Raw genomic sequence first — 72,089 nt, 5'->3', positions numbered from 1 at the left:
ACAGAATGATCATTAGAACTAGATGCTATACCTGAGTTTGGGTCGGACTGGGGAGGTCTATACTGTTGTGGAGGATTTGGTTGCGGGACACTGTTTTGCTGTTTATAACTCAGGTTCGGGTGATCACGCAATCCGGGGTTGTATGTGTTCGAGTATGGATCATATTTATGTGGAGGTTGCCCCTGATATCCGAGGATGGCATTAATCTGTTCTAGTGTTCCTTCATGCAATGTGGGACATTTTTCTATAGCATGTCCAATAACCGAGCATATCCCGCATGTTTTCACTTGAGCTATCTTTCCTACAACCAAATTTTGTACAAGAGATGTCAAAGTACTTAATTTTTCTTCAATGGAAGAAGTGCCTACCTCATACGCTTTTTGTGGAACATCTTGTTGTTTGCCAAATTGTTGGGAAGTTGCTGCCATGCTTTGGATCAATTCTTTAGCAGCAGATGGCGTTTTATCAATGAGGCTTCCCCCACTTGCAGCATTTACCATTTTTCTTTTCATGCCTAACATTCCCTCATAAAAATATTGAATAAGAGAATGTTCAGTTATACCATGTTGGGGACAGCTTGCACATAGCCTTTTGAACCTCTCCCAATAGTCATGGAGTGTCTCAATATCTTTTTGTCTGATACCGCTGATTTCTCTTCGGATCATTGCTGCCCGTGAAGCTGGGAAATATTTTTCCAAGAATGCTTGTGCCATACCCATCCATGTTGTGATGGATCCAGAGGGCAGATTGAGAAACCAGTCTTTAGCTGCATCCTGCAAAGAAAATAGGAAAGCTCTTAATTTCACTTGTTCCTCAGTTATTCCTTGGGGACTCATACCTGAGCAGACTGCATGAAATTCTTTGAGATGATTATGCGGATTTTCGCTTTCCATTCCATGAAACTTAGGCAAATAATGAATCAGTCCCGATTTAAGTTCAAAAGCTGCATCTAGGACTGGGTACGTGATGCACAGGGGCTGCTGATCAGCCTGAGGCGCATAAAGCTGTCTTAAGGTTCTGCCTGCCATCGTTTCTCCTTCAGATGACTCGCTTTCTTCGCTGGAAATTTCCTCTTCTTCACTAGAATTGGAAGTTTCAGACCTGGTCATATATGGAATTAAATCAAGTTAAATTAATCCCCGGCTTGATGGGTGTCGAATCCACCAAAGATAATTATAACTTCACTTAGCCGAAAATAAATTGTAAAAGAGCAAGTAAAGGTCGTACCCAAAGGATTAATACTGATCTAATCACAAATATAACCAAGCAATTGACAAAAAGTAAATAAGGGGGATTGAAATTGTTGATTAATGAATAAATAAAAAGTGCAGAATCGAATTGAAATTGAATGTAAAATTATGTGTTGGAATTTCAGTTAAGGGGATTCCGCAGGCCAAACAATTATTTCCCATCGATCATTGAAAGTGAGATAACATCGTAATTAACATGATCTGGATTGGTTATAGCCGTTCCTTATTCATTCCCGACCTAATCCTTCCTTAATTGTAAAGCAAATCCTAGAGCGCCTAAAGATAAGCCCCTATTCAATCAGACAGTTCTAGCTTAGCGCTTAGAATTTAATCCGTCGAAAGCATTAGGAATTAGAAGGACCCAATCTAACTTAACCGAATTCTTAGCGATTCCGATTCAAACCAAATCACATGTTCATGCGCTTAATCGTTGTTAAGATATTCAGATGATTACAAATCCTATTTCCTAACGTTGTTCAATGAATGAAAAAGTAAAAGTCTGGCCAAACCTTCACCTGAACCTCCAATGATGGTCTGATTTTATAGATTAACAAACATGCAAACAGCTCATATAAATTCATATTTCTAAATTAAAGAGTAACAATCTCACGATAGAAAATAATGCTCGCCTTTAATTAATCCCTTAACCGAATAAAGTATTTAGCTACACATAGTCATGAAATCGACTACGATAGCCATTAAAGACGATAATAAATAAAGCTAACTAAGAAACCAAAAAGAGAAAAAAACCTAAAAAAGAACTTATCCCCCAAGGTGTAAATTCTCATCTATTTATAGAGAAAACCCTCTCCTAAAAGTTGGGTAACAAAATAATATCTATCTAAATCATCAACCTCTTTTACAAATTTCAAATCCCTGATTTTCTGCCTTTTATTTCGAGTTGGAAAAGGTCCTGGTCAATTTGAACATCAGAAGATTCGGAGGTCCTTAGTCTTGGACAAGACTAACTCCATTTTCGCTTCAGCTCCTTTAATTCAGCACCAAATTCCTTTCTGGTCTAAAGTTTCTCTAATTAAGCCCAATTCTGCTCCTTTTAATCATTTGAGTCCTGTGGAGGCAAATCAAACCAAAACAAGCAATAATACCCAGAATAACACCAAATTAATTAAATAACCTAGCACTAAAGTGGACATTTGAACGTTGAATTGGAGACTTATCAGCCACCATTAGGATACCCGCTTCCACTCTGGATGATGGCATGGTAGTCTTCAACGGTCTTCGGGAGAGTACGAGTCAACTCCAAGCGTATTCATCAAAACTGACTCGTGCTGTTCTTCACGATACCTTTACTCCTCCATCACCGGATTCTGGCAAAATGGGGGAGAAAAATGAAAAGCAAGCTGCTGGAACTCAGCAGAAAACGGGAGAAGCATCTGGTTCCGGAACTCAGCTCAAACCGGGGAATCAGGGTCAGCAACAAAGAAACGCCAAAGGCAAAGGAATAGCTAACCAAGCTCAAGTCAACATGAAGAAATAGACTGGCTAGTCTTAGTTCTTGACTTGTAGTTTTATCTGGCGTGTTCTATTTTGTTAATACTGACCATCTATATATATTTATGCATCCTTTATTCAAACTGACAAATCTTATGTGATGCTTACTTACTTGTTGTGCTTTGCGCTGATCTTCCTTAAATGAACAAACAAACAAAATTAAAAAGGAATATATTCAGTACACATTAGCTCTGATACATCTTTTCATAACTCTGATACCTGAACTGACCATGTATCAAACTGGGTAAACACATGTTCCAAGTATTGACAATCTTCTGAAAGCTGGCCTAGGCTCATCTGAATTAGATCTTGGAAGGTCTAGAATTGAACTAAGTTAGTATAAGCATGTCTTATTTTTACTCGATTAAATCTTAGAAGGTTTAGAGTTAATTTAAGTCAACAGATGCAACCCTTATGGGGGAGTAGCTTCAGAAGTATAAAAGGAATTTCAATCATGGGGAATCTCAATGCTGAGTTCCACAATTAAATATTTTGCCAACATCAAAATGGGGGAGTTTGTTGAAACACCTTTCCACATGATTTTGATTTGACAAAATTATTTAAGTTAATCCATGATTAAGAGGCAATTAAATTTAAGTGCTTTGATTTAATTGTACTAATATGTTTGTTCAATGTTGAGTACAAGTATAAATGAAAATAGAAATAAAAAGTAAGACAGGATGAAATCAGCATGAGAACACAGCACAAGCTGAGTGGAGTGTAACTCAGTATTATAGAAGATAAGCCTTCTTCAGAACAAATGATTGAAGACGAAGCTGGCCAAAGGAAGCTGAGTAGAACACAACTCAGTATAAAGAAGTCTTCCTCTAAACTAAAGCTTGCAGACAAAGCTGACCATGGAAGCTGAGTAGAATGCAAGTCAGAATCGTCAGAGACTAAGTTCAAAGGCAATGTCTATAAAAGTCAAGCTGAGTGTTCATCAGGACAGCGTCAATGATCCGTTTACTAAAAGACAAGATCCGACAACGTCTGCGCCAATACAGAAACCTTGGAATTACGCACAGATTCAATTTCGAGACGTATGGGTCAATTGGCATTTGACTAAAGGACGAAACTGGAACTAGAAGATGAACCTGTATGAAGAAGACAAGCCTGACGCCTGCTAAATTCAGACGACGGGATTGGCCTGCGAATTCTGAATGCTGACCAAGGGAATGACGCAATAGATCCGTTTGAATCCAATGGATACTTCCGGATTCAAATGATTAGAGCTTCAGAATCAACTATAAAAGGACAAGACCATCTCTTGGATCTTTTGCCGAAAAATACAAGAGAAAAAGAACATACATACAAAGCACAATCAAACAAGAAAGAAGATCTTACACCAAATTTCTATTTCTGTGTAAAAGCTAGATTGAATTTGTATTCATCTAAAGTGTTCTTCATATAGAAAGAACAGATTTGTATCAATTTTAAAAGATTGAGAGAGTGGTGATGAGTACTCGGTTTTAAGTACTCAGCGGTAGAGAAAATCTGAGTGTTCGGTTATAGCGCTCAGTAGGAGTTGAGTAGACGAATAGAGGAAGGTACTCTTGCATATCCAACTGCCTTGTAAACGGTTTGTGCTCTACCTTTAAAGAGCTCAGTATTGGATTGAAATAGCCCGGAGGGATTCTGGGGACTGGACGTAGGCGGAGAGGCCGAACCAGGATAAGTCTGCTGAGTAATTTCTAACTCTCTCTCAATATATATATATGTATGCGTTGCTTGATTAACTTGCTCAGGATATAAATTGTAAAAGCTGACACTGAGTAATCTTGGTGCTGAGTTGGAAGCTGACCTCAAGTGTTAATTCCCAACTCAAAAGTAAAACAGTTCTAGTCAGCATCTGACTAAAGCTGTCTTACATCTCTCGGCCGTGCTGACCTAAACTAAGTTAAGTAACTTAAAGAATTGATTAAGTCAGCAAAATTAAGCGAAAAAGTTACATTAGTTCCTAACCCCCCCTTGGAACTAATCATACAGGACCAACATGTGTTTGCTAACGGAATGAACCTCAAGATACCATTTTGCAAACTTCTAAACCACAAGGGTGTCGATCGAAAATAGGTATAACCACAAGGTTTATTTTTGTACTTTTTCCTAATATTATCAGATAATTCTTTAATTTAATTCATAACCATAATCAAATTATAATTATTAATCAAATTAATTTATCCCCAAATTAATACAAATTTCGGCCCATACATGTATATCCTACTAATTACATTTTCGTCCTCTGATTCCAAGTCTCATATGCGACCCATTAGGTTCTTTATTGCCACTAGCCGTATATATCCTTTGAAATTATTCATCACCATTAATTCCAACATATATATAACGGAATAACGTCGCGAGCTGTTACTAGCAGAACCTATGATATTCCCTAGAGCAATTAAGAAGTCAGGTTGATAACTGACGTTAACCTTTCTGCATTAGGTACAGTATAATACGATCATTCATCAATTATATCTTGTCGGTCAATTCCTTATAACCATGGAACGTGTCAAGGTTACATATAACGAAGAGTCCGGTTTTACTTGTACAGGTTGAATTCACTCTAAAAAGATAAGTTAAGTGAAATGTTCATTTCTACTCTTAACTGTATCACCTTGCAAGGATTTCAGTCAATTCACCACAAGCGGCCATTTGGATATATCTCCCACTTATCGGGAGTGATGAATGCTCAATCTGACATTAACTGTTCTGTAATTACTTTGTGTGATACCCAACCTTGCTCTCACACACCCCAGGCTCTCACCTGTTGGATCGTGCTCGCACAGAATCAAAGTATCAGACTCCATAATCCAGAATCACTAATTAACGAATGTTTGAGTCTGAGGATTAGTTATACCTACTAATACCAATGAGATGAACAATTGACACATTAGATAAATCAATCCATTCCGTTATCTCAAGTCGGGTCCCAATCCTAATGAACTCCTTGACCGGATCCATGTAACTGTCTAGATATCTGAATATCTAAAGCTTGTGAGATCAGCTTTCTGTCTCGATAGAAAACACTGTTACATGCAAGTCTCAACAGTAATATGCCAACCCCTATAACATATTACTTGACTTGGGTTTACTTTAAGTCTATTGGTCTATTGTAAAGTAGAGTCTCACTTCATGCTTGTATGAACACTTTATAACTACTTAAATAAACTTAGGGTTACTTTCTTTATGAAAGATTTGTGCCTTTATATATAGTTACATTTTAATGCTATATATCTGATTAAACAAATGATCAAATAAACAAATTATTCATTAATATTAATATCCTAAAACAATTATCTTTAGGACACTAAACTCCAACACAATATACTTAGACCATTCGCCTAACAGATCCATGATTAGGTGCCAAATATGGGTTTAGTTGGGTATGCTCTAAATCATGCTTAAAATCTATGAGTGAAGTGTGGGGATTGCTACTCTCCTATGGGAGAGGAGATATCATCGGCCACTTGATTAATGAAGCTGAAAAGTGTGTGGGCACATCCGAATGAGGCAATCAAAGTTATTTCTCATTCGATCTTATCATTTCACTTAAAGACCAAGAAATTTTTAAGTGCTAGATGAGGGTGATAATAACATGCCTCATACTCGACTTGATATCGAACAACAGAGAGCTCTAGAGATTACTATTAGATTCTCGATCTTTTGATATGAGATATCTATCTAATTTAGGTGTTATAATGACTTGCTAGAGTTCACTTATGACTTGTGGGGTGAAAGCATCTTTCGGGTCCACTACCAAGATTAGATAGACCTATAGGATCGCGCACATGCATATTTAATATGTGCAAAATTTTCATTCCTCTTCCACTTGTAGGTGGATGAATCCACTAACTTGAGCACCGATTCATAGCATGTTTAACCCATAAACGTTCTTTCAATATTTCTAAGAATCGAAACAGTCCTAATTAGTGATATCAATCCATAGATCCATGTTTTATAATTCCTACTCTGATTGATATTGCTTGGTGAATTCCTCTAGTGATTGTTGTTTAGTGAGTTCATGACCTTCAAAATCACATTAAGCTTCAAATTATGAGAGGCGAAATCGCAAGGAGAAGTAAGATGGATATATGGTTTTTTGAAATCATAAAGAAAAAAAATAAGATAAAGGGTTAGGATTTGAAAGAAATAAAATAAATAAGAATAGAGAGACACATGGAAGAAGATAGTAAGAACATCTCTACTGGTGATCTTAAAGGACCATTTTGCATTTTCTCCAGCTGAAAAAACAGTATCTAACCATTAGAGATGTTAGTTTTAATTGTGTTCAAATTTGGAAACTCTCCATATGAAAATATGTTTTACTACTTGGAGCTCCTACTTTATTTTCCAACTTGCAGTGTATATCAATAAAAAAAAGTGACAAAAAAAAAAATATTTCAAGTAATAAATCTGTTGGAATAAAATAAACTTGTTTTTCTTAGATTAAAAATCATTATTAAATAATATTAATATTATTACTTTTTATTCATCAATACTTCCTAAATTAATAAATATTTTTATTTAATTAATAATAATTATTAAATAACATTGATAACACAATATAGAATTAAATTAATAAACTTATATTAAAATTTTTGGAAACAAGTCTTCGAATGTTAAAAAACGCATGGATACATTGAAAACCAAGATAAAAATTCAATGTTTGAATCAAAAAATTAAATTAAAAATTCTTGAAAAACTCGAACGACTTATAAAAAAAATTACTTTCTAAAACAACTAATATAATGGAACGCAATGAGTATTAATACAAAAATATTAATTAAATTGCAGTAACTAAGATAAATTGTTTCTTCAAAAAAAATATTATTTGACGTGTGGAACCCATTAAAATAGTGTGTAATTGTCCAGCATTAGAGATGATTTTTTGTTGAAATGTTTTATAATTTGAGAATGTATTTTAAAGTGAGGTGGTATGGTTGGAGGGTTAAAATTAAATATGGTCTAAGAGCAATTTTAGTCTAAAGTTACAAAGTTTGTTGCTTTGGACCTCCACATCATAAAAAATAACACCCTAAAGTAACATACAACTAGAATACCTTGTTACTTCAAATTTTAGTAGGTCACACTTGTCATAAAATATTTCATATTTACTAAATTAACCTATAGTTAATAATTTTTTACCCAACAATATAATTAATTCAATACTAATAATTAATACAACAAAAATATTTATCTAATATAATAATTAATTCAATATGCAATATTATTTTAATAAAATTAAATAAACAAATAATTATTATGAAATAAATTTTAATTATTATATGGCTAATTATTTATTAAATGAAAAAAAACTTTTGGAATAAGTTTTATTAATTGATTAAAATACAGGTTACATACGACAAAATAACATAATTTTTACGAGAATCATGTATTAAGGCCAGTGACTCCGAAATGTTGCCATATATGTTCAACTATATCGAGTTTTAGATTCATATGGGTGACTACTACGGAGCTGTAAATCCCGTGCGAGGTAAGTTGCAAAATCAGGAGCAGGTCCTTGTCGAAGGTCTTCAATACCGACTGGTTCATATACTTCTACCGGATAAGTTCTGGAGTAGAGGTGTCACTCATCTTCGACAATCATGTTATGCAGTATAATACAAGCTTCCATAATATCATGCAATTTAATTTGGTCCCAAAACTTAGCTGGTCCATGAACAATTGCAAAGCGGCCTTGTAGTACCCCAAATGCTCGTTCAACATCTTTTCTTGCACTCTCGTGCTTCTGTTTGAAAGTGACTTTCTTAGGTTCAACCGCATGTGGAAAGCTTTTCACAAATGCAACCCAGTCAGGATATATACCATTTGTCAGGTAGTATCCCATCTTGTACAATTTGTTGTTGACAGTGTATTGCTCTTCTGGGGGCTACGCCTTGTAATTTGTCTCGAAATAAATGTGATCTGTTCAAGACATTGAGGTCGGTGTTCGACCCAGCAACACCAAAGAACACATGCCAAATCCATAGATCATGTGAAGCGACTGCTTCAAGCATGATTGTAGGACCCCCATGACCGCCTCTAGTATATTGTCCTTTCCAACCAACAGGACAATTTTTCCAAGCCTAGTGCATGCAATAAAGACTTCCAAGCATCCCAAGGAACCTATGGGTTTCCTCGTGCATTTGAAATAAGCGATGGACATCAGCAACATTAGGCTTCTTCATATAGACTGTTTCAAACACCTCGATAATAGCACTACAAAAAATTTCAAGACATTCAAATGTTGTACACTCAGCAATTCTAATGTACTCATCTTCACGATCAGCGGCTTCCCATAGGCAAGCATGCGAAGCGCCGCTGTGCATTTTTGAAGTGGAGTAAATACCTTCTTCTTTATTGCATCAACCCTCTGTTGGAAATATACTATGTGATTCCCTAAAGCCTCCACAATATGTAGGAACAAAGGTTTACTCATGCGAAACCTTCTTCGAAAAAAGTTGTCATTATATACGGGTTCGTCAGTAAAGTAATCTTTATATAAACTTTCTGCACCTACTTCGCATTTTCGATCCATATATTTTCTACGTCGAGGTGGTGCAGATGGTTCTTCTATTTGTTGCAAGAACTCACGTTCCATTTACTCATCTGTTTCGTCTCACATATTTCTAATAGCATCTAATCTTGCTTGGTAAAAATTGTTACAGTCTGAATTTGATAAAAAAATTTTTTTGTAAAATGTTGTGATGCAAATCTAAAGACATCTGAATGAATATATAGAAAAAGTTTGGTTTTTTAATTTAATTGAATGTAGTAAATATGTTGGTTGAATTTAATGTGTTTGATTGAATGTGTTTAATACGTGTGGTTGAAATTAATGTGTTTGTTTGACAGAAACTTACCAACCAATGTGAATTTAATATGAATGTATTTAATATGTTGTTAGATATGTTTAGTGAATGTATTTAATATGTTGTTGGATGTGTTTAGTGAATGTATTTTATATGTTTGGGCGAATAAAAATTAACAACTAAAATACCAACTAAAATTAATTAACAGAAACTTACTTGATAAAAACACAAACTTACATACTAAATTATAAATATAATATTAAATTAATAACTAAATTACAAACATAATACTAAATTGCAAACATAATAATAAATTAACAACTAAATTACAAATAGAATAGAAATTACTTAAAACAATCATATTTGGACAAAATATATGCGCACGTTTTCTCGTGTTGTGCCTTCATTATTGGATCCATATCAGACGTATCTTTCTCGAGAAAATTGAAATCTTTGGCCATAATCTCTTTAGTCTGATTACGAAGAAATGTTACCCCTTGATCCACTAATAGCTGGTTTGTTCTAATTTTTTCCTTTTATAATTCCATAAAAAAAAAATTCTTTTTCTACCAAGTTAGAAGATGCACCCACCTTTTGTTTTCCTTTAGCAGCTTTTTTAGTGGTCTTCTGTCCTATTGGACGTTGAGGAAACGATTTCACATCGTTCATTGATTCATTAGTTGAATTGTTGGGGTTTAGTGTCTTATAGACAATTGTTCTAGGATACAAACTTAATGTAAATGAAGTGTTCTTTATATCATTTGTTTTAATGAGATATATGTTTTATAACTATATAAAGGCAATCCCTTTTAAGCACTAAATAAAGTCTAATAAAAGGAAATCCGTAAGTTTGTTTAAAGTGATCATAAAGTGTTAATACAAGCATGAAGTGAGACTAAACTTTATGATAAACTAATAAACTTAAAACCACCCCAAGTCAAGCGATATGCCCAGGATTGACATATCACTATTGAGACTTGCATGTAACAATGTCTTCTGTCCGACAGAAAGCTGATCTCACAAGCTTCATATATATAGATATCTGGACAGTTACGTGGATCCAATGAAAGGGAGTTCATTAGGATTGGGGATCCGATTTGAGATAACAGGATGGGTAGATTCATCTTTGTCACCTATTCATCTCATTGGTATTAATAGGTATAACTAATCCTCAGACTCAAAGGAATGTTAATTGGTCATTCTGAATTACTGAATGTGAGACTTTGATCCTGTTGTAACACGATCCTTAACAGAGATGACTCTGGGGTGTGAACAGCAAAGGTTGGGTGTCATAGGAGGTAATTTCAGGATAGTTATACATTGGATTGAGCATTTATCACTCCCGATAAATGGGAGATACATCCAAGGATCGCTTGTGGAAGACTCGACTCTAAATCCTTGCAAGGTGATAGCTTAAGACTTGAAATACAGATTTCACTTAACCTATCTATTTGAGTTGACTCGGCCTGTACAAGTAAAACGAATGTCTCACTATATGTGACTTGACATCATCCATAGTCATAAGATTCAGTTCAAGGATGTAGTTGATAAAGGATCGAATTATACTGTAACTAATACGGAAAGGTTAACGATAGAATCAACCTGTCTTCTTATGGCTCTGGGGGAATGATTACGGACTTGCTAATCACATACTCTATACATCATTCTGTTATGCAAAGATTAAATATAATTCTTTGAAAATTAATTTAATAGTTGCATATGGCCAGAAGTAATAGGAACCTAATGGGTCATACATAAGACTTGGAACCTAAAAGAGAGATAGATGTTAATTAATTGATGGAAGCCCAATTGAGCCCAATGAGGCCCATGGACCATAGGGGGGTCAAAATTCATGTGTAATACATGAATGATTAATTTGATTTTAATCAATCCTAATTAGATTAGGATCATGAATTAAATTAATTAAAAGATAAATAAGTTAGGAGTTTTAATTAGATTATAATACTCCTATTATTATCCAATAAGGTTATTATTATTATCCTTAATATATTAGATATATAATGAGATAATAATTAGGAATTTTATTCCGAATTGAATTCCTATTCAGTAACCTAATTCTATCTAACTAGGAATTAGATACAAGAGATTATAAATACCCCCTATATAGGAATTTCGGCTAACACAAGCTAAAATCCCTATAGTGATTTTCGAAATCTACTATAGTGCAAGAGAGAGAATTTTCGACCCCTAGTTCGAGGACGAGATTTTCTACGACTTCCTTCCGATCAATTGATTTCATCTATTTCTTTTATCCTTGATCTTGTGTTGATTAATTAGAGGCAATCTATTTTGGTTGCTATTCAACGGTTGATTCTAACTTAATCTTCCTGTGTTTTATTTTGTGCTTGGGAACTCGGAGAAGAGTTGTGGGCACTTCATTAATAACGGTAGATTGATCATCAAAAGGTAATTCTTCTTATCCCTCTTTATATGAAATAACGATTAACGGATCCTAGGGTTAATGGAAATAGGTTAAAATTTTTATATTTCCGCTACTATACCTTAGCCTAATTTCCAACATGAACTGTATTCTCCCGTGGATGAAAGTTTTGTTCTTTTTGTAGAATTTTTATCGTTGTATTTTTCTTTAAAGGCGAGCCATTTGGGTTCGTCTTTCATTATCTGCTAACAATGAAGAAATGGAAATTTGGAGCCATGCCTCTAGACATACAATTCTTCGGCCTTTTCAATAATTTGTGAATTCGAATGCCCGCTCGGTTTCAATCGGAATAACACCCAACAAAATCACTAATTGTTTTACTCATTTTATAAAATTTCGTTGAAGTTTTATTCTCCTTTATTAAAGAATGACCTTCGGGCTTGTATATGTTGTAGTGGTTGGTAATTCTCTTCCAAAAATCCCCCATCCGTTGATCCGTACCCATAATTGCATCGTTTGCAATTGTCAACCAACTAGTACATAATTTTTTTTCAAGTGTATTATTCCAATTGAACCTCGTTGTTGGCCCGCCAACGACTTGTGCTTGTTGTTCCGTTACTTCAACGCATTCATAAACCGAACCCGTTTTTGTAGCTTCGACATTAATTGGAACTTGATCCTTATACAGATCATTAGGAAAAGACCCACGTAGGTAATACATCAGCCTCCCTTGATAATTTCCCGATATATTCATATACAGGTGAGGGAATTCGGGACTAAATAAGTTTTGGGGGTTCGGCGGATAATACATGTACGAATCATAAAATGGTCGCGGAGTAATAGGAGACCTTTCAGTTGGCGTGTTTGGGTTCGGTGACTGAGAATTTTGTGTTTCGGGACTTTGGGTGTTTGGAACTTGAGAATAATACTGGCTAAAATAATCGGATTGTTCTCCATTGATAACTAAGATAAAAGATGGAAAAATAATTAGGGAGAATAAAAAATTTGGTAAGAATAAGTGAAGATTTATGTTGTTTTTATAGTGTAATTTTATAAATTTCAAATATATGGCTTTGATTGTAAAAAAAAAAGAAAAACAATGAGAGTTTCTATGTAATTTTTTAGTTAAACGGTAATATTACCGTTGCACTTTACAGAACAAATTTTTTTGCTAGAACTTTGCATTAAATAAATTTTACTCCTTTACAAAGGAAATAAATCAAAAAATAAATAAATGCTTCAACTCAACAATATGTGTACAGATTAACAAGTAAAAGCAAGAGACATATTCCTAATTTTGGCTGCCCAACACGCAACTAGAGACGCCTAACGCGACCAATCAGGCGCCATTGTGCATGATGGGCAGTGATAAAAGCATTCAAATTATAAAGTCTGGAGAGATGATGTTAGTTGTAAATAATATTGGTTAGAAACTTTATTTGGTTACATGCTCCATAGTGGCTAGTTATAACTTTTTGGTGGAAAGTTACAACCTTTTCACCCCACTATGGAGGTTCTAAGAGAAGGGAAAAAGATTAGAGCAAATAATACGATTTTGGAAGAGATGAGAATTACAATTTTAGAATTTTGTAAAAAATACAAACACGATTGAAATTGATTGAAATTTTATTATCACGTGCTTTGCAAATGCTTTTTAAAAAAATTGTTTGCCAAATGCATTATGACATGGTGCATATTTATCGATAGGTTAACATCAAAATATGTCTGAAATATCAAGTTTTGTTAGTCATACGTATAATTGCACCAATTCACAAACATAGAGACTAAAATGATGCTATTTTATACATATGGCCAAATTAAGAAAGAAAATATGATTCCCAATCTCGGTGTCTCCTTTCACAAAATATGGTGTCCACTTAATTAAAATAATATATTATGTGGACCAAGAGAATCTAAACAAATAAAAAAAAAATATGTTATCCAAAATTTGGTATCCCCTCCTATGAAAAAATAGAGTTTTTTTTTTATAAGAGGGACATGAAATTGACACTAAATTTTGGATAATTTAATTTCTTTATTTTTTGTTTGGATCCTCTTCACTCATACAATATATTATGTTAATTAAGTGGTGATCATATTTTGTGATAGTGACATGGAAGGGGACACCAAAATTGGTAGAAACAATTTTCTTTCGTTTAGAAAAGAAAATATGTTGTACTAAATTTGATGTCTCCTTTCATTTTTCTCTCACACAAAATATTATTTTTTCTTGGTCTATATAATATATTATTTTAATTAAATGGTGACCATTTTTTTGAGGGGACACCAAAATGGGTAGAAAAAATTTCTTTCATTCAATGAAGAAAATATGATGTTCCAAATTTGGTGTCTCTTTCAATATCCTTCTCACAAAAAAAATATACTTTTTCTTGTTTGTATTCTCTTAACTCACACAATATATTATTTTAATTAAATGAAGACCAATGTCTCCATTCTCTTTAGGCTTTTAACCTTTTTCTCTCTTTATTTTAATTGGTAGAACAAATTTCTTTCATTCAATGAAGAAAATATGGTGTCCCTTTCCATATCATTCTCGTAAAAAAAATCTAATTTTTCTTGTTTGTATTCTCTTAGCTCCCACAATATATTATTTTAATTAAGTGGAGACCAATGTCTCCCTTCTCTCTAGGCTTTTAACCTTCTCCTCATCTTCTTCCGGAAAATACCCATTTTCCCCCTTTCTTCCTCTTTTTCGGGTTAAGGTGCGAAAATACCCCTAACGTTTTGGGTCAGGAGCAATTTTACCCCTAACGTCTAAAATGGTGCAATTTTACCCCTAACGTTGGAAGTCAAGATCAATTTTACCCCTAACGTTGGTAAATTGGATCAATTTCAGACACTATTATAAAACAAATATATTTTTGTTCATTATTCTACACCAATTTCATAATAATTCGTTCTAAAAAAAGGATTTCATGTTTTTTATAATTTAATAATAGAATTTGAGATTAATATTTATAAATTCGGTGGATTTTTTGAATTTTTTTTGTCTAATCCGTACAAAAAGATAATATATTTTTTTTTTATTTTTTTATTTATTTTTTCACATCCCAGCGAATGTTTGTGATTTGTTACTGATAAAATGACACACGTATGAAGTGTAGATAACAAGATTCATGACCGAGAAGACAGTTTGATGAATTATTTCTCAAATTGACCCAATTTATCAACGTTAGGGGTAAAATTGCTCTTGGCTTCCGACGTTAGGGGTAAAATTGCACCATTTTAGACCTTAGGGGTAAAATTGCTCCTGATCCAAAACGTTAGGGGTATTTTTGCACCTTAACCCCTCTTTTTCCAACTACTCACAACAAAGACTAAGTTGATTCTATCTAGTTGAGGAGGAAAAAGGAAGCTTGTCTTCCTTCTTCCTCCTCCCCCTGATTTTATTTTTCGGTGTGTTAGTGTTTTTTTTTCTTTTGGTTTGTATTAGTTTATTTTGGTTGGATCTATATTTTATCCGATCTCTGGATCCGTTTGAAGTGCATCTGTTGGTTAAGATCTTTGCTTTTGTAACCTTTTCTGTTGTAGCAAGTGCAGAAAAGGTAGATCTTATCCGTAGATCACTGGATCCACGTGGTTGCAAAAGAAGGGACTTAGATCCGAAGTTTTAGAATGGTTCAAAGGATGAAGGTTGGACTACAGTTGCTCTGCTATGTAGCTGGGGTTACGATAAATATATGTTTCAACTTTTTTCTACTTTAGATGTACCTTTAATGATCTTTTTTGCTTTTCATAGTCTTTTTCTTGTCATTGTGGATCATGTATTAGGCTTAGCCTATATGTATGTGAAGTTTTACTCCTTGTTGTTGTCATTATGTACTAGCAATCTTATTACTTAATGAAATTTGAGCATTCTATCAAAAAACAAATTAAGTGGAGACCATTTTCTATGAGAGGAGACAGAAAATTAGAATAACATATTTTATTTTGAGAAAAAAAAATGTAGGTTGTTTTATGAGATGGATATTGAAGGAGACATCAAATTTGTGACAATATACTTCTCTAAGTAAAAGAAAATTGACTGTCCCAATTTTAGTGCATATTTCCATGTTTTTTTTAAAAAATGGTTCTTAATTAAAATAATATATTGTGTGAGCAAAAAAAAATCAAACAAGAAAAATTATGTTTTTTTTTTTTGTGAGAGAGACATAGAATGAAACACCAAATTTGAGATAATATATTTTCTTCCAACCAAGAGAATCTATACAAGAAAAATTAGAGTTTTTGTGACAGAGATATGGAAGGGGACACCAAATTTGGGACAATATATTTTTCTTAAAGGAAAGAAAAATTATTTTTCCAATTTTGGTGTCCCTTCCATGCCCTTGTCATAAAAAATGGTCCTATTTAATTAAAATAATATATTGTGTAGGTTAAAAGAATCAAGATAAAAATGTAGGTTTTTTTATGAGATGAGATACCAAATTTGAGACAATATATTTTCTTCCCTAAATGAAAGAAAACTTGCTGTCACAATTTTAATGTCTTATTCTATATATCGTTTCACAAAAGAATGATTCATACATAATTAAGATAAAATATTATATAGTCCAAGAGAATCTAGACAACAAAAGTAGACTGTTTTGTTAGAAGGACATAAAAGTGGACACCAAATTTTGGACAACATATAACTCTTCCCCAAAATAAATTAACATATTTGGGTACCTTCACTATGCCATTTTCCCTTTCACATGACACAATATACATGACAAAGATTTGTTTTCATGTCGTCTGATTATTTTTTGTGACAGTACACAAAAAGCAAATCCACCTAAAGAAATTATGTTGGCTTTAACACTAGGTACAAACTTCACATCAACAAATGTTTTAACAATATTATTGTTGAGCTTTATAAGAACGCTTCTAATGCCTTCAATCTTCATCTTTGAACTTCTCTTATTATAGGTGTAACCAAAATCTTCATCTACCTCTAAAAATGTCAAAATAAGCTCGATCACTCCAAATATATTAATAACAGAATCCAACACCTAGTCAGAATGACCTTGAACAAGATCATTCATAGTAGTCAACAAAAAATCACCGACTTCAACCACATTAGTAGAGGAATCACCAAATTTTCCATCATCATTCCTTATAGACTCTTCAAGTCCTGCTTGAACTGTAGAAAATGAGATTGCATGCGACCAATTTTTTCACAATAAAAGCCAAACATGTTTGTCTTCTATAAAATGATCATGACAAGCCATGGCATGTTTGTCTTCTAGGAAAGAGTCTTTATGGATTAAAATAGGTGCCACGTGAATGGTTCACCCATCTTTAAACATTCTTACTCTCGCTTAGTTTCAAGATGTCACAAGTTGACTCTTATTCATCCGACGTACAGAAACTAAGAAGACTTACATATTTTGTTATATGGATGATATCATCATCACTAGGAATGTTCCTACCCACGTTATTAGCACCATTGCATCCATTGAATGAGAATTCCTCATTTGAAATCCAGGTAAGGCAGAGTACTTTCTGGGAATTGAGATTCAGTATGAGAAGGACAACATTCATATGTGTCAGGCCAAGTATGTGGCTAACATTCTTGATAAGGTTAAAATGATTGACTCTAAACCCACATTAACACCCATGGCTACTAGCCCAACTCTCTTCGAGGATCTTGGCACTAGTTTGGCTTCTAGTGATGAATACATAAGCATAGAGCACTTCAGCATTTAACTTTGTCCTGACATTGCGTTTGCTGTCAATAAGTTGTGTTAATTTCTCCATTGTCCCACTAATGAGCATTGGAAAAGTGTCAAACGTGTCCTTCGTTACATTCAAGGCACATCTAATTTTGGAATAGTCATGTCTGCTAAACCTATATATCACATTCACTGTTACTCTGACAATGATTGGGTTGGGTGCCCTGATGATAAAAGATCGACGGGTGCATTCTATGTTTATCTTGGCACGACCATTGTCTCCTGGTAGACTCGTAAACAACCCACAATTGCTCGCTCCTCCATTGAAAGTGAATATAAAGTTGTTGCCAATGCTACATCTGAACTCTTATGGATTCGATCCTTGCTCTCGGGCTTGGGATCTCCACTCCGACATCTGTTCAACTTTGGTGTGATAATGCTAGGGCCATCTATTTAACTTCAAATCCGGTGTTTCATGCTCGAATAAAACACACTAAGCTTGATTATCATTTTGTTCATGAACAAATTCAAAGTGGATTTCTCAGTGTCCGCTTCATTCCGACCGATGATAAGGGCGGATTCCAAAAATACACTCCTAATCCCAATGTCAGGCCGTAAAAATCAGAAAAAGGGAAAGACGTGTTGAAACACCTTTCCACATGATTTTGATTTGACAAAATTATTTAAGTAGAATTAAATCACCATGATAAAAATATTCTAACACGTTAAATTTAAATGCTTTGATTTATTTATACTAATGTGTTTGTTCAATGTTGAGTTAATTGTAATTATAAGATTCAAGACATTAAATGAACAAGGCCCAAAAGCCCACAAGAGAAAGTCAAGACCAAGTCAACGAATCAAAGCCACACGGCCCAAACAGATCAAAACGCGGCTGAAGCTGAATGAAACGCAAGCTCAGCAAAGAGAAGGATCGAGAAGCCTTCCCTAAAAGCTTCAAGTCGAAGCTGCTGAGTTGTGTGACAAGGAAGTCAGGTCATCGGCTGACCTGAACAAACTTGGAGACAAAGTATTTCTACTTTGGGTAAAGTTCAGAAGACACAGGAAGCTGTTTGGAAGACTTTGCCAAAAATGTAGAGACACTCTGACCAGCCTGACGAAAAGCATCTGAGCACTGCCGAAGACAGAAGATACAAGAATATCATTGGCCGAAGACGCTGAGCACTGACTGAGTGAAAGCGACAGGAAGCCGTTTCCCTCCAACGGTTATTTTGAAATTCGAAATGACCGGTGCCTCAAGTGTCACTATAAATAGGCCTCTCAAATGCTTCACTCGATGCAGATCTTCATCAAGTCAAAACGCTGACCAAATCATTATTCGAAGTTCTGTATTAGAAAAGCAAAACAAATCTTACACCAACTTCAATCATCGTGTAAAAGTCTAGAGTGATTTAATCATCTAAAGTGTTCTTAGCTTTTGTTTAGAACAACACTTTATTATTTCTAGAATAATAGAAAGGAGACGCTGAGTTGCTCGGTTATAGCACTCAGCGGTAGAAATAGGATTGAGTAGAGGAATAGAGGAAGGTATTCTTATATACTCAGTTGCTATTGTAAAAGGTTTATGCTCTAAATTTAAAGAGCTCAGTAGAGGATTCGAAAAGCTCGGAAGGAATTCCGGGGACTGGACGTAGGCGGAGAGGCCGAACCAGGATACGTCTGCTGAGTAATATCTTTCTAACCCTTAACTCCTTTATATATTGCTTGCTAAAATACTGCTAAGTAAAACACTAAAAAGAACATAAGCTGAGTTGAGTGAACTAAGGAGCTGAGTTCAGGAATAGACTTAAGTGTTATCTCCTGACTCAAGAATAGAAGCAGTCTTAGTCACCAGTTGACTAAACTTGTACCTAAAACTTACTCAGTACCACTGTGCTAAAAAGACTAAGTTAAAGTCTTAAAAGAAAAAACAAGTCAGCCTTAGCGTGAATTTTTTTAAATAGTTCCTAACCCCCCTTGGAACTAATATTGTCACGTTACACGGAACCAACAAGACGCATAGAGCATAAACCAATTAATCATTTACATATGGAAAAGCTACTCAAGAGTAGGTATATTTCAATTATCTATTTATCGTTTCTCATACATCAGAAGGTACGTAATCACATACTAAAAACACTTTACTTTCAAGTCTCTTTACCTTTTTTAAGTATCTTACCGATTTAAATATCGAAAAAGGATGCCTGATTTTAGCCCTTCTCTGACCACTTGTTCATCGTGTTCATGTGACTCAAGATCAACCTCGACGTTCCATTCTCCGAATCAACGGATATCACCGTTACTTATATATTAATTGTATATTAAAGTAAATTTAAATAAATAAAATAAAAATATTGGAAGCATGAAGACAAAAATACCCTTAATCACGTAAAAAGGACAAGTCAATAATAAGAGAGAAATGGGAAAGAAAGAGAAGACAAGAAAGGTTTTTTGTCAGTGCAGAAAGGTGGAAACAAAGAGCAAATGGAAAATTAAAAAAAAAAAAAAAACAATTGGGAAAGAGAGAGAAAGCTGAGAAAAGTACTGATCTCTCTCTCTCTCTCCCCTTTGCTCATCCACACGGACGCTGAGTCGCTGAGTCAGTGTGGAAACAAAACTCAAAACTCGCTTTCTTCCTTCGGCTCGTTTATCTATGGCTTGTCGCTAACAAGAGGAATTGTGTTATTCTTTTGGTGGAAGGGAAGGGACGGGGCGACTCACTCAACTCGGTGACCGAGTTATGGGTTGTTGCCAATCTTCCTTCTTCCAAGTACCTTCGGCGGAGGAATTAGGTTCTTCTGGCCACAATAACTGCAACAACAATCACCATCCTTCTCAGCCTGCCAATGGCACCAGCACTAGTACCGGCGCTTCTGAAATCGCCGTATCTTTCAGCGAGTTTCCCCTCGCTGACCTCAAAGCTGCTACGAATAACTTTAGCCCTGACTTCATCGTTTCCGAAAGCGGTGAGAAGGCTCCCAATGTCGTCTTCAAAGGTCGCTTGCAGAAGCAGGATAATCGCACTTGGATCGCTGTTAAGAGATTTTCTAAGATTGCTTGGCCCGATCCTAAACAGTTCGCTGTAAATATCATTTTTGGATTCTTCCTTTGTTTCTCCGTTGTCTATTTGAGATTTATCATTAATGCTGTTTCTTCTGCTGAATAATTTATTGAAGGATGAGGCGTGGGGTGTTGGCAAGTTGAGGCACAAAAGGCTTGCTAACTTGATTGGATACTGCTGCGATGGGGATGAAAGGCTTCTGGTGGCAGAGTTTATGCCAAATGATACTCTTGCCAAACATTTATTCCACTGTATGTCTTTGCATTGCAGGCTCTTAATTTTGATTTATAATTGATTTCTGATCTGTTTTTAATACTGCCTATTGTAGATTAAACTTTAAGATTGTCATTAGCTAGGCAAATAGAACAATGTTAGAGAACTAGAATCTTAATAGCTTTTAGGTATACAACTGAACTTAGCTGCAGCTTATGAAGATGTTTTATCAATAATATAATATGTTGCACAGACACTCATCATAGTGAGTAGCGCTTTTGCTTTTCGTGTCCGTGTCCATTTTCGTATATATGCTATCTTATGAAGGTTATGTTTAGAAATAACGTTCCCATGTCCATGTCCATGTCCGTGTAACATAGATTGCCACCATTGTATTGTGCATTTTTTGTAATTGTATTGGCCTTTTGTATGCCCATTTGAATGATAGTTTGTTCCCCTCAGAGCGAAATTTGTTTACCGTTTATTTCCACAGTTTTAATTTTGCAACTCTGAATAGAAATTACTTAACTTGCTTGACAGGGGAGAATCAAACTATTGAGTGGGCCATGCGTTTAAGAGTAGCTCTATATATTGCTGAAGCTTTAGAATATTGTCGTTCTGAAGGCCGTCCTTTGTACCACGATTTAAATGCTTATAGGGTTCTTTTTGACGAGGTATTGCACCTTGAGATATTTTTGTTTGAGGATCCTTTAGGATTTATAAGAGTGCAAAGTGTAATTTAGTGGATGGTTTTGACAGAATGGGGATCCTCGTCTTTCATGTTTTGGCTTGATGAAAAATAGTAGGGATGGAAAAAGTTACAGCACAAATCTTGCTTATACACCTCCGGAGTATCTACGAAATGGTATTTCCTTTATTTTATAGTAAACTCATTCATGATTTGCCGATTTTTTTTTTAATGTGACAGCTGTATTAATAGTTAAAGTTAAGATACATTAATTTGATTTGTTGAAACAATTTCTGTTTCGTTGTTTGAATGACTTAACTATTGATGAATGAAATCCACCAGGACAATAATTTGGAAAAGTAAAATTATCAATCACACACATATACCTGAACAGAAGAGCATCAACTATCACTGTGACGACCTCAGAGAATCTTAATAATTAAGAAATGAACGAGGTAGTAAACTTTTGTTTGTTTATACTTTATCAAACCCTTATAGATGCTCTAAGTGCTTAAGAAATGATTTTTTATTTGTCAGTTAACTACCCACCTTGAATTCTAATTTGAGATATCTTTCCACTCTGTTCTTTAACCTACATATTCTTGGTACCCAAACGAAGGCATTCACTGCAATTTCACTTCTCTGCTTCTCATTCCCAGCATCTCTGCAGCCCTAACAGATTTTAGAATAGATATGTATAAAGGTCATTTACCCTATATCACGTCATGAAAGGTTTGTGTAACTCCATTTTCTCGTGTGTGAAACTTTCTGAACCTTATTGTGTTTTATTGTTCTTTCCTATCATTCATTTGTAGAAAAATGCTATATTGCATGTCTCCTGGTAGAAAAATACCATGAGAAGGATTTCAATGTGTTTTTGCTGATGGTAATAATTGGTTTTACAATGATTTGGGCCAATTTTGATGCTCTTAGTAACAGTATGGGTTGGATATTTGCAGTACTCTTTTCACTAAGGAGTAATAACTAAAGTGATAATGGTTATACTAATTAATGCTGGTGTCCGAGCATTTCTCCTGATTATGCTGTGGTAAGATTGAGTGGAAGTTTCCTTGCCTCATTAGTGTGCTGTTTGATAAAACTGAAAATTGAGTGCTAAAAAAATAAGTACTGAAAGTATTAAATGATGTAACTGTTCAATAAATTCAAAAAAACAAGTACTTAATAGAAAAATATTAATTAATAATGTTGAAATTTTAAGTTAAATATTTTGACTGCTTTCAAAAAAAGTTAAATATTTTGACTTATCAAAATAAGTGATTTTTAACTTAAATGAATAATTTAAGTGGTTAAAAAATTACAATTATCAAATGGACTTGAAAAAAAAGTAAGTGCTTAACTTATTCAATTAAGTGAATTTTTGATTTATCAAACATGAGTCAATTTATGTATGGAAAAAAAAAAAATCTGCTCATTAAGTAATCAGTGAGTGAAATAATTTTGATTGTTTCACTACAAGTATTTCATGCTTCATAATTTTGGTTGATTGAATTTTTTCTTCTTGACGTGGAAAATATAAGTGGTTGATAATACACTCCTTAATTTGTTTGTATATGTTGAAGCGCTTTTCTTCCTTGCTAACTTGATGACTACTATTTTAGCTCACATTATTTTATTTTTTTTTCAATGGTACTAAATTATGTGTTTGTTTTAGGAAGAGTGACTCCCGAAAGTGTCACCTTCAGCTTTGGAACTGTCCTTTTGGATCTTCTCAGTGGAAAACACATCCCTCCTAGTCATGTAAGTATATAAGCTTACTGGATAAGCTTCTACCAACAAGACATTAACATCTAAATAGCATGGTTAGCAGAACTGCCCTTTAATATTGCATAAGATTTATGTATGTCTAGTCCAGTAACTAGTTCAATGGATCAATTGCTTAATTCCTTCTCAATTATTGCTTGATGTTGTGGCCTTTTTTTGGTTTCTTAAATCTATTAACCTTCTGACTTGATGAGATGTTCATCACATGTTGAAAAAGAAAGGTGGTTAATTTCATTTTTTTCAATTAGGGTACTTCTTTCTACACATTTAAAGCAGCCATTGTATGCATGCACATGTTAAACTTTCTTCCTGAGTTTACTTGGGTTTTTCAATTAAAGATATTTGATTAGCAGACAGAAGTATAGGAGCTCATCGTATTTCACGTACCTTGACATTGTTGACTTTTTTAGCAGTCGCTTGTTAGTAATTATACTCAAGTAATTGGCTGGATGAAATGAAAGCTGATGCTTCACTCAATGGTGGAAGGGATACATGACATTCATTGATGAATTCTGAAAAGTAAATACTATTTTCTGTTTTGAGATGGTTGTACTACATGATGAATGTTTAACATGATGGACCATAAGACTCGTTCAAGTTTATTGTGTATAATTGTTGGAAGTTTGATTGAACATCTTTGATATGTTACTTTTCTCTATTCCATGCAGGCTCTTGATATGATTCGGGGAAAAAACATTCTTCTCTTAATGGATTCACACTTGGAGGGGAACTTTTCAACCGAAGAGGCAACTGTGGTCTTTGATCTTGCTTCAAAATGTTTACAATATGAACCTAGGGAGCGGCCAAATACCAAGGATCTTGTTGCCACAGTTGCTCCACTGCAAAACAAACCTGATGTAAGTTTTTTTCTTGTTCTGGCCCTGGGGTTCATATTTATTTATTTTCTTGAAGTGCACTAAGTGAATTTTGCATGACGAAGTCATGTCTGATGACTGGTATCCTCTCAGCTATAAACTATTCAAAAGATGCATATAATTCCTGGGATATGGGTACTTGAAAATCTATTATGTTTCTCTGAACAAATGCTTTTAGAGATCTATTCAATGTAGAGTTTTATCACACGAAGATGGGTTCAGTTTCTAAATCATTGATCTTGCTTGCAGACTCCATCTTATGTCATGCTCGGAATTCCAAAGCACGAGGAAGCACCGCCTACTCCACAGCACCCACTTTCTCCTATGGGCGATGCATGTTCACGGATGGATCTCACTGCTATACATCAGATCCTGGTAATGACGCACTACAAGGATGATGAAGGAACCAATGAGGTAATTTAACTGTTAAATATACTATTTTATTACCTATTTAAGGTGGTGTATTGGCAACTTGATTTTGATATGACTTTGCAGTTATCTTTCCAAGAGTGGACCCAACAAATGAGAGACATGTTGGATGCTAGAAAGCGTGGCGATGTAGCATTCCGTGACAAAGACTTTAAAACTGCTATAGACTGTTATTCTCAGGTGTGCATCTTCTCCCTTCTTCCTTGTGGGGTTTGAAAAGTTATACGATCTTACAAAGATAGATTTCTAGGATGCAATAAGTCTACTTGTTGTTTAACATTTGATACCTTGTGCTCGCTTAAATTAGCCGAGCTCTATGCGCTTAATACTTTGGATGGGTTGATTTATTTAGGCCTTAGGTTTGAATTTTAATTTTTAACCTAGATGAAAAATTAGCCTGTCAATTTTGGATTCTGAAATCTCAACCATGGAATGAATCCTTGCCACTTGGTCAAGGGCTGTTTTTTTTACCTGCAATTTTTTATCCGCCTTGGATGGCCTAGGTGGGGTCCGGGATATCCCCGTATGTTGTGGGACCCGTGGTACTCTCCGTGGCTGGTCCCATCCCGGGGCCTGTTTGGCTGACTTTCCAAAGTTGACCACTTTATGAGGATCAAATTAGGCCTCAACCGGGGGATCAGTGTTTTACTACCAATCACAAGTTAAGTGATGAAACAGCAAAGAATTGTCTGATACGGTGATTTGTTTGATCACATATCTGTATATTGGTGTATCTATGTTGCACGAACACTTCACTTTAGTAGCGTTTCTGCGTTTTGTGTCTGTGCTGTGTCCGTATCGTGTCCATGTCCATTTTCGTTTGAAGGCTATTTTATGAAGGTTATGTTTTAGAAATAATGTTTCCCGTGTGTGTTTCCGTGGCAATGTCCGTGCAACATAGTCGTGTATCTATACAAATAGTTCTACTCAAACATTTGCTAAAAAACGATACACCATTCTCGTTCCTGCAGTTCATAGACGTGGGGACAATGATTTCTCCGACTGTTTACGCACGAAGAAGTCTTTGCTACCTTTTATGCGATCAACCGGACGCCGCCCTACGAGACGCAATGCAAGCACAATGTGTATATCCCGATTGGTCTACAGCATTTTATATGCAAGCCGTCGCCCTCGCCAAACTCGACATGCACAAGGATGCAGCTGACATGTTGAATGAGGCTGCAACGCTTGAAGAAAAACGGCAACGGGGAGGGAGAGGATGTTGAGGAAGTGTTGTAGACTGTAATATTCTTTTGTACTTGTAGTAGCTGTTGTATTGTTGTTGTAACAAAAAAAGAAATTCTGGGGTTAGTGTTATGGGGCATAACTAGAAATGTTTTTCATCCAAAATGTAACATAGTTGGGGGAGGGAAAGGAATGTTTCTTTTTTGTACTAGCTGTTGCTGTATTATTTTTTTTCCTCTTGTAGTGGATGAAATAATCTACGATATCAATATAATGCAGAATTAGTAAAAAAAAAAATACAATTCTATTTAAAAAATACTCGTATTATAGCTAGTTAAGAGTAATTGTATTCTATCCTATAGTATAATTAAGGATCCGACGTTTAAAAAAGTTTGGTTAAATTTAGACATTATTATTAGAGTCGTGAATCACGTATAGAAGCTGCTAGCGACAAAAAGGAGATGATCCCATGGAGGTTGCCTTGCATCTGACAAACTTCTGAGTCCAAATATGTAATCTACCTAGGGTTTTTTTTTTTTTTTTCCTTCCAGAAACTGTTGGGAAAGCCTTGGCAAATTACATTGGCTCCTTTATTTCTTATGATGTTAAGAATTCCTGGTCAGCGGAGAGGTCCTACACGAGAATTAGGGTTCGAATGGATATCCATCAACCTTTGAAGGAGGGAAAAAAGTACGGGGATAATGGATAAACTGCTCCTTTCGTTATGAAAAAGTACCATCGTTTAGCTTTCTCTATGGGCTCATTGGCCATATTGACCGTAACTGCAACAAAGTTTATATAGAAGCAGAACTAATTAAAAATTGGATGTGTCTCCCAGGGCTCTTTTTCAACGAAATGCTCCCTGAAGGGGGACATCCTCCTCATTTGGAAGATTCGACCCTCGAGGATAAAGGGCTGGAAATTAACGAGGAGAGGAAGAGAAGACGTGGGATGATCACGGGAATCGAATGGAGGTTGATAAGACAACTAGTAGTGAGGAAATTAGGAAATTCAGCAGAAAATCTGAAACTGTTCAAGGCAGATTTGCTGGATTTTTAACCATGTCAGATAGACTAGGAAACCCGATATTTAAAATACCGATTTCAAATGTAAAGACCCCAGTGATTGAATCACCGAGTTCAGTGTCAGATGTCCACATCAGACACTAACATCGAACACCGGTATCAAATGTCACAATAATTACTGTAATTTTTTCAATTACAACAGCATCTGATACTGAACTAAGTAACTGTATCCTCGGTTCTTTGCATTTGAAACCAGTGTTTAAAATACAAGTTTTATATGCCCTCTGACAATCTAGACAGGAGCATTAGGTTCGGAAAAAAATCAAATGTAAAGAACCCGGTGATTGAATCACCGAGTCCTGTGTCAGATGTCAACATCAGACAGCGACACTAATACCAGTATTTCAAACATCAGTATCAAATGTCACAACAATTGTTTAACTTTTTCAATTACAGAGACATCTGACACTAAACTCAGTAATTATATACCCGTTCTTTGCATTTGAAACCTGTGTTTAAAACACCGGTTTCGTCCGCTCTTTAACAATCCCGACGGGAGCATTAGGCTCGGAAAAAATTCTAACAAATATAAAGAACTAGGTGATTGAATCACAAGTTCAGTGTCATATGTCAACATCACACACTAACATCTAATACCGGTATTTCGAACATTGGTATCAAATGTTAGTTAGAGCAACTTTTTCTTATATAAAAAAAAAAAAAGTTAGAGCAACTTTTGTCATATTAGGGATCTTATCGGAGGGCGCTTATGTTGAAATTGGGATTCTCAGAGGGATGGGTGGATCTAATGATGATCTGTATATCAATTGTGAAGTATTTTGTTTGGGTTAACTCTCAGATTGGGGGCTCTATTGTTCCAAAGAGAGGGCTCCGTTAGGGGAACCCACTTTCGCATTATCTCTTCTTGCTTTGTGCGGAGGGTCTATCTGCTCTGATCCATGATGCTGAGAAACGAGCTACTTTACATGGCTCCGTGAAAGGTATTTTGCAAACTTATGCAGACGCTTCAAGTCAAGCGACTAATTATGACAAGTCCGAGATCATGTGTAGTTACAACGTTGCAGCGGAGCTCGCAAGTGGTATTTCTTCTATTCTTGATGTGTCTAATCCTATTAATAGCAGTAGGTTGGGTCTTCCCTCTTTAGTTGGGCGGAAGAAGCAAACTATTTTTTTCTATCCTCAAGGATCGTATGTGGCAGAAGATTCGGAAGTGGTGAGATAACCCGTTGTCTAAAGCTGGAAAAGTTGTTCTAATTCGTGCTGCAGGTCAGACTATTCCTTTGTACTTCATGAGTGTTTATCTTATGCCCACTTCTACAGCTGAAGAGCTCTAGAGGATGCTCAACTCGTTCTGGTGGGGAAATAAGAAAAATAGGGAAAATTCGATTAATTGGCTACCTTGGGATATGCTATGTGTTCCTAAGATTTATAGGGGTTTAAATTTCGTGATTTCACTGCTTTCATCCTAGAAATGTTGGGTAAACAGGGATGTTATTTGATGTCTGAGCTAAATTCTCTTGCTAGTAGAGTTTTCAAAGCTAAATACTATCCTAAGGGGGTCTTTCTCAAGGCTAGATTGGTCCATTTACCGAGTTTCATTTGTCAGGACATTTGGAGTTCCCAACTTTTGCTTTAGGAAGGATTTCGTTGGAAGATTAGAGACAATGATTGGCAGTTTGGAATGATTGAAAGTCAATGATCTTTTTATTTCTAATTCTTTAGATTGGCGTGGAAATGCTTCGGGAGCTATTTTCTCATCGAGATGGTCAAGAGATTTTAAAATTCCTGCCAAGAAGGAAAGGGTTGACTGATGCAATAATTTGGAATGCAAGCAAAAATGGAAGTTACACTGTGAAGAGTGCGTATGATCACCTTGTTAATGATGTCCTTACTCCCAAAGTTGGCCTACGAGTGTCGGGGGATTGGAAGAAATTATGGGATACAGGGTGCCTTATAAGGTTCGGTATTTTGCTTGGAGATTGCTACGGGACTGTCTTCCTCATCGCTTAAATATAAGTCAGAAAAGGAATTGATCTCCCGCATTCTAGTGTTATTTGTAATAGGGATATTGAGGATAAGTGGCGCATATTTATTGGATGTACCTTTGCAAAATCAGCTTGGTCTGAGGCGGGACTAGGGAATTTGGTGCGAGAGAAAACAACGATTGCTGAAAACTTTTTGAGTTTTGTTTTCTCGGTTTTAAGCTCTCTTTCGATACTGAGTGCTTGTAAGTTTCTGATGTCTCTTTGGGGATTTTGGCAGCAACAGAATAACAAGTACTGACAACATATTAATCCTTCACCTGAGCGGATTGTTTTTCATGCGCTGGAAAATTTATATGACTGGTCTCGTGTGCAGCAGCTTCATCGTTCCTCTCTGGCAGTGCCCGCAGCTGACATATCTCACTTATTGCATGCCCCGCCTGCTCTTTCTTTAAAATGTAACGTCGATGCTGCCCTTTCTTTTGCTTCCTCTCGGGCGGGTGTTAGCATAGTGCTTCAGGACTCAAATGGTTCGTTCATCGGGGACAGCTCTTTTGGTGCATGAATGTGAAGCTCTTGCTTTGCTCCAAGCTGTCGAATGAGTTTCTGCTGCAGGTTTTGATCAAGTGTCTTTTGAATCAGATTCTAAGCGCGTAGTGGATGTGATCCATTCTTCTTCTAAGGATTTTTCTGAGTTTGGTGATATTATTTCCCATTGCAAGTCTATCCTTCTCCAACGCGGCTCCTATTCAGCATGTTTTGTATGGAGACAATCTAATGCTGTTGCTCATGCTCTTGCTCAGAAATCGCGTTTTAGTACTTGTCCTATTATTTGCTCTCAAATGCCTAGTTTTTTCTTTATTGATGTAATGATAATATTTTGTCACTTAGGCTCATGAATCCTAGTTCTTTCAAAAAAGAAAACGTATATTTAACAGACTTAAATATTAACATTTTAGTAAATTGTTTGTAATTGAATTAGTAACAAAATAAATATTACACATAATTGATGTTTGAAAAGTCTGATTTGTTTAAATTTTCTATTAGATATGGGTAAAATCGACATTTTTATCAAACTGTCTAAACTATTTACCGTATTATTAATATAGTTAAAAAAAACCAACAGAAAATGTATGAACTCATTTCAGTTTATCGACAAGCTTATTTGGAAAGTCCAATATAACAGTTAAATAACAGTTAAAACCAGTTTTTTCAAATTTTCGATAGCACATGGCTAAAATTGACATTGTTTGAAAATGTTACGATTAAATTTGCACAATTTCATACGTTATGGCTAAATCCACACTTTGCTCGAAACATTAAGGTTAAAATTTATCCCAAAATATGTGTATTGTTCCTTTCCATTTGTTATTTTATTTCAAACGATAAACAGTAAACATCAACAACTAAATCAGACATAATATTATTTAAGAAGAATGCTATTGAGCTAGAATTAGATTTAGTAACTTTTACAGAGGATTTCAGGAGTTTTACAGAATTTATCCTATACTAAACTCAACTCCTTAAAAGTGTCATTGTACTTGTATATGTGCTTGTTTTTGTGCAGTGGCATATATAATACAACATGATTTTCAGAAAATCAATCAATCAAAATCAGGCAACAAAGAGCTCAGCTTTTCCATCAATGAAGAGACTCATGAATTCTTCGCCGTCCACGGTTTCTTTCTCTATCAGAAGCTGAGCAAGTTTATGCAGAATGTCAATATGAGTTGAGATTATTTTTGTGGCTCTTTCATAAGCTTTCTCTACTAGCTCTCTTACTTCTGCATCTACCACATCCGCAGTCGCCATCGAATAGTCCTTTTGGGATGACATCTGATGATAACAAACAAAAAGGTATGTGCGTTAGATCTTAATTTTGCTTTGTGATTGTGCAAAAAGATACAGACAGTCGTTGAGGTTTGGTGTCCGTTTCAGAAATGTCACTGAAACTTCATTAGTAAAATCACATTTTGATTTCAATGAAGCCATTCCAGCCAATTTGTGTACAAAAACTCACTGGACCGTTGAAAGACGTTGACAGTATGCTAACTAAGTGTCGTATCCAACATGTCTGACTTATATGCCTGGTGTGGCAGCTATGTTGCACGGAAACGGATACGGAAACTGAAACGGAAACGATACTGGGAAACGTAATTTCTACAAAACATAGGAAACGGAAACGTGGGGGAAACGTGTAAATATTAAAAATATAGGGGCATATTTATAAATATTAAATATATAATAATACATTAAATAAAAACAAGATTGAAGAACAAGATGAAAAAAGTCCAAGCTCAATCAAGATTCAAGAGACAATGATTATAGGAGAAATAAATATGAATAAGTTCTCTAAATTGAAGGATAAAAGGAACTAATTACCTTTGAAATAGAAAGTTTCAATTTTCATAATCTTAGATTGAACAGGAACTGGAAAATAGAAAGTTTGAATTTCCAGAATTTTAATTGAAATACGTAGGCAAAACCGTTTAAAAACTGAGAGAGGCGTTTCATATTTTTGGTAATTACGGAAACGTGCCCGGAAACGTTTCGTATCAGTTTCCGAGAGTTTCCGTTTCCCACATCTGCCGGAAACGGGGAAACGCTTGTCATGCAGAGTTTCTGTGGATTATAGTGTGGCAGATATGTTGAAGCTACATGAGACATTCTAAGGCACAAAAAGATTTAAAAGATCACTTCCTTGTCCTACGGGGCGTGTAGTTGACATTAGTCAACTATCTTTTGTACCACGTCAATATTTCAGTGTAATTTGAAATCAAACGTGAAGTTCAGTGATATCATTGATAAAAAAAAAAAAAAAAACAGAAGTTTGATGACAAATCCCAAAATTAATTGCCCGTTGGTGCAATTTATCCCGAGAGAAAGCAAGCAATGAATAATATTAATAATAAAGAAGGCCTAATATATACGCAACCCCTCCATGTTGGGCATAAAAGCCGATCCCCCATCCCTCCCTTTCCCTGAACTTTGAAAACAATCGACTAACTCTTTAAACTTGCTTAAAGTGGCCTGTTCCCTTGAACTTGCTTAAGGTGACCTATCGATCTCTTAAATTTTTGCTCAAGTGACCTATTGCTATGCCACGTAAAACTCATGTATTATTAAGCAACTTCAAGGGGCTAATCGATATTTTTCAAAGTTGGAGGAATAATTAGACTATTTTGGACAAATTTGAGGACTAGGGATGTATTAGGCCCTATGTTGCACGGACATGGAAAACGTTATTTCTAAAACATAACCTTCATAAAATAGCCTACAAACGGAAATGAACAGAGACATAGACACGAAACGCAGAAACGGTACTAATTAGAAGTGTCTGTGCAACATAGATTAGGCCAGCGAAAGAAATGCAAATATTTAGATCAAAGCACAATTGAATTCTTACACTTTGGCCTAAGAAGGGATTGCCACCAGGTCCACCAATGGCAACTTGTCCAATCTTTTTGCTGAAACCAAATCTCTCAACCATCTGCCTTGCCACCCGAGAAACTTGCATGAAATCGTTCGATGCTCCGGTTGTCACGTTCTCCGTACCAAAGATAACTTCCTCTGCTACCCTGCATTGCAAATGAAACACGGAGTTCATCGTTAATAGGGGAAGTTCACCGGTAAATTTGCACCGACGGTCACTGAAGTATGAGGTCCGTTTCACAAAGGTTATTGAACTTTATTTCATTTCAATAAAATCAAAACATCACATTTGATTTCAATAAAGTCATTCCAGCCAATTTCTGTATAAAAAACTTACCCGAATGTTGACGCGGCAGAGGAGACAATTGACTATATAGTATATACCAACTAAGCACCGCGCCAGACAAACATGTTATTTTTTTAAATTTTGTTGCGGCTTAGGATATGCCACATCAGCTGTACAAGTCAGACATGTCCATCGTGGTGCTTAGTTCCCATATACGTCTAACATTTCATCGATTTTTTGTACACAAATTGACCAGAATGACTTTATTCGAAGAAAATGTGAAGTTCAGTGATTGTAATGAAAGAAAATAAAGTCTAGTGACTTTTATGAAATAGACCACAATCTTTAAAAGACCGCAAATTTTAGTGACTATAGATGTATTTTACGTTTACCCTCGGGTTCACTCTTCAAAAGAAACTTTAATAGCACGGGACATGCTAGTTATTGCTATAGATGCATTTAGGGATTAGGCTAGAGAGGTTTGTTAACCAACCTTCCACCAAGTGCAACGGCCATCTGATTCTCCAAGTAGCTTCTGCTATACAATCCGGACTCGAGTCTCTCCTCACTCGGAGCGAAAAACGTAAGACCACCGGCTTGACCACGAGGAATGATTGATATCTTTGCCACAGGATCATATTCGGGCATAAGTGCTCCAACCAAAGCATGTCCAGCCTCTGGAAAAAAAAAAAAAAAAAAAAAAGAGTGTGATCAACACAATTAATCTTCGAAACAAGAAAGCAACTGGAAATCGGAAATTGGCATTTCATATACCATGATAGGCGACCAATTTTTTCTTCTCCTCGGAGACAACAGCATTTTTCTTCTCTGGTCCAGCAATGATCCTCTCCAAGGCATCGGATATCTCGTCTTTGCTTATTTCTTTAAGTTCACGCCTAGCTGCAAGTATGGCAGCTTCATTCATCAGATTCTGCAAATCAGCTCCGGTGAATCCTGGGGTTCTCCGAGCAATCTTATCAAAATCGACATCCTTTGCAAGTGCCTTTCCCCTAGAGTGAACCTAAAAATAACGAGACGAACATGCAAAGGTAAGTCGAAGCAAGACTTAAACATGCCAAATGCTGCCAAATAATCAATGTAAGGATTGCTTATTGATATAAAAGTGTTAAACTGTAAATAAAAAGTTGGCACGGACCTTGTCAAAGTAGATAATACTTTCTCTTTCGGTACATGAATCTGATTAATCGGTTCATAATTGATTAGACGTACCTTATGTGACCCTTGTCCTATTAAAAGTCTGTTACGTACCCTAGGTATAGATCTCGAAACATAGCTTAAGCGGCCAAATTTTCACTCGAACCAACCAACCTTAATAGGTAAAACAGATAATACTTGTTAGAATACAAATTGCAACCTCATTAGGGTTGTTGACGGGGCATGGGTTTTCCGTCCCAGCAGGGGATCCGCCCTAATGGGGATGGGGAATCCTCGAAAAAGTTCCCCAAAGGGCAGGGATGGGTTTTGTTTTATCCCCAAAGTTGGGATAGAGACGGAGAATGACTCTCATCCTCGACTCCATAGGGGTCACCGAAGTTATCAATAAAATTATATATATTCTATAAATATTAAAATGTTGATTGTTATAATTATCTTTTATTAATTTGATGTATTTTTAAGTAAATTCAATTTTTAATTAATATTTAAAAGAAACAAAAAACCAAAACCTCTGCGGGATCATCCCCGAAACATTCCTTGATTATCTCGTGGGGGATTTTTCCCGATTCATATACGGGAACAGAGATTCCCAATCTATTTTCGGGTACAGAAGAACCATTCACATTCCTCGTCCCGCCTCATTTACAACCCTAGACCTCGTCATACCGGTGTAATAACACATGAATTACATATAATTTAGGGTTAAGGTGCAAAAATATCCCTAACGTTGGATCAGGAGCAACTTTACCCCTAACATCTAAAATTGTGCAATTTTACCTCTAACGTTAGAAGCCAAGAGCAATTTTACCCCTAACGTTGATCAATTGGGTCAATTTGAGAAATAATTTATCAAACTATCTTCTCGATCATATCAGCAACAAATCACAAACATATGTTGGGATGTGAAAAAAAAAATATTGTCTTTTGTATGATTAGGACAAAAAAATCAAAAAATTCACCGAATTTATAAATATTAATATCCAATTCTATTATTAAATTATAAAAAACATGAAATCCTTTTTTTTAGAACAAATTGATATACAATTGTTGCGGAATAAGGAACAAAAATACCTGCGGTTTATAATAGTATCTGAAATTGACCCAAATTATCAACCTTAAGAGGTAAAATTGCTCTTAGCTACCAACGTTAGGATAAAATTGCTTTTGACCCAAAACATTAAGGGTATTTTTGCAACTTAACCTTATAATTTATAAACAAGAATCATTATCAAACATCAATAAAGCTGAATCCAAATTGCAACTAGCAAAACAGTATAAAAAAAGAGTTAGAACCAGTAGAACTACTAACCTGAAGTATCTTCACTCGACCGGCAACATCCGGCCGGTCAACAGTAACCTGTCTATCAAACCTGCCAGGTCTTAACAAAGCTGAATCAAGAACATCCGGTCTATTGGTAGCAGCCAACACAATAACACCGGAATTGCCGGAAAATCCATCCATTTCCGTCAACAATTGATTAATCGTCTGCTCCCTCTCATCGTTTCCGCCTCCCATTCCGGCTCCTCTCTGCCTTCCAACTGCATCAATTTCATCAATGAACACAATGCATGGAGCCTTTGCTTTGGCTTTGTCAAACAAATCTCTAACCCTTGATGCTCCAACTCCGACAAACAACTCCACAAATTCCGATGCTGCACACGAGAAAAACGGCACTCCTGCTTCTCCGGCGACTGCTCTAGCCAGCAGAGTCTTCCCTGTTCCGGGAGGTCCAACGAGTAAACAACCTTTTGGAATTTTAGCTCCTAAGGCTGTGTACTTGTCTGGATTTTTCAAAAAATCCACAACCTCCTGAAGTTCCAATTTAGCCTGGTCTGCTCCGGCGACATCACCGAATGTCACACCGGTTTCCGGCACTTCCTGGAATTTCGATTTCGACCTCCCGAAATCCATCGGGCCACCTAACCCACCGGGCCCTCCAGGACCGCCTTGAGCGCGGCGGAAAAGGAGGAACAATCCGGCGAAAGCAAGGAACGGGAATATAAGATTCCCAATAAAATTGAAAAGGCCATTACCTGTATCTCCTTCGGAGACCGATATATCGACACCATTCATCGCTAGAATGTCAATTAGGTCAGGGTCATTAGGGACAGTGACGCTCGCACGACGGCCATCCACGGCAGAGAGCTGTAGAGTAGAACCCTCTTTGCTGAATCGAACTCTCTCTACTTTCCCCTTCTTGACAGCGTTGAGGAACTCGCTGTACCGCCATTGAGTACCTTCAGGGAGGTCAGAAGTGGATTGAGATTGAGGTTTTGGGGCAGTGAGGAGAAGATTTTGGGCAAAAGGTGAGGAAGTTGAGGGATTAGGTTTTGTAGGTAGGGCTTCAATTACCGGCGGAGGAGACGGTGGAGAGGGGTTATCGACGGCGAAAGCTTGAGGGGATAAGGAGGAGAAGAGGAGAGTAGCTAAAGTAGCTTGGGATGAAATTGATTTGAGTGAATCTGAATTGGGGATTTTAGCTTCAACTGATTGAGATTTTTTTAGGGAGAAGAAAGGAAGTGGAAATGGAAATGAAGATTTGGTGGTTTTAGGAGTTGGAGGAGAAAGAAGGGTTTTAGAACCAAAGAAAGTGGAAGAAAGAAGAGGATTTGTGGATGACGCCATGGCTATGGCTGAGTGAGTTCTTCTGTAATTTAATAGTAATAAATAATTTAAAGTTTTGATTTTTATAAGGTTTTTTAAGACCAAATTTGATTTAATATAAGCCATTAGTTTGATGTTGCTTGGATGCATCTACGTGTACAATACAACCTCCAGCCATTTTCATTTTGAAGCCTTCTTTGATTCTCATTTGTGCTTTCAGATTAAGGGTGTTTGTTTTTAGGGTTTGGGTAGAAAAAATTACATTATTTAGGGCATGTTTGGTTCAAGTATTAGTTCGGTTGTTAGTACAGTAAAACCTCTATATAAAAATACATTTAGGACCGAACTATTTGTATAACAATTGAGAGGCTATTACTAAATAGAGTTGTAATAGAGGTTATTACCAAGTTGAGACCAAATTTTTTTATAACAAAATAGAGGTTATTCCTATATAGCCTATATAGAGATTTTACTGTAGTTAATAATTTTGTTGTTAGCTATTTGTCGGGTAAATTATATACGTATTGTGCAACTTTTGTCATTTTTCACATTTTGACGTACAACCTTTAATTTTGCATACTAAACTGTACAACTTTTTGGTGACCTCCCACTAAAATGTACAGCCGGTAATTATGACCGGTCAACGCAAAGTCAACATCCACATCGACAATTTGACCTCTCTAAAAATCAAAATTGCTGACGTGACGCATTGACTGGTCAACTTTTATCTTTTAAGTAAATCAAATTGCTGACGTGACATATTAACTTCGCATTGACCGGTCACAATAACAGGATGTATACTTTAGTGGGAAGTCACCAAAAGATTATACGGTTTTATGTGCAAAATTAAATGTTGTACACCAAATTGTAAAATATGGCAAAAGTTGTACACGACATATGTAATTTACCTGCTGCTTGTTAATAGTTGTTTAACTATTAGTGTTTGGGTGGGCTCTGCTGGACAGACCCACCTATCATCATGAGTCTATTAGTCTGGAACTGTCGTGGACTTGGCAACCCACGAGCAATTGGCGTTTTAATGGATCTTGTCCAAAATTACAAACCATTTATTATTTTTCGCTCGTGTATTGCTGGAAACTTTTCGGTTAAGGAAGGTGAAGCTATTAGTATTCGAGAGGCTTTTAGGTGGATCAAACTCAAGGGTTTGGGTGGTGTGGAGGTGGGGTCAGATGCGCTGTCAGTGGTAGAGCATATTCATCAAGCATAATTTCGTTCTTCTTATGGTTCAATTATAGACGATTATAAAAGTTTCATTTCTAGTATCAATGACATTTCTGTCAGATTTATAGGTCGTTCTGCGAATGAGGTGGCTCATGCTTTAGTTAGGCCTTCTCATTCCTTGTCAGGACTTGTGGAGTGGGGCACTGTCCCTCCAGATTTTATTTTACATTTTTTTGTATGTTGGTTCCGTTTAATAAAGCTTAGTATTCTTAAAAAAAAACTATTAGTATTTGGTAAAATTATACTGAACTTTTGTTGTTAATTTGTAAAATAACTAATGTGAGCATATTCTAAAGTAATCAACAAATAACTTGAAACATATTACACAAATTAATAAAAATAATCTAAATAAATAATTTTAAAAAATTTATTAAACGTAACAAAATCTTGTTCTTTCGGTAATGATGTTATAAAAATAGAAATAATGTTAAAAGAGAAACATGTATCTGTAAATAAGAATGATAATTTTGTCAACAACAAATAACTACAAAAAAAAAAAATGTTCATAAAAAACTTCAAAAAGAAGCTTTCTTGGAAAGCCCTGAAACTCAATTGTTTTCATTAAAAAAAGTTAAAAGTACATGTTTTTTAAACTTAACCAAACTGTATATTTCATGCGGTTTGGAGTAAAACGCTAAACACTGTTCCAAAAAGTTGAAATAATGGTGTCTGTTTCAATTTTTCGGAGCGTTAAGCGTTTTATTTCAAACTGCAGAAAATATAATGTTTAGTTAAGTTTATATAACACAACATTTAACATTTTTTTATGGAAACAACAACATTTTGGAGTTTTTCACGAAATGTTCTAACAAGAAGCTTTTCGTGAAAACTGTTTGTATATATTTGATGTTCCAAAAATCAGCCTTCTAATTTTCAAACTTATTTCTCCTCAAATATTATTTCGAATTCTATAACATTATTGTCGAAAGAACAAAGTTTTAACTCATTAAATAAAATTATTATTTAGTTATTAAGATTATTTTTATTAGTTTTGATTGTACATTTTTTATTTGATAAATTTCAAATACAACTCTATGGTTTCACTGATTTACAAATGAGTGCGGTTTTTTTGTTGCTAAAAGAGGATCAAGGTTATCGTCATTAGCAAAACTAAGAATTTTAAGTTTAGCACTGTCAGTTTTGACTGTTGAAAACCTCAAATTAGAAAATCTCAGGAATTAAATTTGTTTAGTACCATATTTAATATGAAACTACGTTTTTTATTTTCCAAAATCATAATTTTTCAAAGTTTTTTCGCTCTTAATAAAACTACCTAAATGACCTCAAAACTAAAACGTTGAAGAATTAAAGCTTCTTACAATATCATAAATTATTGAAATTTTTTTATTTTGAGTTCATCAAGATTCAAAATTGAGAGTATCAACCTAAAAATTTACAGTTTTGTTAACAACGAGAACCTCAATCCTCTTTTTGCAACAAAAAAAATATGGCTTAATACATCTCCAGCTCACTGAACTTGTCCATAATAGTAGATTGGTTTCCTAAACTTTACAAGTGTCTCACCAGCTCCTTAAACTGGATTATTTTATATCACCAACTATCTGAACATGTCCATTAAAGTAGATTAGCTCCTTGAACTTTATAAGTGTCTCACCAACTCTCTAAACTTGTTTATTCCGTAACAACTAAATACAAAAACCTATTAAACCTAAATTCTAAAAATACATCTTCATCTATTTGAGAGGTAATTTTTTCCCTTCTCCTACCTATCAACCTATTATAAGAGTTAGTATTGCAAGTTTAAGAGATCGAATGGATGAGGATTGAGAGTTAGTATCATAGTTTTTGTATTTAGTTGTTACCGAATAAGCAAGTTTAGGGAGTTGGTGAGACATTTATAAAGTTCAGAGAGCTAATCTACTTTTATTGACACGTTTAGGGAGTTGCTGATACGAAATAACCAAGCTCAAAGAGCTGATGAGACACTTGCAAAGTTTATGGAGTCAATCTACTATTATGGATAAGTTCAGAAAGCTAATAATGTATTAGGCCAAAAAATATAGACACCAATTTGCAAATCGATGAAACCACATGAGTTATATTTAAAATTTATCCTTTTACTTTTATAATTTATTTATTGATAAATTTGAAATATGATCATATTATTCATTTTACATATTAACATCAACAGTTCATCATAATTTTATCCAACACTAATAATTAATCAGTTAATAATAAACAACAAACAACTAATTATAACAACTAACCGTTAAACCAAATGTCCCCTAAGTATATGAAACAATTTTGGCAAAATGTTAGCCTTTAAGAAATAAGATGCCTAAACTTCGTAAAAAAAATCGATTCAAACCTGTGAAATTTAGGAATGTCTAATTAGTCATGTGAATTTATTCAATGTGATATGATAATCTCTTATTGTTACGGGTATTTTATCTAAGTTTATGGATCAATATGTCACTTTTAACTTTTTTTAGGAGTCAATATACTTCTTTAAGTAAGTTTAAAGAATTAATAAGTCATTTTAAGTAAGTTTGGAGAGCCAATAAAATACCTTTAAAGTTTAAGGGGCCAATCGATTTCTTTTAGCCAAATTCAAGAGCGCCTAGTGTATATAGCCTAAAAAACAATTACGAGGGATAAATTAAAAAATACCATTATTTATCATTCGTGAGTAATTTTATCTTTAATATCATAGGTAATACAATTGATGTTCTTACTTACGTGTTCCGCACTAGTTTATATTGGATAAATTGTACGATCGTCACTAAAATTTAGAGTTTTATAAATGTCACTGGACTTTATTTTCTTACAATAAAAATCATTTAGACCCTTTCAGACAGAAAAGACCATCAAAATAATAACGTGACAACCATTTTAGAAATTATCGATTTTTAGTATGACATGATTTCCACGTATTATAATTTTTTCTTATATTTTTTTATTTAATCTAATTGCTTGGAAACTACCATGTAATAGCTAAAAATGTTTTTTTTTCAGTTGTCCCGATGGTTGTAATATTATATGTAAAAGTGAGAACTTTTTAACTTGACTATCAAATCACTATTTCAGTGTATCCAAACCAAATAAAGTTGAGTGACCTTTATGAAAATGGTCTCACATGATGCTATGTGCACACGTGTCATCTTTTAATAATGATTGATAACATTATGCATAACTAGAGTGAAATCACATAATTCTTGACTATTTTTTATTAATGATGTCTAAAATTGATATAACTTATTAATATTAAATTCTCAATTAAAGTAAAATTACAAAAAACCAAAAAAGGATGAGATCATTTACCAATGAAAAATCTGAAATTTTAAAAGTTTAACTCAACTTTGAAGTCTATTAAATTTGATAAAAAAAAGTACTCAGGGTAAATTGCACCGATAATTGCTGTCGTTTGAAGTTAGTTTTAAAAAGGTCAATGAATTTCATTTTGTTTTAATAAAGTCATTAAAGTTTACTTTCTATTGCAATAGTCATTCCAACCAATTCAGATAGAAAAAATCACTAGAATATTGACATGACAACCAGTGACAGAGCTAGCCCGATGCTTGAAGAGCTAAAGCCCCCGACATCAACACAACCCCTAGTACTACTAGTACTCTACCACTAGAGCAGTGAAATTAGCCCCCATGTTGAGCACCATTTATTTTTCAATTAGGCCCATCCAAAACAATGTCATTTGATTATAGGTAATATATTTAATTTGATTTTGTTTGTGAAATTGTATTACTATGCGGTTATTTAATTTAGTTGGAAATTTGATAGATTAGCATGGTTATTAAAATCGGTCCGGTCAAAGAACTGGAAGATACAAAGGATTAAAGGTTAGAGGTTCAACTGAGGTTTAACCGGAGTTCAACTGGTGTTCAAAAAATTATATGAAAATTATATTTTTATTCACATTTAACATTATAACATAGTACAATATTAATAAAAGTTATACTACTAATAGTTATTCTTTAATATTATGAAATTTTGAGATATCAAATTAATAAATTTAATATGAAAATTTAAAATTTTATTAAATTTTAATAAATTTATAAAAATTAAAAAAGATATAGTCTTATAAAACTAAATAGTTATTTTTTAACCCTTAAAGTTTAAATGTTGATTAAAATTTATTAATATCGAGAAGATAAATAATTTTTTTACAATATTTATCTAAATATAAAATAAAAATAATTAATACTTAATAATATTTTACTTATTTAATTTAGAACACCATTATATATTTTTAAATAGTTAATAATAAGCATAATTGAACTAATAGTGTAGTGGTAGGTATGTTTGTTTACAATCTAAAAGTCTAGTGTTCGAATCTGATGGGACCAAACCGCTCAACCGATATTGGATCAACCGGATCATGGGTCAACCAGTTGGTTTAAACGGTTTTTATCGGTTTGCAAGTATTAAAAACTGAACCACCTTCATGTCGAAATTATAACCGGTTCCAATTGAACTCGGTTGAACTGGTCGGTTCGGTTTGGTTCTTAAAACCTTGTAGATTAGTGTTTTATTTAGGGGTTTTGATGTGTTTAAATTTAAGAGTTTTGATTTGAAGATTTAATTTTGGGTTTTGATATGTGTAAATTTAGACGATTTAATTTAGGGATTTTGATTTGGGCTCGAAGAAACTACTGCCACCCATCTGTAGATCTCAAGTCGCCGGTAGCTCACCTGTTGTTCAAAAAATGATTATACTTATCAGTAATATCGTATATGTAAAAAATAATTTCTTGCAGTTTTCAATACAATTAACATTTTTATATAGTTTGGTTTTAATTTTAACGCCCTCAATACTCAATATTCAATACCTGGCTACATCACAGGCGACAATCATGCTGAATAGAACTTTGTTACGTATAATCTGATAGCCACGTGGCAAATATGTGTATCCCTAGTGACATCTAAAAAATAAAAATCATATATTTTTTAGCTGCCACATGTCAATTTCAAGATTTTGGATTAAGTAAAAAGTAAATATAATTTTTATGTTTTTTCCTATCATTTAGCTGTTGTGTCAAAAGTAAAAGTTAATAATTTCTAACGTGATTGTCATGTTAATATTTATAATTTTTTCTATCTGAATTGGTTGGAGTGTTTTATTGAAATAAAAAAAGAAAGTTCAGTGGTTTTATTGCAACAAAATAAAGTTCAATAAATTTTTTAATATTAACACCAAACTTCAATGACGATGACGATGCAATTAACCTTTTTCAACGGACATGTATAGATTCTTAATAAGTCAAAAAGGTTAATATAACTGGAGCCCATGGATTGGGCCCCATAATTTTATAGAGCATGTATTAGCTATTTAACTTGCTTAAATTGGGTTATTGGCAATTAAATTTGTTTAAATGACTTGCTGACCTTTGAACTTACTTCTCCAGTGATTTGTTGATCCACAAAACTTAACATTTCAATTTCTCCAAATCTTATCTTACTATCAATATTATTAGAATCGGATCGGACATCAAACCAGATTTATAATTAGGTCACGAGTTACTTGATCGGACCGGATGGTTCAGATTGATCGGATCGAATGACGTAATAAATAATATTTATATATTAACTATATATATAATTAATTTAAAATTATTTTTATAAAAAAATATATCCAAAACAAATTATAAACAACTTTTGATTTGTTATTTTTTGTCAACTTGAGGTTTAAATATATAACGGATAAATGAAGTTTAGAATAACTTGAAATATGTCAACATAATCTATGCCATGACATCTTTTTAACGATATATTATAAACTCAAAATGGACAGGTGATGAATGAGAAATTAATGCTCAAAGTGAACCACTTGAAATGGTTTGGAAGAATATAAAAGGAAATTAAGCATTTTCATCCCACATAGGAAATAAATGACAATCTTACAAACCTTTAACCAATTACTAGGGAAAAGGCTCTCTCAAGCGCAGGGGTGCAGTCGAAGCATGATAGGGGTAAAAAATCCATATCTTTTGGTACGGTTTTTAGGCTAATTTTACACCAATTTCAGCGAATAAATCGTAATTTCCCGTGTTTTATTTCACTTATGTCATTTATTTAGTTTTACTTCTAATTCAAGATTTTTTTTATCACTTTTTATGTCATTTATGTATTTTTTTTGGTAAAATAACATCAATTTAACACACACCTAAGCTTTCCCTTAATTATTTTGGCTAATTGATTCACCAAATGTCACTATAAAATGGTTTGGCACTTAAATTCTAAGTATGGTGAATCAATCCAGCCCTTAGACTAATGTTTTTGGAGTTTTAGTGCATTTTTACAGGTCGAATGAAGGAAGGGCAAAGTCGTCATAGCATAAAATCGCATCTCGGGGCCTTCGAGGGTCAACTCGGCGAGCTAGGCAAGCCAGCTCGGCGAGTTGGCTGTCAAGGGAAGCTTTTGCTTCCCCTGATGGCCAGCTCGAGGAGCTGGCCTATAGCTCAGCAAGCTGGACCAGATTGATTCTCACTCCTGAGATACGTGGATTTTATATTTATATTTCCCAAATTCAAATGTAACGTTTAATTTTAGCTTGGAGGTCTATTTTCAGCCTATAAATAGAATGCTTTTCAATTGTAATCTTCATCTTTTGCTACTGTAATTAATCTTCCCTGCCTTGAGAATTCATCCCAGATTCCTTCATCCACCATTGAAGTACTAAGGTTTCTTCCATCTTCGTATTCAAGAATTCTCAAGCTTTATTCCCTAGTCTCAAAAAGACGTCTGCTTTAGTCGACAAGTTTCAAAAAGGGATTTCTACCCTCTTAGTATATGTTTACTTTACATCTTTATTATGAATTTTGATCTGATTGTATTCATACTCTGTTCTTCATCTTTAATATAAATTCCAATTTGATTTCTCAATTGAATTTCTTATCAGTTTGTTTATGCTTTACCTAATTGGTTTAAATCATTCAAAAGTCCAAAGATAAACTAGGTTCATATTGCGAGTCTGATTTGATTGTCTATAATCAAAGCCTATGAAATTGACACCTCCATAGTAAATATGAGCCAAATTCCTAAACCTTAGAGCTAGCTACGACCTGTAACATAGGAATTGCATGCTAGGGACCTTAGAAGGATAAGTCAGTTTGATCGCCTTAGGTTTAAACAACTCAGATTAGGTAATTAATTAGATTGCTTAATTAGGTTGATTTATGTATTATCGTATCATTTTGCTTTACTATTTGATTAATTGCTTGGCTTAAGATCACCTTAGAAGTAGAATAACTTAGAACCAAAAACCCAATTCAACTTTCCACCGCCTAAATAACACTAGAAACCGAGTAGTATGGTAGTTGCGGTATAAATTATATGGATTCGATACCTGGACTTTCCAAATTTATTACTTGATAACGATGGGGTACATTTATCCCTTACTGAGCCTTTGAGCGTCAGCTTGGGGCGCATCAAGTTTTTGGCGCCGTTGTAGGGATTTATCTTCCAGTAATATCAAACCAAAGATCGAATTTGTTAGTTTAGGCATTTACTTGTTTATACTATACTTGTTTATATTTATACTTATTGAACTATAACTATGATTTTTCTTTGGTTATATTCATTAATCCTATAGCTGCACTTTTTCTTATTACATTGATTGAATTGTAGTAGTGAATTTTGCACATAACCATTAGACTTTATAGCTGTAGTTTTTCTTATATACTTGTTGAACTGTTAGCTATAACCTATGATTGTGAATTTTGAAATTAATAGAGCCTTCCAGCTGTAGTTTTTTCATATACTTGGGAACTTTAGTACTTAGAGCATCTCCAACAGCCTCTTAAATTGGCTCTTAAGTTAAAATTTGAGGAGGGAGGGTTAAAAATAAACTCCAACAGTCTCTTAGTGGCTCCTCAAATAACTAAGAGCCTCCTCATCCTCTCTATTAATAGAGAGCCTCTATCCACCTCTTAGTGACTCTTAACTCATTTTTTTATTAATAATTTATTATTAAGGAGTCTATCTCCTTTCACTATTGGTAGATAGAACAATAATTAATTATTGATTTGTCTCTCTCCTTTCACTATTGGTTAATATAACAATATTTAATAACTTTAATAATAAAATAATAAATAGAGAGTGAATATAAGGAGTATTGTTCGAGATGATATGTATTAGTAACTCTTAAATCACTAAGAGTCAATTTTTTATATTATTTTTAGGGAGTGAACTAACAGCCTGTTGGAGATGCTCTTAGGTTTATACTTGTTAAGTTCATAGCTGCAACTTTATGCTTATTGATTTATAGCTTGAATTTATATTTGTTCTTATAACTATACCTATAGTTGAGAATTGTTGTTGAGAATTTGTTAGATTTTGATTGTTCTTGTCAAATCTTATAGCTGTAAACTTTGCTTGTTGAGTTTTTGAATTTATAGTTGTGAATTTTGATTCTACTAATTGAAGTTCATAGCCGTGAATTTTAGTCAATTGTTAGTTCTAAGTTTTATACTTGTTAATTTTTATTCATAGCTGTGAGTTTAAGTTCTAAAATTGTAAAAAAAATTCATAGCTATGAGTTTTAGTTGTTGTAGACACCAAGTCGGAGGACCTGTGACGAAAACCTGAAACAAGGCGGTCGAAGCGATTGATTCCGGAAGTTTTGAAAAATATATAAAGAATAATAAGCTGAGGAAAATTAATGGCACGACGCGGGCACACAACGGCATCCCGCACGCGGACGACGATGGTTGAACGCCCGCTTGACGGCTCGAGACGTGTGCGCGGCGTCCGTCGGACGCACCGCGAGTGGCACGCTCTCGACGCCCGAGCAATGCCTGGGACCGCTGGCGGTGCGCGCCCTCGTGGGCCGTTGAGCACACGTGCCTGGCAGCGCGAGGCGCGCGTTCGGCGGCCGCGACGTGCGAGCGTCTAGCTGCGCGGAACGCGCGCTCGGCGGCCACGGAGTGCACGCGTCCGACGGCGCGGGGCACGCCCCGAGGGTCGCCGGGCGGGCACCCAACCACGTCGGGCGGACGCCCGACGAGGGTTGGGCGCGGGCGCCCAACCTCGCGTTGGGTGCTCGCCCAACGCCGTTGGGCGATCGCCCAACATTTGGGCGGCCGCCCAACAAGGTTGGGCGGTAGCCCAACACTAGGTTGGGCGGCCGCCCAACCACAATGGGCGACGCCCATTGTTCCGGGATCCGTTTCCCTATATAAGGGCACGGATCCCAAGGTGAAAAAAGAGGATTTTTTTGGGAGAGCTTTCTCACACTAGATATTTTTCTAGAGAGAGGAAGTGGATTTTTTGGGAAAAAAACATTTTTTTTTCCTAAAATTGAAAATCTCTAAATTTCCTAAGTTCAATTTTTACTAAATTTTTCATAAAAAACGGGAGCTCGCGGTTCGTGGAATCAATCGACTTCGACGGTCAGATACCGAATTAAAGGTATTATCCGAAGGCTAGACTCTTTATTTTATTTAATTTATTCTCTCCTTCTATTTATTTTTTTATGCTATAGTTTTTATTCCTTTAGTTATTTATTTATTTTGTCACGTTTTATTTAATTAACGTATTTATTTAATTTTCGTTTCGTGTTTAATAAAATTCGGTTTTGTTTTAAAATAAAAACCTCGTTTTGGATATCCCAATACGAACCATGATCTGATAAAAAGGTAGTTCGGGTATCGAAAATGTTGTAATTATAAGTTTTTTATTTAAAAGAGGTTTCCAAATAACGTTTTAAAATAAAAACTTCGTTTTAGGAGCTTCCGTGTTCGGCTATGATCCATCTTTGGTGGTTCGGAAGTCCAAAACGATTGAATTAGATTTAATTTAAAGCTTTTGAATAAATCTGGAAAATATTGGAGTGCTGCTGTAATTTGCCAATTCTGTCACTAAATGCTGTTTACCGACGGATTTTCCGTCGGTAAATCTGCCAAAATGTAAAAAATGCCATTTCGGTCCCTTTTTCTCAACTTTTAGACTTTTAATCCTTAGCATATATATATATATATAATTATGTAATATATTCTTCTCAAATTGTTTTAAAACTTTAGCATATATAATTATTTTAGGAGATTGGTATTCCATTTTCATTCTAATTTTTTTATATATGTACATATTACTTTCTTTTTTATTATTATTCATTTAAATTACATTAAATTCTATTTTAAATGTTATTTACTTGGGCATTTTGGGAGATAATTAGTAGATATTGGAGGATGAACATATAGTCTTTTTGACATTAGGATTATATTAGTTATGTATATATATAGTTTTGGGGTATATTTGGGTTATCTTAATTATTGTTAAATAAAATTATTTTGAGTGATAAATGCTATTTTCTTATTTATGAATTTCATTCACCATTTTCTTGTGTTTAAAGTATAAATATATTATTTTCATTATTCTTTCTTATATATGTATTAGATAGTATATTTTCTTTTACTCTTATTTTATGTCTTTTGGGCTAAAATGTGTAAATATATATCTATATTATTTTCTTTATTTCTTTTGGTCATTTATAAGTCCATGTTTCAAATGGGTTTCACTTGGAAAAATTAACTTTTGGACCTAAATGTGTTTATTGATGTAATTATAATAGTTAGAGAGTCCATTAAATAAGTGGGGAAAATAAGTCACAAAAAGAGAGTTTTCAATTAAATTATTTAAGCTAATGAGCTTTCTTAGATCTCTAATGTAGATAAATAGAGTCATTTTGGTTGATATTTCAAATCGTCTTCAAAACACCACGTTTTAAAACCTTAGTCCGTTCCAACGACGGATTAAGCGAACATTGTAATCAAAATCATTTTCTTTGTTAATAATGGAGATTTTGAATCGCTTTCTTAATGAATTTGTACAAAATAAAATTGACTTGTATGTTTAACCACGTTTTTCTTATTAAAAGGCTTTTACTTTAACATTTTCAATTACTCGAGTCGTTCCAACGGCGATTCGGGTAAGCTTCATCAAACGGGGTTTTAAAACGCACCTAAATCGTTCCAACGGCGATTAAGGTGGGAACCATGTAATAAACATCGTTTTGGGGGAATGAGTTAATGTAGAATAGACACACAACATAACATTTAAATACGGTTGTAAATAAATCACTTCTTTCTTCCCCCTCTCTGTGTATGTATAAACATAAATGGGTGATTCTTTACTGATGTGGCTTTTCAATATCATATGCTCAAAATGGTTTCCAAAAAGAGAAAGAAAAGGGTTTCAAATGAATTTTAAACTTAAAGAAGTATACGATTAGTCCGTTATCACCTAACATGCTGAGTAGGAGGCCGGTGGTTCATAACCGGGCGATGTCGGGGTGCCTAGTAGCCTTTCTCCGGAAAGGAGCTAGCCTTCTCGGCTCGTATCTAAGTTTCCCGAACCCACACCGGTCTCCCGCAAGGGATCGGTGTTCATTTTCCCATTCGTGGGTGGCGACTCTTCCATATCTCCGAGCTCCGGTCCTGCCGAGCAGCTTAATTCCGCGATTGGTTGCTTTCGGCGCCAATCACCGCTTACGTCGCCATGAGGTTGTCCACCCTCCGGTCCGCCCGGGAGATTAGGCCGCGACACCTCGTCTAACAAGTGGCGACTCTGCTGGGGAAGCGAGAAATTTGATTCCGGAAGGCATGCACTAAGCCCTTAACGGGGACGGATCGTTTTACTTCTTTTCGTATGCATTCACGAGCATTATTACAAACCCTTTGGGTAATTTCCGCGAAACCTCTAGCGAGAGTCCATTCGTCGCTCGAAAGAGGCTAGCATAAGTTCCCCCTTACAGTAAGGCACCAGAGGGTCCCCATCCATTCGTTAGGGGCGAATCTGTGCGGTCCTGTGAGGTCCCGCGGTCAGCCGTGTCAGCATATAGTAGCCTTAGAAGTTTCCATAGGATTACCCGTTACTATTTTTGATGTGATAAATGAATCAGTTCGTGTTTTCAAACCGCCATGATATGTGTCTAATCCTAAATTATGTAAAGAAAATGAGACGATGCGTTAATATATACTCATGAATCGACATACTAATTACCCTAAAACATCGAAACGATTTGAACTAAAGACGACTTAGTCATCTCATATGAATGAACATGTGCGACCCGCCTTGTCCCTTTCGGTGTCCCGACGAAGGCACGTGTTCAGGAAATACGTTATGACGTAAGCACATATTAGTATTAATCGGTTCGGTGTTAAGGATAGTTACATTTCGATACAAAAGACTATATTAACGGTAGCCGTTATTCACATTCTTTAAATAAAATGGGATAAAACGAGATCACGACGAAACGAAAACGAAGAACATTTCTGTTTCGAACGACCTTGTTGTAACGTGAAAAGTTTCGCACAAGTAGCCCGTCCCTTCCGAATGAAAGACGAGCTTTTACGTTATGCCTCGGGTCGTTCTTAAGAGAAATGGATGTGCCCGTACAGATGACTAAGAAAATAAAGAAGAGAAAAATGAACTAAACGACCAAAATCATTCCGAATCTACGATATATATCAAAACCGAGGGTAGTTAAAGAAAATAAACCAATGTCGTTGAATACGTGCCTCGGACGAGTGTATACCCCGTTTAAAATCTCAAAGCCGAATTAAGCCAAACCATATAATTGCGCCATATGGACGAGACTGCGGGTTTTGACTAACGACTCGATCATTTCGACCGTTACCAAAACTGCAAGAAATATGGCCCGATATACGTGTTTGCTTAAATTCGTGCCTAAAGGAAAGAAAACGGTGATATCCTCGCTTCGAACAAACACGCGATTCAACGAAACGTTGATTTTCTATAACCACACTGAGATGATATATCCCGTGGATTGGGAGGAACAAAGAGTTGTAATTAGCCGAAAGGTTACCGTGCGCTCAAAATAAGACTCACCGTCTTTCACGTAGCAAAATGAGCAAACGAATCCTCGACGCTAAGAACAAACGCGTTACGCGATGAGCCCGTTCCCTAAAATAAAATCCAAAAGTGATTCCATCACTAAATAAACACGTGGTTACGTCTCTCGATAGATCCAAAAGATCCCGTTGTAATCCAAAAATCGAGACATGAACCCACGCGAATAAAAGGGAACGAGTCATTTGACAATAACGAACGATTGGACTAGAAGAATAACTCATACCACGTCTAAAAACTGAGATGCGCTCAAAGGGAGTCAAAACCCGAATTAACGCATCTCGCGAAAGGACAAAAGACGAGTTATTCCGAAAGGACAATCCAACTTGGTCGATTTCTTGGTCACTGAACGTTGATACGTCAAAACGAACTGTATTGTCTGATGAATGATTTATTTTTCCGCAATAATCGACGGCATCACGCGTCTCCTGGACCGCAATGTGAGCCCCAAACCCAAAATCCTAGGAAAGAGACCTGGACCAACGAGTGTGTGGAGGAATAAGGGTGGAAGAGAGATGTTGTGATACATGTAAATAGAACTAACGTTTGTTCTTCTTATCTTATAATCGTAAATAAATAAACGCACACACCACGAATCATGCATATGAAATCATGCATACATACTAATGGATACCATTCGCGCAGACGTCATCATTAAGCGGTTGTGGTTTCGCGAGAGTAATCGGCTTGTCAGACAGTTTGATCAGTTGCGAGTAGACAGTTCCGAATCAGTAGTTGTGGCTTCTGAATCATCTTCATCCGAGTATACTCAGTCTTCCGTCAGTATGTCTGCAACCGACGAGAAGGTGGCTGAATTGGAGAATTCGGTGAACAATATCAACGACCAGCTGGCCGCAATCTTGGCCCAGCTAGCTGAGTTAGCACTGAAGGACAACAAGAGTGGTAGTAAGCGTGCTGAGAATGAGGTGAACGATGGCCCTCGCTTTGGGAATGAGGAGGATTATCAGGATTATGTCCGAAAACAGTTAGAGAAGGAGAAAGCTAAGGAAGAGGAGTGGAGGCAACACATCACACAGGAAGTGCAGGACTTGCGCGGAGGAAGCTCCGGGAGTCAGGATTTCTATAACTTGAAGAATTGCTTGACAGCAACAGCTTTGCCTCTAAAATTCCGGCTCCCTGACATGAAAAAGTTCGATGGAACTGGAGATCCCACCGCTCACATGAATCAGTATGTTGCGGTAATGAAGCACACGATCCTGACCGAGGATCAAGTCTTGGGGTTGTTTAACACTTACCTGGAGGGGGCTGCCCTCACATGGTTCCATGCGCTGCCAATGGTGACAAAGAAGGATTGGAAGGAGTTAGCGAAGTCATTCATCGCTCAGTATAGTTTTAACACCATGTTGGAAGTCACTTTGAAAGAGTTAGAGAGCACTAAGCAGCAGACTGGGGAATCCCTTTCAGACTTCGTGAAGAGATGGAGGGCTAAGGCCGCGGTCATGAAACAGAAGCCGCTTGAGCAAGATCAGATCCGAATGGTGATTGGCAATACGTTGCCGTACATTAAGAATGAGTTGAGATATATGCCGTTCACAGATTTCAATCAGATGTATAGTTGTGCCTTGACTGTCGAAGGCGATGGGGAGCCGAAGAAAGCTTATACCAAGTGGACGAAGTCTGGATATAGTGCTGGAGGGCCTAGCGCGAGTACGGAATCTGCGACAGTGAAAGTGGTTGATCTTAATGCTATCGAAAAGAGGCGGTTCGCCAAGTTCGATCAGACTTACGCAAAGGTTTTTGAACGTCTGCAGAAGAAGGGGTTGTTGAAAGCCCTTACCCCGTACAACAAAGCTCAACCTACTCCGCAGATTCAGGCTAGAGGGTATTGTGAATTCCACAGCAGTTATGGACATACGATTGAGAATTGCGAGAGGCTGAAACACGAAATCCAATATTTGATTGAGAAGAAGAAGATAGTTGATCCTTCATCAGCAAACCCTTCCGTTAGGCGCAATCCATTGCCTAATCATAGGGTGAGCGTGATCGGAGTTGGTTTGACGGAAACTGTAGTGATGGAATCTTTTGAGGAAGATGTAGAGGAGTTGTTGGACTCCGTCGAAAGAAGCAATGTAGGAAATGGTCTGTATGTGTCCTTCTTGGGTGAGGAACAAGAGGATGAACCAATGGAGGAAGGATCAGATGGTGGAGCACCATACGACGAGGATAGTGACGAAGAGACCGGAGAAGGGTCGTCTCGGACTATTGTGCCTAATTTGGGTTTGTTCAGTGGAGGAAGGGGTCCCGAAGTGCACTTGCGTGAATATATGCACGACATGTTTATTGAATCCTTCGGGATAGATGAAATTGCTCAGTGGTTCCACCATTCGCTGGTAGGTGAGCCTTTGCAATGGTTCCATTCATTGCCCGACTCTTGCAAGCACGATTGGGATCGGTTGTCAGATTTGTTTCTTGAAAAGTATCAGAGAGCTGAGGATAGAACCGCAGAGCACTTTGCAATGCAGATTGGACCCATCAAGCGTCCATTGCCAAAGGTGAGCAAGTATAACGGCAATAAGGACCCTATGGAGCACCTTCACTTCTATTTGTCAGCTATGACAGCCTTGAGTTTCAAAGAGGAAGAGATCACTAGCTTGTTTTGTAATTCATTGATGGGTGAACCGCTGATGTGGTACATGTCGCTGCCGATGTATGTTAAGACCGATTGGGCAGCTATGACGAAGAGATTTATCAAGGAATATACGGTATGGATGCTAGCAGAGCAAACTCCTGATTCCCCGTCTTACCAAACACCTGATGCGGTGTTAGCAATGCCTAGGTATGGTGGATACCGGGATCCTGTAGAGCATGCGAGGATATTCCGCGATCATATGTATAACGCTGGATTCCCACAGTGTGAGTTGCATGAACATTTTCCGGAAACCTTGATGGGGGAAGCCTTATTGTGGCATCAGGGTCTGTCAGAGGAAGAGATGTGCCATTGGATACCTGTAACCCCCTCACTTGGATCACATGATATCTCACACAATATCAGTTATAGACATGCTTTCAATTCTCAATCATATAAACTTCAATCTCATATAAACTTTACATATTATACATAAGAGAAAGCATTTACAATTTACAATACACGTTTAAGTCATTATCCTACATAGAGGATTTACAAAACAAAAGTATATCACAAGACTCCAAAATGCCTAGATGAGAATGGACTGACACTGCTGGTGCGACCTTAAGCAAGAAGAACTCCACCTAACCTGTAAAATCTGTTGGCAAGGGGTGCGCTGCCTACTCAATAAACATATTACGCATATATGTATATACAAAAGTAATGTAAAGAGCACAAATCAAAATATATCATCAATACCAAGTTAGACTTTATTCACCTGTTTCACTTATTATAGTAATACTTATTTTAGAAAGGCCAATCCATTCCCGAAATAATATCAAATTCTCTAAACCCCATAACTACTAAATCTATAGGGAACTCACTTCCCCTCACTTTTATAGGACAATCTCTCAGAACCTGATTTACAATAACATTATTTCCAACTGGTAGGATAACTCCCACATCATATCCTAATGGTTCTACCTTCCCATTTATTTTCAATATAAACTCAGGTGTTATGTATGAATGAGTGGATCCAGGGTCAATCAAAACAAAAGCTATGGTATCAAGGATAGAAATTGTACCAGATATAACTTCTGGTGCTGTTTGAGCTTCACCCCTCGTCATATTGAAGGCTCTGTTTCGTGGTAAATTTTGTGTCTGTCCACCCATAGGAGCATCATGTCTACCCCCTCTACCTCCTCCTCGACCTCTACCTCTGCCTCTATCCACTCCAGCTGCACCACCTCCTATATTAGACTGAGGTTGAACTCTCTCTCCTCTATCAACTAGTAAGGGACAATCATTACGATAATGGCCTGTTTCTCCACACTCAAAACATGTACCCTTCTTAAATGAACCATAACACTCTCCTGTGTGAGATCGGCCACATCTACCACAAACCAGGGAAGGTCCCCAACACTCACCTCTGTGTACCCGTCCACATGTCTGACAAGCTGGAAAAGATGTTGTCCTCGCTCCTCTTCTATACCCACTATTAAACCGACCACCTGAAAATCTGTTACTACCAACGGATGGAGCACTACTCAAAACATCTCCAAATCTGCCCCGTGATCTAGTCCCACCACGATGGATACTACTACTACTACCACCTCGAAATTGTTGAGAATAGCCTCTAGAAGAAACTGAGAATCCACCTCTCTTTGTTGGCCTGCTAGACTGGCCCTCTGTATCAAATCTAGCCCTTTTGGTTACAAAAAGTTGTTCTAGATCTTTCACAATTTCCTCAGCTCTGAGTGCAGATTCTACTAACAATCTAAAGCTAGTTTCATGGGCATGAATCCCAATTCTAACATCTGGGTGGAGACCATGTTCAAACCTACGACATTTTGCTTCTTCTGTAGCCACATTTGCAGGAAAAGCTAATGTGGTTGCAGATGCTTTGACCACATTAGCTTTTCCTGGATGGTAATCTATTCTTTAAGGGGGGAAGAACTGTAACATCCCTAAAAACCTAACATATACATCTTCCCACATTCATATATGTTTTCATGATTGAATACATACATTTTAGATTCATCGCATTGTCATTAGAAGTTTCATATGCATAATGCGATTACCGTGCGATTAGTAGACGATTAGTGTATCGTTAAGATGTAACGATTGGTTAATTGAGTTAGGACTTAAATGAATGAATGAATGAATTCATATGTCCTAAATTGATTAAGTTACACTTTAGGAGGGCTGAATTTGAGGTTTGTGAGCAAGCACGAGGTGTCACCCCAATATTAAGACAAAATACACCTCTTCATTTGCCAAATGATGTGCACAACTCATTCTTTATCTATTCCAGCCACAATTTCGACCAAAGCTTCAGAAAAACCTTCCTTGTTCATACCCTAAACCTCTCCAAAGAAAACTCTTCCAATTTCTTCCATTTTCGAGTCAAACAAGTCAAGTTAGGAAGCATACTAGGTGATAGACACGAGTTGAAGGTTAGTATGTTGTTTTAGCTTGTTTTCTATGAGTTTGAGATTCTGAAATACCTAGGTCTGATCATAGGATTTGTTGTGGATGAGTTGTGATGGAGTTTGTTGAGTTTTTGTGTTGTTTAAAGTGGTTATAGGCTGTCCAAATGAAAGATATGTATCAAGTTCCCTAAACAGAAATCTAGGGTACTGCTTTCAGTCATTTTGGAGCATGTTTTTCATATTGATATTCTTCGAATTTGAAGATACATACAGGAAAACATATGTTGCTATATGTGTTATGAAACCCTCTGTAAAATATGGGACTTTAATTCCATATATAGATGAAGAAAACCTAGATGGAACATGACTGCCTCGAAATTGAATGTCATGTGAGGCATCCATGTTGATGTAGCATTTTGAGGACCTTAGATTCATAATTTGAGAAAGTTTATTTATACAAAAGTGTTCCTAACTACTTGAAGTATATGTATGTAAAAGGATTTGGCAATCCATTGTGTTTAGTATGAGCTAGGTTGAGTGAATTATGGTAGATGCAAATCTGGATAGTCTGTTTCTTGGCAGAAAACAAGACAGAATCATTTTGCATGCCATATATTGTGTAGAAGTGATCTTCACATGAATTTTGGATATGTTATACCCATATATGTCTAGTTTCAGTAGGTTTAAGAATAAGAGCATTTGGATTTATATAGAGAGAGTTATGGCAGAATGTGTGCAAGTAGGTCATGTGATGATCTAAGACAAAAGGATTAGATTGCATGAACTTTGTGGCATTAGTGTCTTGTAAATCATATAGCATTCCTTAGTTTATATTTTCATTAAGTTTATGTTAAGGCTAATTGGATCAATGTTATGTGACATTAGGAGGGCAAGGTGCAATTGAACGCACACCCGATCGTGTTGAATAGATCGAACCAAGTGCGACGGTAAGCATATTGCTTATATATGTGTATGACTGTATTGTGCCTTGTGACTTGTTGAGTGTGAGATGTGGTTGAATCTGATGTGTATGTGTATTCAATCATGCAATCTAATCCTTTTGTCTTAGATCATCACATGACCTACTTGCACACATTCTGCCATAACTCTCTCTATATAAATCCAAATGCCCTTATTCTTAAACCTACTGAAACTAGACATATATGGGTATAACATATCCAAAATTCATGTGAAGATCACTTCTACACAATATATGGCATGCAAAATGATTCTGTCTTGTTTCCTGCCAAGAAACAGACTATCCAGATTTGCATCTACCATAATTCACTCAACCTAGCTCATACTAAACACAATGGATTGCCAAATCCTTTTACATACATATACTTCAAGTAGTTAGGAACACTTTTGTATAAATAAACTTTCTCAAATTATGAATCTAAGGTCCTCAAAATGCTACATCAACATGGATGCCTCACATGACATTCAATTTCGAGGCAGTCATGTTCCATCTAGGTTTTCTTCATCTATATATGGAATTAAAGTCCCATATTTTGCAGAGGGTTTCATAACACATATAGAAACATATGTTTTCCTGTATGTATCTTCAAATTCGAAGAATATCAATATGAAAAACATGCTCCAAAATGACTGAAAGCAGTACCCTAGATTTCTGTTTAGGGAACTTGATACATATCTTTCATTTGGACAGCCTATAACCACTTTAAACAACACAAAAACTCAACAAACTCCATCACAACTCATCCACAACAAATCCTATGATCAGACCTAGGTATTTCAGAATCTCAAACTCATAGAAAACAAGCTAAAACAACATACTAACCTTCAACTCGTGTCTATCACCTAGTATGCTTCCTAACTTGACTTGTTTGACTCGAAAATGGAAGAAATTGGAAGAGTTTTCTTTGGAGAGGTTTAGGGTATGAACAAGGAAGGTTTTGCTGAAGCTTTGGTCGAAATTGTGGCTGGAATAGATAAAGAATGAGTTGTGCACATCATTTGGCAAATGAAGAGGTGTATTTTGTCTTAATATTGGGGTGACACCTCGTGCTTGCTCACAAACCTCAAATTCAGCCCTCCTAAAGTGTAACTTAATCAATTTAGGACATATGAATTCATTCATTCATTCATTTAAGTCCTAACTCAATTAACCAATCGTTACATCTTAACGATACACTAATCGTCTACTAATCGCACGGTAATCGCATTATGCATATGAAACTTCTAATGACAATGCGATGAATCTAAAATGTATGTATTCAATCATGAAAACATATATGAATGTGGGAAGATGTATATGTTAGGGTTTTAGGGATGTTACAATACCGCTCCGAAATGCCTTTGTGGCGAGATATGAAATGTACATTCCATGGACGGGATCCCTGGATGATCTGGACAGGATTAGGCAATTCCCCGAGGAACATTTTGTGGATTATGCTAGAAGGTGGAGGCACCGTTATGAGCAGTGTAATGAGACAATGAGCGATAAGGTGCAGCTTATGTGCATACAACGAGGTGCTATTCCGTTGGCCGCAAGGAGGATGAGCCGGGTGTCCCTCCTTGACTATGATGAGTTGATAGGTTGGGCTTTGTATGGATCAGCGGATCCCTTTTTCCTGAATCCGAGTGTTCCTCACGTCATGGATTTAATGGTCGTAGACATTTGGGCGAGTTCCTCGGATGAGGAGGATGCCAATCGGAAGATCCCTATCAACATTTGGGACGAGTCGGATGACGAGCCGGAAGTTGCGGTGATGACGAGATCAGGTCGTGTGGCCGAGGGAAAGGCACCAATGGTAGAGACTGAGATTGGAGAAGGGTCGGCTCCTAATCCCGATGACCAAGTTCTTGAACAGTTGAAGAAGACGCAAGCTAAGTCTACGGTCTGGGAAGTTTTATGCCATTCTAAGTACCATCGTGAGAACCTGATGAAGGAGTTGCAGAATTTGGTTATTTCCACCGACACTGAGCCGGCAGCGCTAGTAGGGGTAATAATGGCCCGGAAAAAGACTGAGATCACGTTTACCGATGAGGATCTCCCAGAAGAGGGGAAGGCTCACAACAAGCCATTGTATATCCGAGCGGAAATTAACGGGAAGAAGACTAGCTGTGTTATGGTCGATGACGGATCGGCCATTAATGTTTGTCCTTTGAAGCTCTTGTCGAAGTTGGGAGTGGAGAGAGGAGACTTGACAGCTTCTGAAACAGTGATCAGAGCATACGATGACAGCCGTAGGCATATTGAAGGAGTCTTCAAGGCCAAATTGAAAGTAGGGCCGCATGAGGCAGAGACTGAATTCACAGTGTTGGACATCCCGGTAACTTTTGCTGTGTTGTTGGGACGCCCTTGGTTCCACAAGCTGGGAGGTGTGCCCTCCACGCTCCACCAAATGATTAAGTTCCCCTTCGGGGAGGAGATAGTTACAATTAGAGCTGAAAAACTGAGCTCGGTGGCAGCATTGGGAATTGAGCCTCAACTCTTCTCCGGATTCCAAGTCTCTGGGGTTTATGAGTCAAGCATGACCACCGATGTGGTGAAGATGATGAAGGGAGGTTTCATCCCGGGAATGGGCTTAGGAGCACACCATCAAGGGTTGTCGGAGTTTCCGGATTTTAAGAGTCAGAAAACCCAGAGGGGTTTGGGATATGAGCAGGGGAGTCCATCCAACATGAGTGCAGAAGGAAAAATAGGCTTGAGGAAGCATTTTTTAAGCGAGGGGCATGGAAAGCCATATTCGGGAACCTCCGAGTCGTGGACTAGCACGGAAGGAAAGATTCTGCCAGGGTTTGAAATCTTCAATGATGTCGCCGACTGGGGCAAAGGAAAGGCAAGCTGCTTTGTCGAGGAGATTATGATGCTGGATTTGAATGCCGAAGAGCAAGTCATCACCATTGAGGCAACTGCAGGAGCGAGAGATGAGCCTAGTACCTCCAAAGTTCATGAGAAGTCCGAAGATATTGAGGATGAAAATTGTATTACTGCTTTGTTTGAGTCTGATGATGTAATCACCCACGCTATCAATGAAATGAATTCTGATTTTGCTTACTTGCTTGATGTTGATCATGATCATTCCATGCATTCTCATTCATATAACATGCCTACATTTGAAATCAATACAATAGAAATATCAACTTTCAATCTTGGTACGGATGAAAATCCTAAACTTATACAAATTGCTCAAAAATTAACTATTGAAGAGAGAAAAGAATTTGAGAGAATAATTAAAAAATATGAAATTGTATTCGCGTGGACATACGAAGACATGCCTGGAATCGATCAATCAATCGTAACTCACCGTATTCCAACATATCCCGAGGCGAGGCCCGTAAAGCAGAAGCTCCGACGTATGAGACCCGAATGGGCAGATAAGATCAGAGAGGAGGTGAAGAAGCAGTTAGAAGCAGGATTCATCGAAGTGATCGACTATCCCCCTTGGGTCGCAAATGTAGTGCCCATTGCGAAAAAGGATGGCAAAGTGAGGATGTGCGTGGATTACAGAGATCTTAACAAGGCATGCCCCAAGGATGAGTTCGCCTTGCCTCATATCGATGTATTGATCGACAGTGCAGCGTCAAGCGTCTTACACACGAATGTGGATGGTTTCATGGGCTACATGCAAGTTCAGATGGCCGAAAAGCACAAAGCGAAAACCTCGTTCACAACAGAGTGGGGAACATACTGTTACAGAGTGATGCCATTTGGTTTGAAAAATGCCGGGGCAACCTACCAGCGAATGGCCACAGCCCTGTTCCATGACATGATACACAAGGAGGTAGAAGTCTACGTGGATGACATGATGGTCAAATCAGAGACAAGAGAAGGGCATTTTGCCGCACTCGAGAAGTTTTTGGCCCGAATTGCAGAATTCAAGCTAAGGTTAAACCCGAAGAAGTGCTTTTTCGGCGTTTCGTCGGGGAAAATCTTAGGCTATGTAATCGGAAATAAGGGAATTGAGGTGGATCCCGATAAAGGGAAGGCTATAAAGGAAATGCCAGCGCCGAGAAATGAGAAGGAAGTGAGGGGGTTTTTGGGGCAAGTTCAGTATATCAGTCGGTTCATAGCGAGACTCACCGCAATCTGCGAGCCAATCTTTAAGTTGTTAAGGAAAGACCAACCCGTCGTTTGGAATGATAAGTGTCAACAGGCGTTGGAGAGTGTCCGAAGTTACTTGTCTAATCCGCCAGTGTTGAGACCGCCTAAACTGGGAAAGCCACTTCTCCTCTATGTAGCAATTGAAGAACGATCTATTGGAGCAATTTTGGCCCAAGAGGGAGACACCGGTGTGGAGCACGCGATGTATTATTTGAGTAAGAAGTTCCTAGAGTATGAGCTCAAATACAACATGATCGAAAAGACATGTGTGGCAGTGGTGTGGTTGACGAAGAAACTGCGACACTATTTCTAATCGTATAAAGTGATCATTATTTCTCGGATGGACCCCGTGAAGTATCTATACCGAACTCCATCCTTAACGGGGAAGTTAGCCAGATGGTTGTTGCTTTTGTCCGAGTTTGACATTGAATATGTGACGAAGAAGGTTATCAAAGGAAGAGCCGTGGCAGAGTTTCTGGCTAACCAACCCCTGAATGCAGAAGAGGAAGAAGTAAGCTATGATTTCCCCGATGAACATTTGAACGCAATCGAAGTCATACCATGGAAAATGTTCTTCGACGGAGCAGTTAATTCGAGTGGAGCCGGAGTAGGAGTACTACTTATCTCACCGGAAGGAGAAAGAATCCCGATGGCGAAGAAGTTATCCTTCCCTCTTACTAATAATATGGCCGAATATGAAGCGTGCATTTATGGTTTGGAGTCATTAGCAGCACTGGGAGCATCATATGTCGAAATTTGGGGTGACTCCAAGTTGATCATCGAACAGGCACAAGGGAACTGGGAAGTGAGAGAAGAAAGGCTACGTCCGTATCTAGATCAGCTAGGAGGGTTGGCATTGAGATTCAAAGAATGTCGCTTCTATCACATTCCTCGAGCTCAGAACCAGGCCGCGGATGCCTTGGCCACTTTGGTGTCAGTTTGGGACAACCCCCGGAACCTTGCTTCGAAACCATTAGTATTGAGAAGATCTCACAAACCGTGCTACGAAGACGTAATGCTGTTAGGGGCAGATGAAAAACCGTGGTATTTCGATATCGTGAACTTCATGAAAAATGGAACATATCCGGCAGAGTCAGAACCTAGGGATCAAGCTGTGATTAGAAGGCTAGCTCGTCAGTTCGTCATCCATAACGACTTGCTTTACAAAAGGCACATTGACGGATTACAACTAAGATGCTTGGATGCGGGTGAAGCCCGCGAAGCGATGGAATCAGTACATTCGGGAATTTGTGGAGCCCATATGGGAGGAGCAGTACTCGCTAAGAAAATTATTAGGCAAGGCTTCTATTGGCTCACCATGGAAAGGGATTGTAACGAGTATGCGAAGAAATGTCACGATTGTCAAATCCACGGCGATTGCAGTCATCTTCCGGCCATGGAATTACACGTGCTAGCACCTATTTGGCCATTCGCTGCTTGGGGCATTGACATCATTGGCGAAGTAAGGCCTAATGCTTCAAATGGACATAAGTTTATTGCAGTCGCCATCGATTATTTCACCAAGTGGGTAGAAGCAGAGTCGTTTAGCAAACTGGGATCCAAGCAGATGAGAAAGTTCATTGAAAAACACTTGATCACCAGGTTCGGAGTGCCTCATCACATGATCACGGATAACGGAGTCCAGTTTCAGGGGGAAGTAAGGAATCTTTTCCGAGAATATGGCATTGAACATCACAGGTCTTCTACGTACCGTCCACAGGCTAATGGGGCAGTAGAAGCAGCTAATAAGAACCTTAAAAGGATCCTCGTAAAGACGGTAGAATCACATCGGAACTGGCATGAGCACCTCCCTCTTGCGTTGTGGGCTTATCGCACGACAGTCAGAACCTCGACTGGGGCAACACCATTCTCTTTGGTGTATGGCACAGAAGCAGTTTTGCCGATTGAGATTGAAAAGCGATCGTTGAGAATCGCAGTGGAAGCAGAAATTCCCGAGGCGGAATGGGTAAAGAGGCGATGCGAGCAGTTGGCTTTAGTTAATGAGAAAAGGATGGAAGCCCTTTACCATGTACAGTTGTATCAAAGAAGGATGGCTCGGGCTTTCAATAAAAAAGTCAAGACCAGCCCTATCAAAGAAGGAGATTTGGTGCTGAAACAGATCCGTGTGACGCACACCGACCCGAGGGGGAAGTTCAGGCCTAACTGGGAAGGACCATTCGTCGTGAAGAAGATACTAAGCAAAGGAGCGGTGAAGTTAACCACAATGGACGGCATGGAATTCTCCGAACCTACCAATCTGGATAGGCTTAAGAAATACTTTTCGTAAAAAAAAAAGAGAAAAAAAAAGAAAAATTCCCGATAGGTCGAAAACCCGCAAAGGGCGACCTATGCAACAATAAGGGAAATCCCAATGGGTGAAAACCCGAAAGGGCACTCATTTAAAAATTTCGGGATAGTAAAAGGAGAGGAGAAAAATCGCCGGGATCCGAAAACCGAAAGGCGGGTCCTGGTAACAATAGTTATGACTTGAGCAATTACAAAAACAATGTATAAGAGACTAAGTATTTCTGTGGTTTGTAAATAAATAAAGGCATGAATATATTTGACGAGAATGATTAGAATCATCATAATCTACTGAATGCATGGTAATATGAATCACGAGTTATACATTTCCTATCCTACTTTTCACAAAAAGCCTACCTACTATCCACCCCACTCCCTATACATCAGCTATACATCGGAGAAACCCTAATAAAAGCTACAAAGCAACAATGAAAGCTACGAGCCTAATACGGAGGGAAGTCCCAATAGTTCTCAAAATCTCTCAGGTGAGATGCCCGCTCCGCAGATAGTGTCTCCTCGGCAGCACGCGCTCTCTCATCAGAAGCTCGCGCTCTCTCATCAGAAACCCGTGCTCTCTCATCAGTAGCTCGTGCTCTCTCCTCTGCAGCAAGGCGTCTGATCGACTCATCACGCGCCCTCTCCTCGACGGCAAGGCGACCCTCAGTCTCCCGTCGCATCACCCCCGACCAGTGGTCGTTCCTCTCTTGATACACATGACCAACTCGGGCATCAGCTTCCCACACTAGCTCACTCTGTCTCCGCTCATGGGCATGAAGATCACTCTACAAAAAAAAAAAAAAAAAAAAGAAAAAAAAACAGATAAGAGGCAGCATAGGCAAAAACATAAATCATACATACATGCATACATTTCACTACACTAAAGTACAGTAATGATACATACCAGGTGGTCGGTGCAGCGCAAGCTGAGGCAATCTTGTAGGAAGCCGGATAGATCCACGTAGTCTGTACAGGTCTCCCTAGTGGTCAGTGAAGCGTCCGAGGGATCAAACGGGACCCTCGAGGAGAAGATAGGAGGGGCCGCCTCAAATCCCGCATAAGGTGTCCCAGATTCGTCATAGCGGATCGTAGCATAATCCCTCCCATAGCCTGGTATAGGCACGCCTATGGACGATCTCTCCGGTCGGGCTGTGCTGGAGGACTCGCCGACGAAGTAGGGCTGCTCGCGCGCTGGTGTCTGAGTCTGAGTGCCATCAAAAAAATCAGATAAGTGGGCACTCCTCCAAGATCCCTCCTGCAAAAAAAAAAACACACAATAAAACCTCCGAGCATATCGTAAATAAAATGAAGGGGGAACGGAATCACTTACCGGAACCTCCTCCTGACCGAAGACTGTCGCGACAGCCTCTCTCAAAAACACGTCCGTCACCGGATCTACCTCCATCGCTGTCGCCGGGGCATCCCTCGCGCTCAGTAAAGTAGACAAGTAAGGCTCGCGGCACCCGGCGTGAATCCACACCGCTCTACCAACATACCTACGGGTCAGGTCCCGACGAATGACTGATAAAGGCAGGGTCCGTACCGCGAATATAGAGATGGGGATCTCACCCGGCGTCCTATGAGCGTCTCTAACCCCGGTAATGCCTCGATCCCCTAAATACCACGCCCGCACGCAGGGGCCGGTGAGCACACACTGCTGCTCCTGGATCATCGACACGTATGCATACTCAGGGCCGAAGTCGAGGTCATCCCACCTGAACTGAATCTAAAGCAAAATACACAAAGAGAAAGTCAGAAAGGCTCAAACCAAAATCTGGCACGATGGGGCAAAACCTACCTAACTCAGGGTCAGCGAGTCGATCCGATCCAGAAGCCGCGACACTGTCCGACTCCTCTCAGCGCTCAAGTCGAAGTCCCTCCATCGAGTCATAAATGGCGGCCTCGGCACTCTCGGTCGAGGTCGAGACCGGCTAGGAAGGATGTGTCTCTCGTATGCCCACACCTGCGGTAAAAACAAGGACTAGGAGTGTGAAAAATGCGAAAAAGATAAGACGGATAAGTCAAGAAGGTGTCACGTACCAGCAGAGCAAAGGTATAACCACCGAAGTCCTTACGCTTCCGGCAAGTCAGATCCAAAAACTTATAAAGAAAGGCTAAGCCTGCCCCCGCCCAATCGTAGGAAGCCGCTGCATCCAAATCGCTGAGCGCCTGAATGAGGCCCGCATGTACCTTCCCGCCCTTCGTGCGGAAAATCGTCTCACTCAGAGCGTATACCAAGAAGCTACGAACCGCCAAGTCGGTAGCGTCAGTCTCGCAGAAATCCCGTCTATTCAAAAGGCTAGCAGTGGAAATAAATTTCGCCGGAGTAGACTTGGTGCATAGACGAACTCCCGGTCCAATCAAGGTAGCAAGCCTAGTAGGGTCGACCCGTGGTCGTATCATACCAAAGTGGAAAGGGACGGGAGTGTTGCTCCCTCGCAATCCTGTCAACAGCAAAAAATCTCGAGGCGAGATGGTCATCTCCCCAAAGGAAAGGTGGAAGGTGTGGGTCGAGTCAACCCACCGCTCGCATAAGGCCCGTAGGCCAAAAGGATCGCATACCCCGTTGGTGCGGGGCAGCGCTGCAATAAAGGATCCGAAGCCCAACTCCTGCACACGGGCTCTCGCCGCGGCACCTAGCCTATCATACCATGAGAGAACCTCGGCGGTGGTCCTCGAAATCTCAATGAACTAAAAAAGGAACAAGATAAGAAAATTTAAATACAGCTCCTAAAGCATGCAATTGAAAAGAACGCGTTAAGACTAGGTATTCTTCCATTTTCTAACTTAGAGACATCCGGTTAGTTAGGACCAATTTTCCGCAAAAATCTCTCATGTAGGGTCCTTCACGTAAGGTTGAGTCAATTCTTTGATCCACCCTCGTCTGCGGTGACGAGGAGCATAGATTAGGTTCTACTATTCACGTGCATTAGCTAAGTTTTTACTATTCATGTTTTTACTATTCACGTGCACTATTCACGTTTTTACTATTCACGTTCTTTAGCTAAGTTTTTACTATTCACGTTGCCACTATTCACGTGCACTAGCTAAGTTTTTACTATTCACGTTGTCACTATTCATGTTCTACTATTCACGTGCATTAGCTAAGTTTTTACTATTCACGTGTTTACTATTCACGTGCACTATTCACGTTTTTACTATTCACATGCATATAGCGCGCATTCTTACAAAAACAAACAGGTGTTACGTGTAAATAAAGGAATTCACGTTTTCTAGCTAAAAGTCCTCTAAGGCAGTCTAAGAATTAGCATGCAAATCATGTTCGTATAGGAATGCTAAAGCCTAGAGTTCAAATCAAATAAAAGTGAGAAACCACTTACCTCATTGCAGCGTGTCCTGCTCAAGTGTGTTGTAGGGTCGTGGAAGGTATCCACTCTATCCAGGTTTACGTAAACCTCGTCCATGCCTCTGGTGCCATCCCATTCGTCTAAATCCATCCCGAGAATAATCCAAATTGAAGTCTAGTGAGAGAAAGAGGAGAGGGAAGGTGTGGGGTTGAAATGAAACCCCACCACCTTATATAGGAAAAGGGAATGACATTCCCGTAAATAGTGAAAAAAATACGATTTGACATAAAGGTAAAAAGTAAATAATTAATTACCAGGTGCACAGACCTCCGATTTGCAGTCCGTTTCAGCCTGCATTTCTCCCAGACAGTGACTAACATTGTCAAAACATCAATTCCAGACAACAGCTAATTTTTACAGAACAGTGACACCAGTCGAAATACAGACGACAGTCAACAGAAAAACAATCAGTAGTCTATTTCATTTCGGACTCAGACGTGTGCCCATCGAATCGTCGAGATGATAGCTCTAGTGAGAAAATACAGACAACCGTGTGGTAAGAAAATCCAGAAACAGAACCCGCTTTTTTGCCATTTGACTCACGGTCGCAGACCGAAGTTGCTTTTTAGCCATTTCACTCACGGTCGCAGACCGGAGTTGCTTTTGAGCCATTTGACTCTCGGTCGCAGACCGGAGTTGCTTTTGAGCCATTTGACTCACGGTCGCAGACCGGAGTTGCTTTTGAGCCATCTGACTCACGGTCGCAGACCGGAGTTGCTTTTGAGCCATCTGACTCACGGTCGCAGACCGGAGTTGCTTTTGAGCCATCTGACTCACGGTCGCAGATCGGATTTGCTTTTGAGCCATCTGACTCACGGTCGCAGATCGGAGTTGCTTTTGAGCCATCTGACTCATGGTCGCAGACCGGAGTTGCTTTTGAGCCATATTTACCTAAGATCGTAGACTAGGGTAGCGGTTTAGCCATTATCCCCACAGTCGTAAATCAGGGTAGCTGTTTAGCCATTATCCCCGTAATCTTGAAATAGGGTAGCTGTTTAGCCATTATCCCCGCGGTCATAAACTAGGGTAGCTATTTAGCCATTATCCCCGCGATCGTGAACTAGGGTGCAGCCCGAAGCAGAGTCTGATGCAGTCAGAGAGCAACGCCAGAGCGCGCAGCGCAAAGGTCAGGTATGTTTCCTCCTACTCGTTACGTGTCTTTTACTTTTATATGTTTTACATTGCATGTGTTACGTTAGCAAAAACGTTTTCGAACCACACACATCACTGTCAAAATAGAAAAGTAGGGGCAACTGTAGACACCGAGTCGGAGGACCTGTGATGAAAACCTGAAACAAGGCGGTCGAAACGATTGATTCCGGAAGTTTTGAAAAATATATAAAGAATAATAAGCTGAGGAAAATTAACGGCACGACGCGGGCACACAACGGCATCCCGCACGCGGACGACGATGGTCGAACGCCCGTTTGACGGCTCGAGACGTGCGCGTGGCGTCCGTCGGACGCACCGTGAGTGGCACGCTCTCGACGCCCGAGCAATGCCTGGGACCGCTGGCGGTGCGCGCCCTCGTGGGCCGTTGAGCACACGTGCCTGGCAGCGCGAGGCGCGCGTTCGGCGGCCGCGATGTGCGAGCGTCTAGCTGCGCGGAACGCGTGCTCGGCGGCCACGGAGTGCACGCGTTCGACGGCGCGGGGCACGCCCCGAGGGTCGCCGGGCGGGCACCCAACCACGTCGGGCGAACGCCCAACGCGTCGGGCGGACACCCGACGAGGGTTGGGCGCTCGCCCAACGCCGTTGGGCGATCGCCCAACATTGTTGGCGGCCGCCCAACTCATGTTGGGCGGCCGCCCAACAAGGTTGGGCGGTAGCCCAACACTAGGTTGGGCGGCCGCCCAACCACAATGGGCGACGCCCAATTTTTTTTTGGGCGTCGCCCATTGTTCCGGGATCCGTTTCCCTATATAAGGGCACGGATCCCAAGGTGAAAAAAGAGGATTTTTTTGGGAGAGCTTTCTCACACTAGATATTTTTCTAGAGAGAGGAGGTGGATTTTTTGGGAAAAAAACATTTTTTTTTCCTAAAATTGAAAATCTCTAAATTTCCTAAGTTCAATTTTTACTAAATTTTTCATAAAAAACGGGAGCTCGCGGTTCGTGGAATCAATCGACTTCGACGGTCAGATACCGAATTAAAGGTATTATCCGAGGACTAGACTCTTTATTTTATTTAATTTATTCTCTCCTTCTATTTATTTTTTTTATGCTATAGTTTTTATTCCGTTAGTTATTTATTTATTTTGTCACGTTTTATTTAATTAACGTATTTATTTAATTTTCGTTTCGTGTTAAATAAAATTCGGTTTTGTTTTAAAATAAAAACCTCGTTTTGGATATCCCAATACGAACCATGATCCGATAAAAAGGTAGTTCGGGTATCGAAAATGTTGTAATTATAAGTTTTTTATTTAAAAGAGGTTTCCAAATAACGTTTTAAAATAAAAACTTCGTTTTAGGAGCTTCCGTGTTCGGCTATGATCCATCTTTGGTAGTTCGGAAGTCCAAAACGATTGAATTAGATTTAATTTAAAGCTTTTGAATAAATCTGGAAAATATTGGAGTGCTGCTGTAATTTGCCAATTCTGTCACTAAATGCTGTTTACCGACGGATTTTCCGTCGGTAAATCTGCCAAAATTTAAAAAATGCCATTTCGGTCCCTTTTTCTCAACTTTTAGACTTTTAATCCTTAGCATATATATATATAATTATGTAATATATTCTTCTCAAATTGTTTTAAAACTTTAGCATATATAATTATTTTAGGAGATTGGTATTCCATTTTCATTCTAATTTTTTATATATGTACATATTACTTTCTTTTTTATTATTATTCATTTAAATTACATTAAATTCTATTTTAAATGTTATTTACTTGGGCATTTTGGGAGATAATTAGTAGATATTGGAGGATGAACATATAGTCTTTTTGACATTAGGATTATATTAGTTATGTATATATATAGTTTTGGGGTATATTTGGGTTATCTTAATTATTGTTAAATAAAATTATTTTGAGTGATAAATGCTATTTTCTTATTTATGAATTTCATTCACCATTTTCTTGTGTTTAAAGTATAAATATATTATTTTCATTATTCTTTCTTATATATGTATTAGATAGTATATTTTCTTTTACTCTTATTTTATGTCTTTTGGGCTAAATGTGTAAATATATATCTATATTATTTTCTTTATTTCTTTTGGTCATTTATAAGTCCATGTTTCAAATGGGCTTCACTTGGAAAAATTAACTTTTGGACCTAAATGTGTTTATTGATGTAATTATAATAGTTAGAGAGTCCATTAAATAAGTGAGGAAAATAAGTCACAAAAAGAGAGTTTTCAATTAAATTATTTAAGCTAATGAGCTTTCTTAGATCTCTAATGTAGATAAATAGAGTCATTTTGGTTGATATTTCAAATCGTCTTCAAAACACCACGTTTTAAAACCTTAGTCCGTTCCAACGACGGATTAAGCGAACATTGTAATCAAAATCGTTTTCTTTGTTAATAATGGAGATTTTGAATCGCTTTCTTAATGAATTTGTACAAAATAAAATTGACTTGTATGTTTAACCACGTTTTTCTTATTAAAAGGCTTTTACTTTAACGTTTTCAATTACTTGAGTCGTTCCAACGGCGATTCGGGTAAGCTTCATCAAACGGGGTTTTAAAACGCACCTAAATCGTTCCAACGGCGATTAAGATGCGAACCATGTAATAAACATCGTTTTGGGGGAATGAGTTAATGTAGAATAGACACACAACATAACATTTAAATACGGTTGTAAATAAATCACTTCTTTCTTCCCCCTCTCTGTGTATGTATAAACATAAATGGGTGATTCTTTACTGATGTGGCTTTTCAATATCATATGCTCAAAATGGTTTCCAAAAAGAGAAAGAAAAGGGTTTCAAATGAATTTTAAACTTAAAGAAGTATACGATTAGTCCGTTATCGCCTAACATGCTGAGTAGGAGGCCGGTGGTTCATAACCGGGCGATGTCGGGGTGCCTAGTAGCCTTTCTCCAGAAAGGAGCTAGCCTTCTCGGCTCGTACCTAAGTTTCCCGAACCCACACCGGTCTCCCGCAAGGGATCGGTGTTCATTTTCCCATTCGTGGGTGGCGACTCTTCCATATCTCCGAGCTCCGGTCCTGCCGAGCAGCTTGATTCCGCGATTGGTTGCTTTCGGCGCCAATCACCGCTTACGTCGCCATGAGGTTGTCCACCCCCCGGTCCTTCCGGGAGATTAGGACGCGACACCTCGTCTAACAGTTGTATAATAATTAAATTTTGTGTTCATAAATAATTTTTAATTTTGTGTTCATGCCATGGAAAATGAGGCTCCCAATCCCTTCATGGTCGAGTTAAATAAGAAAATGGATATTTTGATGGCAAAACTGAGACTTAACACCAATGAAAATGTAAGTTTTATGGATAATCACCAAAGGTACAATTCTAACCCCAACTCTTACAATTTTGTTAATAATGATTGGAGGAGACCTCAACACTCAAATCTATCCTACGGGAACCCTAACATGTTGAGGCCTCCAAATGGGTTTGTTAATGAGCACAGGGAAAACAAATTAGGAATGTTCCCCTATGAACAAGCAAGCCAAGCTCCTCCACAACCCTCTAGTTCATAAGACGAGGTGATGTCTCTTTTGAAAGAAATGTAACTCGACTTGCAAACAATGATGCATTTTGCAAGGACTTGAGCAACCAACTGGCTCAAGTGAACAATGAGATGCAAGAGTAATCCCAATATACTCTCTCGAGAAAAAAGGGGGAAAAGTCAGAATTTCCACAAGGGGAATCAGCTCAAACGATCACCTTGAGGAACGGTGAAAAGGTAGAACCAAGTCCACCATCGCAGGTACCACTCGAGGTAAGTGAGGAACTGGAAGCGGTAAGCAACCCCGATTCAAAATATGAAATCCCAAATCATGCGATAGGAATAGATGATCAAGTCAAAGCTTATGTACCTAGACTACCTTTTCCTCAAAAGTTAGAAAAGTTCGGGTTTGCTCCATGCTCATAATTTTTCATTCTCTTCGACCTACCAAGAGAATCCAAAAGGGAGCAAACCAAACTTTTTCATAATTTGTTTAAATTTCTTGTTTTCTTTTTATCACATTCCTTTGAGACTCATAATCAGTTTTGTAGGTACGGATTATTTATTCATGAATTTGAATTCCTAACACGGATGGAAGCATTCACCTAGGAGGGAATTCTATGCCAAGCTTACCAACTATAACGTAGGGCTTTTTGGGAGACAACCCAAGTTTGAATAAAACTTGTTCAGGTTTTTACATTTTAATAAATTTTACATTATAGATTTCTATTTTTAACTTTAGTTTATTTATTCGAAAAAACTGATCATGTGTTTGTCTTCTCCATCCCTACTTTTTACACTTTCATACTTTCAATGTTGAACTTATTACAAATTTAAGTGTGAGGAGGAAGGGTAGACAAACAAAAAAAATGTCTCGTGTCTTGTCTTGTTTTTACATTTTGCTCGGGTTTGCTGTTTTTGTATTTGTTTTTGTTTCTCTACTTTAAGTTTTTATTTGTGAATATAAATAAATCCCAAAAACACGCTCTTCCTTTGAAGCTAAACTTCGTTATTTGTCTTTGAGAATTGAGGATTGAACTTAACCTTGCATGCTAGCTAGTTTAAGTGTAGGACACAACCCTTGTATCTATAAAAGCATAAGCTAAGATTGCACTTAGACCCTACTTTGGATAAAATGCTAAAATCATTACTTGGGTATGATAAGTTAAGAATTGAAGGCATGTGAATTTAAACTTGAGCTTG

At 37.4% G+C, this 72,089-nt stretch overlaps 2 protein-coding genes across 2 annotated transcripts; one reads left to right on the top strand and one right to left on the bottom strand.

Annotated features, from left to right (window-relative positions):
• The first annotated feature begins 20,111 nt into the window (after nucleotides 1-20,111).
• Nucleotides 20,112-26,187, top strand: LOC136235463 (serine/threonine-protein kinase BSK1-like). The gene is made up of 9 exons (XM_066025153.1): nucleotides 20,112-20,729; nucleotides 20,824-20,959; nucleotides 21,462-21,595; nucleotides 21,681-21,786; nucleotides 23,282-23,367; nucleotides 24,060-24,248; nucleotides 24,516-24,680; nucleotides 24,762-24,875; nucleotides 25,667-26,187. The coding sequence occupies exons 1-9, from the start codon at nucleotides 20,388-20,390 to the stop codon at nucleotides 25,919-25,921; spliced, it is 1,527 nt and encodes a 508-aa protein (XP_065881225.1). The 5' UTR covers nucleotides 20,112-20,387; the 3' UTR covers nucleotides 25,922-26,187.
• Nucleotides 26,188-30,307: 4,120 nt separating this feature from the next.
• Nucleotides 30,308-36,477, bottom strand: LOC136234869 (ATP-dependent zinc metalloprotease FTSH, chloroplastic-like). Its single transcript, XM_066024358.1, has 5 exons — nucleotides 35,112-36,477; nucleotides 33,401-33,647; nucleotides 33,120-33,303; nucleotides 32,315-32,486; nucleotides 30,308-30,744 (listed from the first exon to the last, which is right to left on the bottom strand). Exons 1-5 carry the CDS (start codon nucleotides 36,426-36,428, stop codon nucleotides 30,523-30,525), a joined length of 2,142 nt encoding a protein of 713 aa, XP_065880430.1. The 5' UTR covers nucleotides 36,429-36,477; the 3' UTR covers nucleotides 30,308-30,522.
• Nucleotides 36,478-72,089: the final 35,612 nt, after the last annotated feature.

This window comes from Euphorbia lathyris, chromosome 7, assembly GCF_963576675.1.
Source record: "Euphorbia lathyris chromosome 7, ddEupLath1.1, whole genome shotgun sequence".
Taxonomy (NCBI): domain Eukaryota; kingdom Viridiplantae; phylum Streptophyta; class Magnoliopsida; order Malpighiales; family Euphorbiaceae; genus Euphorbia; species Euphorbia lathyris.
Note: the sequence above shows the minus strand (reverse complement) of the source record. Positions and strands in the feature narration are given on the sequence as shown.

Bases quoted from the DNA above. Each gene is read 5' to 3' on its own strand.
- LOC136235463 (XM_066025153.1), top strand. From the start codon at position 20,388: ATGGGTTGTTGCCAATCTTCCTTCTTCCAAGTACCTTCGGCGGAGGAA. The intron at 23,368-24,059 runs GTAAGTATATAA...TATTCCATGCAG, and splicing joins AACACATCCCTCCTAGTCAT to GCTCTTGATATGATTCGGGG. The intron at 24,876-25,666 runs GTGTGCATCTTC...TCGTTCCTGCAG, and splicing joins CTATAGACTGTTATTCTCAG to TTCATAGACGTGGGGACAAT.
- LOC136234869 (XM_066024358.1), bottom strand. From the start codon at position 36,428: ATGGCGTCATCCACAAATCCTCTTCTTTCTTCCACTTTCTTTGGTTCT. The intron at 33,648-35,111 runs GTTAGTAGTTCT...CGTTATTTTTAG, and splicing joins GTCGAGTGAAGATACTTCAG to GTTCACTCTAGGGGAAAGGC. The intron at 30,745-32,314 runs GTAAGAATTCAA...TGTTATCATCAG, and splicing joins ATCCCTTCTTAGGCCAAAGT to ATGTCATCCCAAAAGGACTA.